This window comes from Eulemur rufifrons, chromosome 7 (genome assembly GCF_041146395.1).
Source record: "Eulemur rufifrons isolate Redbay chromosome 7, OSU_ERuf_1, whole genome shotgun sequence".
Lineage (NCBI taxonomy): Eukaryota > Metazoa > Chordata > Mammalia > Primates > Lemuridae > Eulemur > Eulemur rufifrons.
Window position 1 is genome coordinate 150,537,268 of NC_090989.1, and position 72,089 is coordinate 150,609,356.

Consider the following 72,089-nt stretch of genomic DNA (forward strand, 5'->3'; position numbering starts at 1 on the left):
CATACAGTATATGACCTTTTGAGACTGGTATTTTTCACTCAGCAATTAATTCCCTTGAAATTTATTCAAAGAGTTGTGGCTATCAATAAATCATTACATTTTATTGCAGAGTAATAAGTATTCCATGATATAGATATACCAGTGTGTTTAAAACCACCTAGTGAAGGATATTTGGGTTCCCTACAAATTTTGACTATTACAAATGAAGCTGCTATGAACATTCATGTACAGGTTTCTGTCTGACCTTAAGTCTTCATTTCTCTGTGATAAATGCTCAGGAATATAATTACTGGGGCATAAGATATGTACATGCTTGGTTTTATAAGAAACTGCCAAACTATTTTCCAGAGTGGCTATACCATTTTACATTCCCAGCAATCCAGTTTCTCCACATCCTTGTCAACACTGGTGTTATTGCTATTATTTATACTTTAGGTACTCTGATAGGTACATAGTGGTATCTCATGATTTTAATTTGCATTTCCCTAATGACTAATGACATTAAACATCTTTTCATTTGCTTATTTGCCATCTATACTTCGGTAAATGTCTGTTCATGTCTTTTGCTCATTTTCTTTTTTTTTTTTTTTTTGAGACAGAGTCTCACTCTGTTGCCCAGGCTAGAGTGAGTGCCGTGGCGTCAGCTTAGCTCACAGCAACCTCAGACTCCTGGGCTTAAGCGATCCTACTGCCTCAGCCTCCCGAGTAGCTGGGACTACAGGCATGCGCCACCATGCCCGGCTAATTTTTTCTATATATATTTTTAGCTGTCCATATAATTTCTTTCTATTTTTAGTAGAGGTGGGGTCTCGCTCTTGCTCAGCCTGGTCTCGAACTCCTGAGCTCAAACGATCCGTCCACCTCGGCCTCCCAGAGTGCTAGGATTACAGGCGTGAGCCACCGCGCCCGGCCTTTTGCTCATTTTCTAACTGATTTCTTAACTGTTAAGTTTTGAGAGTTCTTTCTGCAGTCTAGATACAAATCCTTTGTTGGATATATGCTTTGCAAATATTTTCTTCCAGTCTGTAATGTCTTTTCATTCTCATAAAAGGGTAAGAGCAGAGCAAATTAATTTTGATGCGGTCCAATTCAACATTTTTTTCCTTTTATGGAGCATGCTTTTGATGTCATCTAAGACTTCTTCCCTTAGTCCTAGGTCCTGAAGTTGTTTTTTGTTTGTTTTGCCAATGGATATACAATTGCTCCAGCCATATTTGTTGAAAAGGCTATCCCTCCTCCATTGAATTGGTTTTGCACCTGCCAAAAATCAACTGGGCATTCGTGTGAGTCTGTTTCTGGTTCCTACTATCCAATGGCTTTTTAGTATCTTTTCAAAACAACGCCCCTCATCCACATTTTATACCTTTCATTATGAAAATTTTCATACATACACAAAAGCAGAGAACACTAATAAACTCCCAGTACACTCATCCAGCTTCAACAATTATCACTCCCCTCTCTTCTCCATCATAATGACATTTTGAAGAATCCAGGGGTGTTTTATTATATGATATTCCATGTTCTAGATTTGTCTGTTTCTCATGGTGTCTTTTATTTTGTTCGTCTGTCTCCTGTATTTCCTGTAAACTGGCAATTAAATCTGAGAAGGTTGATTAAATTCAGGTTGAACAATTTTTGGCTTATTACATCACACAAGGAGGCACATTATGTGGGCTGTCTTAGTCTTAGCATTTTGTTACTTGGTTAAGAGGCAAAAGATGGAGCTTTCTCCATTGTTAAAGTACATACGTCCCTTTGTAATTATTATACAATCTGGGGTGATTCTTCTACAGCACGGATATGAAGCATTTTCATATCCATTACCTCATAACTTTGTGAGGTAGATATTCTTCCTCCTGTTTAACAGATGAGGCAATCAAGGCTCCAAGAAGTGAAGGCAAGTGGCAGAACCTAACTCATATCCAGGTCTTAAGACTAAACCTTGGTCCCTTTTCAATTTTCATTCTTAGGTACCTTTCATTCTAATAAAGAACTAGGAATTAATATAACATTTATTATAATCAACACACCACTTTGACATTACTAGCATTAGAAAACACAATCCTGATATTCAGGTATTTATAGTCCAAAAAATTATCAGCTCAATACAGGCTGAATTAAACCTATAAATATACAAACGGTCACAGGCTGAATGAATGGTTGGTTCACAGGGACAATGGGCACTGACTGCCCAGAAGTGGATTCTACATTGGCTTAATCAGAACTTGAAGGGCTTGGCTCAGGCTGAAAATTTTATGTAGTACATTAAGTGCTGGGACAGAATGTTGTTTCATGAATTATAAGCTATCACATAACAGCAATGATGAAATGCTGATCAGAACTGAGAATGATCATACATACCCTTAAGTATGTACATCTACTATGCATCAATTTAAAATACAATACAATACAATACAAGAATGACTGTGGTAAGGATCATCACCTCAGCTGTTGGGGTTAAGGATTTTTCCCTATGAACAAAGAAAGCAACACAGGACTGTCCTTCCATTTTGACACTCTACATCTGTTAAGTTTCAGATTCAAAAGTTGGAAAATAAATTGTTTTCCTTGGCATCACTGTAATGGCTGGCTGTAATATTTTTCCATAAACACAAGCTAGGTATATCAGCTATGATATTAACTCCCTTAGACATTTTAAAGGTGAATTTTAAAAAATTCTTCTTAAAGCACTAAATTCCAAAGTTTGTTATTCACTATACTTCCTTTTATAAAAATGAATATTTTTGAGATTCATGAAATCCCCTTCATTCTAATACTGACTTAATGAACACACTTACATTATGTCATGTTCAGATTGTGACTATACCTCTTTTATCCAACTTTATTGACAACTGATTTCACAAAGTTCTTTCACAAATATCCTTTCACTTAACCCTCACAACAACCCTGTGAGGTAGGCATTCTGTCAACATTTGACTGACAGAGAAACGGAGGCTTAGAGACTGACTTAATAAAATCATATAGCTAGTAAGGGAAAGAGCCAAACACAAACCTAGGTCTTCTGATTCCAAATCCAGTGCTCTTCTTAGGTTGCCTTCAAACAGCAGACTACTGTCCACCAATTCCACATCTGACATTCTGGATCATGCTGTCTACATAGACCTTCTGTAGCAGTGATGCTATATTTAAAATGTACATCATACATATTTTCAGAAACATCCACTTTTTAATACAAAGACTTTTGCTATCATTTATAACTACATTATTAGATTTGAACTATGTTTTTGTAGACTTAAAAGTCTAGATTAACTTTCTTCTATTAAACATATGCAACTCACTTGTCTATAAAAGGGTTGATCTTAGGTTTTTTTTTTTCCTTAGAAGAACTATTTATCATTCCTGCAGCAGTTACTTAAATAGGCAGGAATGCTACTCCATTTTACATATGACACTAGATTTTCTGGCTCTCTATCTTGGATTTACTGGTATTTTGTAGCCAAGAAAATTCCTCCACAGTACGGATTTTTTGTTGCAGATGAAATGTTTGAAGTCTGAGAGCATTCCTTTTCAGACTCATCACATTCACAAGGTTTTTCATCTGTATGAATTTTCTGATGTACAGTAAGGTTTTTTCTTTGCCTAAAAACTTTAGTACAATCATTACACCCATAAGGTTTCTCTCCTGTGTGGATTCTCTGGTGGCCAACTAAATTCCTCTTAGAAGTAAAGGATTTCCTACACTTCTCACACTCATAAGGTTTTTCCCCAGTGTGCATTCTCTGATGTACAACAAGGTTTTTATTCTGACTAAAGTCTTTTCCACACTCATTACATTTATAAGGTTTCTCTCCAGTATGGATTCTTTGATGTACCATAAGGTTTCTACTAGAGGTAAGGACTTTTCTACATATATGACATTCATAGGTTTTTTCCCCACTGTGAATTCTTTGATGTTCAATAAGGTTTCTGTTGTAAGTAAAGCCTTTCCCACACTCATTACATGCATAGGGCTTCTCGCCAGTGTGGATTCTCTGGTGGGCAATAAGGTTTGAGCGGTAACTAAAGACTTTCCCACAGTCATTGCATTTATAAGATTTTTCCCTTGTGTGAATCCTCTGATGTCCAATGAGGCTTTTCTTCAGAATGAAGCATTTGCCACACTCATTACACTCGTATGGTTTCTCACCACTGTGGATTCTCTTATGTTCAATAAGGTTTCTGTTTGAACTGAAAGCTCTTCCACACTCACTACATTCAAAAGGCTTTTCTCCAGTGTGGATTCTCCGATGTACAAGCAGGCTTGAATTGTAACTGAAAGCCTTCCCACAATCCTCACATTTGTAGGCTTTTTCTTGTGTATGGAGTTTCTGATGAACCATGAAACTTTTGCTCATGATAAAGGTTTTCCCACACTCTCGACATTCATATGGCTTCTCCCCATTGTGGAGTCTCTCATGATCAATGAGGTTTCTGTTAGAGCCAAAGACCTTGCCACAATCTTTACATTCATAGAGATTCTCTCCAGTATGGAACCTTTGATGTAAAATGAGGCTCTTCTTCAGAATAAAAACTTTCCCACATTCATTACATTCATAGGGTTTCTCCCCATTGTGGAGTCTCTGGTGGTCAAAAAGGTAAGCACTCTGAGTGAAGGCTTTCCCACATTCAGTGCATTTATAAGGTTTCTCTCTGCTGTGCATCCTCTTATGATCAATGAGGTTTGACTTAGAACTGAAAATCTTTCCACATTTTTTGCAACCAAAGGTTTTCTTTTCTGTGTGGACTCTCTGGTGTAAAAGGAGGCTTTTACTTCGAATAAAAACTTTTCCACATTCTTTACACTTGTAAGGGTTCTCTGAGCTGTGGAGTCGCTGATGGTCAACAAGGTAAGTGGTCTGAGCAAAAGTTTTTCCACATTCATCACATTTATAGGGTTTCTCCCCAGAGTGGATTCTCTGGTGCAGAATGAGGCTCTTCTTCAGAATGAAAGCTTTCTGACACTTATTACATTTATAAGGTTCTTCCCCTTTGTGGAGCCTTTGATGGTCAATGAGGTAAGCATTCTGAGAGAAAACTTTCCCACACTCATTACATTTATAAGGTCTCTCCCCTGAATGGCGCCTTAGATGTATAATAAGGCCTGAGTGTCTATAGAAGCCCTTTCCACACTCCTTACATTTGTAAGGTTTTTCTCCAGTGTGGATTCTCTGATGGTTTAGAAGGTAAGCACTTTGAGAAAACGCTTTTCCACACTCATTACATTTGTAAGGTTTCTCCCCAGAATGGTTCCGTAAATGCATGAGAAGGCTTGAGCGCTGAATAAAGCCTTTTCCACACTCCTTACATTTATAAGGTTTCTCACCAGTGTGGATTCTCCGATGGTTTATAAGATGGGAGATTTTATTGAAATGTTTACAACATATATCACATTTAAAAAACTTCTTTCCTTCAGTACCTACTAAACTTTCAGAAATAGCTGAACCTAAAGTCAAGCTTTCTCCAAATTCCTTCCACTTTTGGCCTCGTTTTTCTGGTGGAGTCCTTTTCTTCTTGTTTCGTTCACAAAGGGAACCTTTCTTCACTGTGTCTGTCCTTTCCCCTGTTTCATTTTCCCACTGACTTGACAAAACTTGCCATTCATACTCTTCCTCCAAATCAAGGACCTGGGGAACACCTCCTTGAAGTCTTTTTGATGTTCCTTTCTGAGAGTCTACTCTTTGAGAAATACTTGGCTTTGATGTCACCTCCTCATTCTCGGTCATGGTCTCCCATTCTGGTAAAAGGAATTAAAAATGCAAATGTTACCATGTCCCTCTGTTTGTGAGAACAGGATCTTCAAATGACTTTAAAATATCCTAGAAGGGTATACTTTTATGTACATACAGAAAGGAGAAACTTCTCATTAAACAAAGATACAAAGCAGAATGTTATACTGAGAAGATGTTGTAAATGGATTAACATACAACTCACTCTGAGATATTTCTAAGCTCTTCATCTTCAGGAAGCAGATGCAAAAATACAAATGATGCTGAGAAAATAGATGCAAGGAAGAACCAGAGAGAGAACATGAGATCTTATGTAGGTGGTTCAGATCTGAGGTTCAGGAAGTTGGATAGAACAGCCAGATCCACTTGGCTTAGAAAGAATTCTTTTTATTTTCTTCATGTTAGGAAGATGGGAACTTTAGAGGGAGGAAAATATACCTAAGGACTATGAAAGGCAATTTTTAATTTTTGAAAAGTGCATGAATACTTTTTAATTAGTTGAAAACAAGCTACAGAAAGAAAATCCATTAAAAAGCAACATAATTCTTACAATTCATATATAACACTTCCTATTCATTTTTAGATTAATAGAAATTTTAAAATTCAATTCACAAATACATCAGGACTGTATTGGACTCCCTTATTTACACATAAAAGATAAGAGAAGAAATATAGAATGAAAAGGAAAAAATATGGAGACAAAATAAAAAATATGAAAACATCTATAAAATGATGAGGCTGAACTAATCTCCAAGGTCCCTTTCTACTTTAACACTCTCAAATATTTAAACATGTAAAACAATTTTTATAATAATGTTAACTTTCAAACTATCCAAGTGTGAGAAAAATTATGAGCCAGTTCCCGAAATTGTCTAATAAGTAAGGTTATGTGAATAATAGTAACATTATCTTTTCCTTGAATATAACAACACTTTCCATCTACCTAAAAGACATAAGAAACGAGTATAACTATTTTATTTCATTATAAACTTCTTTAAGTTTATGAGAGGGTAAGGAGGGAAAACATCCAAAAAATATTAATGGATGAACTACAGACATTCTTAGGTCAGGCCCTCATATCTCATCTCAACTGCCCCTCTCTCTGGGACTCAGGCAGGACTGGCAGTCACACTACCCAACCACCTGGCTGTAGGAACGGGTATGTGTCTTAGCCTATCCAATATTGGTACTTCAGTTTCCTTTCCACAGTGATTATATCAAGGAGTAGTTTCATAAGTCAAGCAGAATGCTGGTGGAGAGGGGGACTCTCTTTCTTTACATAATGAAGCAAGCTTTAAGGAAGTGTTATAAATGATTAAATTAAGGCAGAAAAAGGTTAAGAAATTAGCAAGTCTTGCATAAGTAGCTAATTAGCTGGTTAAACTATCTGATGTTTTAGTGTAAGAATCAGACTACCTATGAGCCCACTGACCTTTAGGGGACTTGACAAAAAAATGTCAGAATGATAGAGGGAGCTGGTTACTTTCTGCAATCTTTCATGAAGTCTACAAGAAACAGACCAGGCTTCCCAACCTCCAATTCCTCTTGCCCCTTAACTACCCCATCTATGTGTACTCCATTGTCAATGAACTTTCCAATAGGTAAATTTGATCAAGTCACTCACCTGCTCAAAAGACATAATTCTTCATTGCCTACAGGATAAATCACAAATGACCAGCACAGTCAAAGAGATGTCTTCACCCATCATCTGCCTGTTTTTCTGATATCAACTCTTGTCAGTATTGCTTGTGCCTCTAGACTCCAGCCATGGTGAACTACATGCAGCTTCCCAATCATGTCATGTTTTCTCTTGCTTCTCTATCACTGCCCATGTCCTTTTCTCTTCCTGAATCGCTCTTTCTCTTCCCAACTCACTACACACCCTGTACCTACACCCTTAAAACCTAAGCTCTAAAGTTACTACCTCTGGACATTATCACTGATCCTAAAGAAATAAAAAGGATTAAAGGAACTACTATGAATGATTCTTGCCAATAAATTAGACAACTCAGATGAAATGGGCAAATTCCTTGAAAGCTTCAAACTTCTAAAACTGACTCAGGAAGAAATAGAAAATCTGAATAGACCTATAGACCTAACAAGTAAAGAAACTGAATCAGTAATTTAAGAAAATTACCTACACAAAAAAAAACCCAGGCCCAGATTGCTTCACTGGTGAAGTCTACCAAACATTAAAAGAATACCATTTCTTCACAAATTCTTCCAATAAACTAAGTGGAAACATTTCCCAACTCACCCTACGAGGTCAGTGTTACCCTGATAGGAAAACCAAACAAAACCATCACAAAAAAAGAAAACCACAAACCAGTATATATTATGAATACTGATGTAAAAATCTTCAACAAAACACTAGCTAACTGAATCTAGCAACACACAAAAAGAATTATAAGCCAGGATCAAGTGAGATTTAGCAGAGGAAAGCAATGTTGGTATAACATTGGGAAAACAATTAATGTAATATAACATATCAACAGAATGAATAACAAAAACCACATGATCATCACAATAGACGCAGAAAAAGCACTTAGCAAAAATGCAATACTCCATCATGATAAAAATACTCAACAAGGTAGGAACAGAAGAGAATTTCCTTAACCTGATAAAGGACACTTATAAAAAACTCATATTTAATGGTGAAAGATTGAATGTGTTCCCTCTAAGAACAAGAACAAGAAAAAGCTGTCTGCTCTTGACACTTTTAGTAATATGTACCGGCAGTTCGAGCCAGAGCAAGTAAGCAAGAGAAAGAAATAAAAAGCACCCAGATTGGAAAGGAAGAAGTAAAACTGTATTTGTAGATGACAAGATCTAGTATACAGAAAATCCTAAGGAATCCACTAAAAATCAACATGGTCTGGTGGCATGCACCTGAAGTTCCAGCTACTTGGGAGGCTGAGGCGAGAGGATTGCTTAAGCCCAGGAGCTCGAGGCCAGCCCAGGAAACATAGCGAGACCTCAACTCTTTGTGGGGGAGGGTGGGAATAAATATAAATATATATAAAAATATATATATATATATATATATATGTATCTCAGTGGTATGTTTATACACTAAACATTAAATAATCCACAAAGGAAATTAGTCTCAAGAAATGTAAAACTTAGAAAACCGTAAAATATTGTTGAAAGAAATAAAAGACCTAAATAAATGGACAGAAACCTCATGTTCATACATTAGAAGACTTAATATTGTTAAGTGGTAATACTCCCAAATTGATTTACAGATTTATTGCAATCCTTATCAAAATCCCAGCTAGCTTTTTCACAGAAACTGAGCAGCAGATACTAAAATTGATGTGGAAACTCAAGAGACCTAGAATAGCTAAAACAATCTTGGAAAAGAACATAGGTGGAAGACTAACACTTCCTGATTTCAAAATGTACTGTGAAGCTATAGTAACAAGACAGGGTGGTACTGACATAAGGATAAACATATAGATCAAAGGACTAGAATTGAGAGTCCAGAAATAAACCCTCACATGTATGATCAATTGGGTTTCAAAAGGGTGCCAAAACAACTCAATGGGGAAAGCATAGTTTTTTCAATAAATGGCACTGGGATAACCGCATAGCCCACATGCAAAGAATAAAGGTGGATCCTAACTTCATATCATATATAAAAACTAATTCAAAATGGATCAAAGACCTAATTAAATGTAAGAGCTAACATTTAGAAGAAAATATAGACATAAATCTTCATGACCTTGGATTAGCAATGGTTTCTTAGGTAAGACACCAAAAGCACAGCAACAAAAGAAAAAATAAACTGGAATCAATCAAAATTAATGGCTTGTGTCCTCAAAGGATACCACTGAGAATGTGAAAAGACAATCCACACAATGGAAGAAAATATTTGCAAGTCATAAATCTGTTAAGGGACTAGTATCTAGAATAAAGAACCACTACAACTCAGTAATAAAAAGATAAATAACCCAATTAAAATATAGGCAAAATATCTGAATAGACAAATTTCTCCAAAGACATACAAATAACCCATAAGAACATAAAAAGTTGCCCAACATCATTAGCTGAAAGGGATATGAAAGTCAAAAACAATGAAATATCATTTCACACCCATGAGGACAGCTATAATCAAAGACAGATAATAACAAATGTTAGGATGTGGAGAAATCAGAACCCTTATATGTTGCTGGTAAGGAGTGTAAAATGGTGAAGCCACTTTGGAAAACCATCTGTCAGTTCCTCAAACAATTAAACACAGAGTTACCATATGACCCTGCAATTCCACTCTTAGGTATATATCCAAGAAAAATGAAAACATATATCCACACAAAAAATTATAAACAAATGTTCATAGTAGCATTATTCATAATAGCCCAAAAGTGGAAGTAACCTAAATGCCCATCAATTGATGATTGGAACAAAATATAAATATATCCATTTGATGGAATATTATTCAGCAATTATAAGGAATGAAATATTGATACCTGCTACAATATGGATGAATCTTAAAAACACTATGCTAAGTAAAAGAAACCAGTCACAAAAGACCACATATTGTGTGATTTCATTTGTATGAAATGTCCAGAATCCACAAGCCTATAGAGACAGAAAGATTAGCAGTTGCCTAGCTCTAGGTTGGAGGAAGGATTTGGGTGAAATAAGGGTGAACTGCTGAAGGGTTCAAGGTTTCTTTCATGGGTGACGAAATGTTCTAAAATTGATCATAGTGATGGTTGTACAACTCTGTGAATATAAAACCACTGAATTGTACACTTTAAATTGTGAATGTTATGGTATGTGAATTATATTTTGGTAAAACTGTTATAACTCTTTTCCTGAACCATCTACCTCCTCCTCCCCCCACTCTCCTAATCCTTCCACCACCCTAGGCTTCTATGGGCTCCCACATCACTTTGTGCATACTTTTATTAATATTATCATAGGTAGTAATTGCCAAACTGTATTATAATTTTCAGTGTAAATGTCTCTCTCTCCAACTGGAATGTACTTTAAGGCAGGGGCTAAACCTGACATGGGAAGTATGCAGTATTTCTTGAATACTTTCCTTCAAATTCTAGTCCAATCTCTTAAATAAAAATATACAAATCTTTTACGTATTAGAGCAGTGTGTGCAAGCTATCTGGGAGTCTGCTTTTCTACCAAAGCTTATTAATGCACAGAAATTGAGTACACAGAGTTGTCATAATATCTGATAGCATCATAATATACCGCCACATCAAAACACCATAGTCCACTTAGTACTTTATCTTGGGGAATTTTTTTGTGCCTGACTTTTAACCATTATAGTTACCTGGGACTATCTTTAGACATATTACTTATTTTTCCTCTTTTTGAACCATTTCCTTAAGGTATTCTCCTTGAATCAGAATTACTAGATCAATGGACACAAAACTGGGCACCTGCTTGCCCAAAGCCCCAATAACAATGGAATTAGAGTATATTTTATTTCTTAAAGTTGGTTCAAACTTCTCCTTCCTCAAAGAGCTAGAATAATCAAGCAATTCCACTTTATTATTATTGTTTTTTTAGTTGAACTCTTAGACCCATTTGGAATTTATTTTAGTGTACAGCATGAGGTATGAATCCATGGTAAGTGCTTTTTCATAACATTAGCCAACTGATCATGAAGCCTATTTTAAAATTGTTAGAAAAGAGCAAATAGTATTGGAACTACTGAAAGCCACCTGGATTAAAAAAAAAAAAAGATCCCATATCATTCTGTATATCAAGATAAATATCAAGATGGATTAAAGCTTAAATATAAAACATGAAGCCAGGCACAGTGGCTCACACCTGTAATCCTAGCACTCTGGGAGGCTGAGGCAGGAGGATCCCTTGAGGCCAGGAGTTCGAGACCAGCCTGATCAAGAGGGAGAGCCCATCCCCACTAAAAACAGAAAAATTAGCAGGGTGTCAGAGTGCGCGCCTGTAGTCCCAGCTACTCAGGAGGCAGAGGTAGGAGGATTGCTTGAGCCCAGGAGTTTGAAGTTGCTGTGAGCTACGTTGATGCCACAGAACTTGACTCAGGGCAACAGAGTGAGACTCTGTCTCAAAAATAAATTAATTAATTATTTAAAAAAATAAAAAATGAAACAATAAAAGCATCTTAAGAAAATACAGCTGAGTTTTTGTTTTTTCATGAGACAGGGTCTTACTCTATTGCCCAGGCTAGAGTGCAGTGGCCTGATCACAGCTCCAACTCCAGGCTTAAGTGATCCTCCTGGCTCAGCCTCCCCAAGTAGCTGAGACTACAGGTATGCGCCACCATCTCTGACTAATTTTTTTATTTTTTGTAAAAACAAGGTCTCGCTATGTTGCCCAGGCTGGTCTCGAGCTCCTGGCCTCAGTGATCCTCCTGCCTCAACCTCCCAAAATGCCGGGATTATAGGTAAGAATCACCATGCCTGATAGGTGGGTTTTTAAAAAAATAATTTTATGGAGAAAAAGATCATCAAGACCATAAAGAAAAATACTGCCAACTTTTACTACATAAAAGATTTTCTAAAAATAACACTGAAAGGCAAACAAATGGCAAAAACATATGCGATACTTTACACAGGGTAAGCAGTTCTAATATATAAAAAACACACAGGAAGGATAAGAATGGGAGTAAAATCACTCCAGTGAGATTTCAACCACATTGATAATCAAAAAAAAAATGGGGCCGGGCACGTTGGCTCACGCCTGTAATCCTAGCACTCTGGGAGGCCGAGGTGGGCGGATCGTTTGAGCTCAGGAGTTCGAGAGCAGCCTGAGCAAGAGCGAGACCCCATCTCTACTAAAAATAGAAAGAAATTATATGGACAGCTAAAAATATATATAGAAAAAATTAGCCGGGCATGGTGGTGCATGCCTGTAGTCCCAGCTACTCAGGAGGCTAAGACAGGAGGATTGCTGGAGCCCAGGAGTTTGAGGTTGCTGTGAGCTAGGCTAACGCCAAGGCACTCACTCTAGCCTGGGCAACAGAGTGAGACTCTGTCTCAAAAAAAAAAGGGAAAAAAAAAGATAGTATTCTTCAACTACGTTGCAAAGATTTAATTAAAACACTGACCAAATCATAAGCACAGACAGGGGAAATGGGCACTCTTGTACTCTTTTTGTGGGAGTTTAATTGGTACCTCATTGGTAGAAGCAGTTTGGTAATATGTATCAAAGCATAAAATCTAGACTGCTTGACCCACCATTGCCACTGCTGAGATACTAAAAGTTATAATCTCGAAAGTGCAAAAATATGCAGTATAAATTACTATAGATAATAAAATAATTAATAAGGTTTCTGGGTACAAAATTAACATATCAAAAAAATAAGTATTTTCATATATGCAAACAACAGTCAATTAGAAAATATCAGAAAACTCCAATTCCAAAGAATAAATGTTACCAGAAATATGCAAGATCTAGGTGATTTTAAAACATGCCTAGAACACACAAAGGCAGTACAGAAAAAAAAAATGGAATAGTGGTATGTAATGTCCCTGAATAGAAACATTCAGAATCATAAAGCTATCAACAGAAAACCTGATATACAGACAATGGAATACTATGTAGCCACTTAAATGGATACTATAAATCTGTATTTTGGTCAAAATTAGGTCATGTGGCTGATTTTCTGAGTTTTTAATGTCGATTTCTCCAAACAAAATCCTCCTCTTTCCTTCACATTCCAGCAGCACAAACACTACCTCCTTGATGGCCTTTCCTAATCCCAGGAATGGAACTGGTTGCGTTGTCCTCTGCATTTCCATTACACCAGGCTTATGCCACTCTTGTACCAATTATTTTACTTTGCCTTGCATATTTATTCTTTCTTTGATCATCTCCGAATCCATGACAAGCTATTTAAGGACAGATTCACATCATTTCCACAGATGCACCACATCATAGGTATTTAATGTTTGTTGGAAGCACAAATGGCTAACAAAAACTTTTTATAAATATTCTTATTTTATAATCAAAGAAATCTACTTTAGAATAGATTTACCTTTCTAAAAATTAGATTAGCAACAATTTAAAAGAATGGGATTACTCAGTACAAACGAGGGCTGAGCAAAAGGAGTGTTCTTATACATCATTGATAAGAACACACAGGACAAGAATCACTGTGAAAAGTAATTTGGCCATATGAAGCAAGAGCCTTAATGCAATTCAAACACTTAGCCTAGTAATTGTATTTTTTAAAAATAAGAAATTAAAAAAGGCCTTATGGCCGGGCGCGGTGGCTCACGCCTGTAATCCTAGCACTCTGGGAGGCCGAGGCGGGTGGATCGCTCAAGGTCAGGAGTTCGAGACCAGCCTGAGCAAGAGCGAGACCCCGTCTCTACTAAAAATAGAAAGAAATTATATGGACAACTAAAAATATATATAGAAAAAATTAGCCGGGCATGGTGGCGCATGTCTGTAGTCCCAGCTACTCCGGAGGCTGAGGCAGTAGGATCACTTAAGCCCAAGAGTTTGAGGTTGCTGTGAGCTAGGCTGACGCCATGGCACTCACTCTAGCCAGGGCAACAAAGCGACACTCTGTCTCAAAAAAAAAATAAAAATAAATAAATAAAAATAAAAAAGGCCTTAGGAGCAGGGATAGATTATTACAGCAATTATCCAAAATAAGCAAATGCCTAACTGAATTATGATATAAATCATATAGTCAATATAGATAATTGCAAAGAGTGTATTATGTGAGAATAAGGAGAACACGAGAAAGGCAAGCTATAAACTTGTATATACACACAAACACATATTTGAACAAAGTAAAAAGAACCCAAACACATACAAAAATCAGAAAGGCAATACATGAAAATGTTGATAGTAGTTGTCAGCAAATACTGGGGTTAAGGAAGTTATTTCCTTCTTTCTAATATTCTGTTTTTTCCAAAATAAGAATATACTACTTTTATAATCAGAAAACAAATAAAGGCTGATGAAATAAAGGTAAGAATTATAGGAAGAAGGGTCCTTACCTAGGGAGGTCACATTTCCATAATTCTCCAGCATCACATCCCAGTACAAGGCCCTCTGAATTGGGCCCAGACAAGCCCATTCCTCTGAAGTGAAGCATACTGATACCTCCTCAAACATCACCAACTCCTGAAATAACAGATGTGTTTGAGATCACCAATGCCCAGGAGCTCCTATACTGAAAGTTTCCTTTCACTTCTGGGGAAGGGATACGCTGTGAGGCCATGACGTTCACAATGGCCGCCAGGGAGACATAAGGAAACCACATGCAAAGTGTGTCTTCCAACAGCATGGACCTTGATTTAGAGATGGGGCCTGGACACTCAAGCACCAGGATGAGAGAGGGCACTTCAGCCACAATTAGGTAGCACAGGTAGGAAGGAAAGAGGATGCAAACCTTACCTGGGGCTGGGCTGTTAGGAGCATAAGTGCCATTAATTGATTTCTTGGGTTCTCTTCCTGGGAAAGGGCAGAAGCTTCAGGGACAGAAGAATCTGAGGAAGGGGAAAAAGCTGTACGTGAGATTACTGCTATTCTTGCTGACCATCTCAAGTCTAACATCTCCTACAAATCAGGAATTCAGAAAGATCCAGAACTCGCAGGCCTAGGCAATGATGGTTATAAAATGATCTACATACCATTTCTGAATGACCCCCACATGCAGAGCTGGAATAATACAAAGAGTAGCAATAAGAATGGATACAGGGTCAGAGGGATCCAGGAAAGGACAAGAGAGAGAACAGCAGGAACAGCAAAAATAAACTGGCACTGTAAGGGATTTCTATATAGGAAGCAGCTCCCTGGGTGTAGGGGAATGAGATACCAAAAAAGGTTCTGGAAAAGTCCAAAGCCAAGGCCACTGAGTAAGTACCATGTTGAGGATCCTGAAGGTTGAACACCACGTGGTCAGTAAGAGGATTTGGGCAAATTTCAGCTGCTATGTGGCAGCCAACGGGTGTGGGAGGTGTTGTTCCTAGAGTGCTCATCTCCTTCTGGAAAATGTCCTGATCCTTGACAAGGACTGGAACCTGGAGACAAGCAAAACAAAATAAGCTGGCTCCTCTTGTACCTCCAGAAAATGGACTCACCTAACCACCATGGACCTCTTTCTGCCCACAATCTAGAACTGTGTGATCACAGAGACCCACCTCAAGTATGTAGCATCAAAACAGCAGTAAACCTTTGCATTGAGAACAATGGAGGTGCCCTCTAGCCCCACTCATGGCACTGGTGACCTCTCCCATAGGAGACTGTACAGAACGGTGGGAACAGAAGCCAGACCTGGGTGTGAATTAAGGAAGGAATGGGAAGTAACAAGCAGTAATTAAGAGCATGTATTTTAGCTTCAGACCTAGTTTTAGATCAGACTTGGGTTACATCACATCTCTTCTACTTATTACCTCCTACTAATTTACCCCTTTACTTATCCCTTCCTGCTCCAATACAAGTAATACTAGAGTAGGCACCCAGACACTTGGCTTTGTGGCTAGCTAGATGTCTGCCTCAGTTTTCTTATCTTTCAAATGAAACGGATAGATTAGTAATTTGTAACGAAATATATGGCTCTAAAATTCTTCATTTTTATGATGAAAACAAACAAAGCCCATCCTTGATGCCACTCCTAAGTGTAAGATATGATTCACATTTCTTACAAAGCAATGTTTGTATTAGTCTATAGATTTACAGAAAAAAAATCACACACACGGGCGGCTATATTAAGATCCCAATCTAATGGCTAAGGATGTAAATCTTCTCAGAAACAATTATTGCAACCTAATCCTTTGACTTGCAGAATGCCTGGTAGGGGCCCACAAGAGAGGTCTTGCCAGATCTGAGCGCTTTATTCTTTTTTTTTTTTTTTGAGACAGAGTCTCACTTTGTTGCCCCAGGTAGAGTGCAGTGGTGTCATCACAGCTCAGCACAACTTCAAACTCCTGGGCTCGAGTGAACCTCCTGTGTCAGCCTCCCCAGTAGCTGGGACTACAGGTGCGCACCGCCACACCTGGATAATCTTTTCTATTTTTTTTGGTATAGATGGGGTCTTGCTCTTTCTGAGGTGGTCTCAAATACCTGACCTCAAGCAATCCTCCTGCCTCAGCCACCCAGAGTGCTAGGATTACAGGCATGAGTCACCACGCCTGGACAGGAAAGCTTTATTCTTGTTATGCTTCTGCCTTTTATACTCCAGGCTTACATCACTATTCCAAACAGACTTACAGAAACAATACATATGTTTCTGTTTAGGGAAACACTTATAAACATTATCTTCTTCAGATTCTTGAACCAAACTCAGCATTAGCAAGAATCACCTAGGGGATAAAATGAAGTCAATGCTTTTATGCTGATTCTGAGTTGGGATCAAAGACTTCAATCATAAATCCAATTATCTGCAGAGATATTCTGAATAGCTCATGAATCTGCTTGAATTAGTATTAGGGTTACTAGTGTGCTATTAATTATTACTGAAAATAACAGGATCACCCTACAGCCCAGCCTCAATTATTTCCTTCCCTCTATCCCAACACCCCCCACCCCTTCCCACCTTTCTCACTTTTAGTGCTGGTCCATCGAGGTCTTTCTGCAGCTCCTCTACCAAGGCCACAGCCTCCTCGCCACTCCCAGGGTGATGGAGCTGCACCCAGGTCCGAATCTCCCCAGGCAGGATGCTCAGAAACTGCTCCAACACCAGCAGCTCCAGGATCTGCGCCTTGGTGCGTGCTTCTGGCCTCAGCCACCGGCGACAGAGCTCCCGGAGCCGGCTCAGAGCCTCCTGGGGTCCAGATGTCTCATGATAACGTAACTGTCTAAAGTGCAGGTGGGAGGTCTCCCAAACAGAGGAGCTGCTCCCTTGGAAGCTGGTTCCCCATTTCCAGGTATCATCCTTTCCTTTCACAAGACCCTCTTGTCTCAGAGCGCTGTGGGCCCAATTTTCTCTTGTCATTGTCTTTTACGAAAGGTTCCTCTCCAGGTCTCCTTAATTCTTGACTTCTTCTTGAGAGTTTGGAGAATACCATCTACAAGACCTCAAGAAATCATTGTTAAAGTTAACAAAGAGAAATAACTGAGCTTTCCAGCCCCAGGTAACTCCCAGTAATAGAGAGAAACTCTGAGAATGCATAGTTCTAGGTTCCAAAGAGTGCTTTCTCTGACAGAAGGCCCCTGCCTAAGGCTCTGGTGACACAGACTCATGTAACCCAGACCACTGCTGAAACCAAACACATGAAATTCCTTTGGTCTTTATTCACATGATCTAATTACAATAAAGTCTTTACCACTCTAACAATGGGCATCCTACCCTGGCTACTCTTGTATAACCTTGAACAAGTTACCTCACTAGTTCCTACGTCATGGGGTTGTCGTGAGAACCTGATGTGTAAATACATTTCAAGTTTTTGAATAGTACCTGGTACATGAGTTCAAATGTTATTATCCTTCTGTAACCAGCACTCTTTCCTATGTTCAGCAGAGTCAATATGTAATCATGGTCTTAATCCTGGTACATATGAGATAAAATCCCAACACCTCCTCAATTCACAAAGAAAAGCTGATATGAGTTCTGTGTATCTTTGGTGTACTTTCAATTCTCTGAAAATTGTTTATTCTGTTAATCAAAATATTTGGATGAATTTGAGTAAGTTTTTATTATATAGAACTTAGGCTTATTCTCTAGAACTCATCTGTTCGTTAGAAATAACATTTTTTCTGATTATAAAACAAAAAATTTGCAAAACTGGAAAACATACATAAAACCAGAAAATAATCACTTCCATTATTTTGGACCATGTCCTTCCAGACCTTTTTCTATGCACCAATTTGGGTCACAGACTGGATGCAACTGTACTGCCCTACATCTTTCTTTTCTTACATATTATGTTGTGAACAAGATAATAAATATTCTTCATTATTTTTAAGAGCTGTATGAGTTCCATTCATACTTAAGTAGTTCCCTGTTGGTAGATATTTAGATTATTTCTAATTTTCCCCTATTATAAATACAGCCACAATGACTACCCTTGCTAACAAATTTTTGGTTACCTCTCTGCTTCCTTCTTCAGGATAAATTCCTAGAAGGAAAACTGTTGGGCCAAAGGGTACAAATATTTTTAAACTTTTAAGATTATAACGGTTATATCATCATCAATGACATATGAAAGCATCCTCATTAATTTTTATGTAACACACAGACCCTTAAAGAGCTTGCTTATAACAAAGAAGGGGAAGCAGAAATATAAACATAACTTCAATATAATGTGTAAGTCCAACTAATAGGAGAACATAAAAGCACAGAAAAGATTCATGAAAGGTAACTTTGGGTTGGGCTTTAAAGGAAAAACAAAAAGACCACTGGAATATCAAGAAAGCCATTCCAGAAGAAAGAAACTACGTTTTCAAAAGTGAGGGAGCGACAGCACAATAGCTCTGTTAGAAATGCACTTTGCAAACCAGAGCAGCAGAGTAAACTGTGGAGGCAAGATTGTAGGAGTAGAGCAGGGAGAGGTAAACCGAAGTCAAATTCTGAAGGCTCCTAAGAAGCAGAACAAGGAAGTGATCATGTCCTATAAGTAATAAGCAACCATTAAACAGGTTTTACCTTACATTTTCCGTGGTTACTTTTAAAAATAGATAATATATTTACTTGATTCAAAATTTAAAATTATAAAATGCATACTGTATAAAGTTTCCCTCTCCCCATTAGTTTCTTTATATACCTTTCCAGCTATATATATATACTATACAAGTGTGTGCATGTTTTGTATTCCTTTTTTTTCCACAAATGCTAGAACCATGAATAATGTGCTTTATCTTCCTTTTCTCAGTTAATAATGTATCTTAGAGACCTCTCCTGTCAGTACATTGCCCCTCTCCCTGTTTTTATAGATGCATGGTATTACTGTATGGATGTGTCATAACTTATTCACTCCAGCACTGATAGGATGTTTGGGCAGTTTTCAATCTTTTCTTATTACCAACAGTATTATCATGGATAACTCTGGGCATACATCAGTTTGCATGTGTGTAGGCATATATAAGAAAAGTTCCATAAAGCAGAATTGCCGGGTCAAAAGGCATATGCATTTATAATTTTGATACTGCCAATGAGCTCTCATTAGGATTGTACCAACTTACAATTTATGCGACCATCAGCAAGAGCTGTATAGGAGTGTTCATTTTCTCACTCTCTCACCAATACAGCTGTCAAAGTTTGGGATCTCTGCCAAATTTTTATTTATTTATTTTTATTTTTATTTATTTTTTTTTTTTGAGACAGAGTCTCACTTTGTTGCCCAGGCTAGAGTGAGTGCCGTGGCGTCAGCCTAGCTCACAGCAACCTCAAATTCCTGAGCTCAAGCGATCCTCCTGTCTCAGCCTCCCGAGTAGCTGGGACTACAGGCATGCAACCACCATGCCCGGCTAATTTTTTCTATATATATTTTTAGCTGTCCATATAATTTCTTTCTATTTTTAGTAGAGATGGGGTCTCGCTCTTGCTCAGGCTGGTCTGCCAAATTTTTAACTAGCATTTTGGGTGAATGAGTATACTGAGTCATTTATGTATTTTTTCAATTAACTATTCATATATGTTGTTCATGTTTCTATTGAGGTGTTGGGTCTTGTTAGTTTGTACACACTTTTTATCATAGGAAAATTAGTCCCTTGTTTACAATGGGAGCTGCAAATTTTTCTGTTTGTCAAGTGCCTCTGTGACTTTTGTCATGTCATGTGACTTTGTTTATAGTGGTTTTTGCCATGCAATTAATGTTTTCTTTTATGGCTTCTGAGTTTTGTGCCATAACTAGAAAGGCCTTTCCCACTCTATGCATGAAGGGAGTCTTAACTGGGGTCACTACTTTACAAGGGAGGAATGATGGGGGAGAGCACTGGATATCAGGAACGCCAGTGAGGCTTTTGCAATAGCATAAACAAATAATTAAGTTGTAAGGGAAGTAGCAGTAGGGATAAGACAAGTGAGAAAAACTTGGTAGTTCTTGATAATGGATCCAGGGGTGATTGAAAAGAATTTTTTAAAAGGATTTTAAATAACTTTCTATAATAAACTATCAGAACTCTTTGCAGATAAAAATAACAAATCTTTAAATATACATTTTACTTGCTTCTCACAAAAGGTTTCGAGGCAGAAATTAAAAAGAGCAAAAAAGGGCCTGGTATGATGTCTCACATCTATAATCTCAGCACTTTAGGAGGCCAAGGAGGGAAACTGCTTGAGACCAGGAATTGGAGACCAGCCTGGGCAACATAGTGAAACCCTGTATCTACAAAATAATAAAAGAATTAGCCAGGCATGCTAGCACACACCTGCAGTCCTAGCTACTCAGGAGACTGAAGCAGGGGGACCCCTTGAGCTCAGGAGTTTGAGGCTGCAGTGAGCTATGATTAGGACACTGCACTCCACTCTAGGTAACAGAGCAAGACCCTGTAATAATTAATTAATTAATTAAAAGAAAGGGAACTAAGGAAGGCTCTGAGGAGCTAAGTGATTCATTCAAGGCCACTCAGCTAGTTAAGATGTGGAAGCAAATTCTGAACTCAGGGATTTTAATTCCAAAAGTCCAAAATAATTCTATCTAAGAAGAGAGTTATGAAACCGAAACAATTGTTTCCAAACACTAGTCCATGATAAAGCTTTACTCTGGCAAGCTGCAAAAAGAGAAGAACAATAACTATACCATTGTCATTGCCACTGACACGTTGGCAATGACTTTTTCTTTTTGTGCAAAGGACAGCATTTATTCTGAGTTTATGGTCTTAGTGTTAAATGCATTCTCTGAAGTAATGGTGGTATGGGTGGTTTAAGTTTGCTTTTTAAATACTATTATACTACAAAATTAAAAGATGGTAACTGGTCCATCCCTTAAAAAAAATCCATCCCCAGAAATCTGGGGGGCATTCGTCTAGGAAAGTCTCAAAAAGTTTCTGTGTATCAGCCTCAGAGAAGATTGGTGAAGAGCAGAAAGGCCTGAACTGAGAAATCTGGCTACAGAGGCAGCTGTTCCCAAAACGGCAACAGAGCCTACTAGACTCAAACACCAGTATATACACACACACACACAAACTCAGACGTGCTGACCTCAATACCTTCCCTAACCCAGCTGCGTGCCCAAGCCGAGGGCACGCCGTCGAACCCCAACCTGGAGCTGAGGTGGGGCTGTGCCGGGGGTCAGTGCCAAGGAGGGGTGTGCGGTACCAACAAGCGTCCCGGGCCGCCCTCGGCGCACGCCCACCCGCCCCCGAGCCCACCCCTCTCACCCGGGGCTCCCGCTGCGGCTCCAGCCCTGGGTATCGCAGCCTCGGCGCCAGGCCACTAGGAGATGACACAGGAACTGGACGAGGCTAAAGGCCCAGAATAATGGCCGAGCCGCGGATACTGCAGCTTCCGGTGGCTCCCCGCCCCCCAATCTCCGGCTCTCTAGGAAGCCGCATCTCTATGGTTCATTGGGTGGTTTTTTTTTTTTTTTTTTTTTTTTGGCTTTTTTTTGTTTTTGTTTGTTTGTTTGTTTGTTTGTTTTTGGTTGTTTTGTTTTGTTTTGTTTTTTCCCCAGGGGAGGTGAGGAGGGGCGGAGCTCCTGGGCCCTTGTGTCTTCGTTCCTCCCGTCAAATCAGGCGGGGCAGCTGTGTTTCAGACCCGAAGGGTGCTGAGATGAAAGACAGGGCCCAGGGCTTTAGGGTGTTTGTTGCCTCCTGAAAAAGTTGGACCTCTCTGCTTTAATCTGTATTTCGATTGAGGTTGGTAGGGAGTAATCGCTCATATGTCTGAATGACCTGTGGGTGACTTTTCTGGTCTCTTCTTTTACCTGTGGCACTTCTCACTGTAAATAATGACATAGCTTATAAATCACTCTCTTGTGAGTTCACTTACTTGCCCAAATAATGAGATAATGGAGCTCTGATATTCAATAGTAATCAAGTTGAAGCTCTTGAAAGAGAAGGTTATTCCAGTTGTTCATCACCTGGGTAAATTTAGGTGTATACAAAGGAAGCTGGAATTCTTATTCTCTCTTTGGTCTTCAATCTCTTAGGTTTGGACTTCTGGAATAGATACCTCTATATGGGACTACAGCTGGAACCACTCTCCAAAAGGGCAAGGGCCACATCTGTATGGATCCAGTGTATCTAGGATCTGGAGCCATACTGGGTAGTAGATGAATGTTTGTTGAATGAACAAATGTTATGAGCAAATAAACATGTTTGTCATACGGTTTATTTCCTTATAGTCTCTCCTGGCTTTCATTAAACATTTGCTTAAACATTTCAGCCTCTACTCATTCATTCATTCATTCAGCAACTATTAACTGAGTACTTGCTATGTGCCAGGCACTGTTCCAGGCATGGGAGACATAAATGAAGAGGTAAAGTCTCTGCTCTCATGGTGCTTACATTTCTAGTGGGGGTAGACAGAAAACATGCAAATGCAAAAATGTGTCAGGTAATGATAAATGCTAAGAAAGAGGGTAAGGAGGACCCAACAAAGGATACTGAGAAGCAAGAGCCAACCAAGTAGGAGGAGAAGCAAAAGATAGTACTTTATAGGTCTCAGAGCGTGAATGAGTAGGTTTTGAAATATTAATCAATGTGGTCTCTGTTTCCACCCCCCACTAAATTATTTTACTTGTAACCTTGGGCCCCCCCTTCTCCTCCCCTGCATGCCCAGGTAGACAGGAGTTATTCATTAAGGGACTGGAAACAAAGGGGACAAAAACTATACTGTTAGGTCAATAGAACCCTTTGGGAGACTGAAAAACATTCTTGCCTAGCAAGTGTTTCTGCTGGGAATGATAAAAAGAATGGGAGGAGCCAAAATGACCACTGGGATCAGTGACCAGTGGTCACATGCCTACCAAGCAGTGGCCTGGAAGCATGTAACCACAGAGTTGTCAGCTGGTGAGGACCAGCAATTGTCAATGGCCAGCCCAGGGCCCCAGTTTTGTCATTTAGTTTGTGCCCTCATATTCTGCCTAGTGCCCATCTGACAGTCAGGGAACTTGAAGCACCCTCACCCCTCCCCTGAGACGAAAGACATGGTAACCTTGTGGAGTGATGGAGTTTGGAAAGGAACACCCTGTCCTTGACCAAGATGCAATTATATGGAAGTTGTTTAAAGTGGCCCAGAGCACTGGGACAGTGGCGAAATACAACACATAGCCTCTGCTTCACATATACACACACTCCTGGTATTTAGAATTCCCAAATGTACAGGTGAAAAAAAAAAAAAACTAGGAAAACAAGAAATAAATGAGTTTGAAATAGGTATTTGAGAAGAGGCTGCAGGCAGAGGACTGATCATTTAAGATGGGCTAAGACCTCAGAATACTGATCAACTAAAACTGAAATCCCAGTCTGAATGAAAACATTGTGTTTCTCTATCTTCCATAAAACCCCACTCTACCAGGTTTGTTTTCAGTGCATATTGGAATGTGATTGACCTATGACCAAGGATCTTGTACAATGCCATATATGTAACAAAAGCTGAAAATCCCCAAGACCTGCAAGCTGGAGACTCAGAAGAGGTGAAGTTATAGTTCCAGTCCAAGCCCAAAGGCCCAAGAATCAGGAAAGCCAATGATGTAAGTTCCAGTCTGAGTCCCAGTTTGAGTCCAAAGGCAAGAGAAGCCAGAAGACAGGCAGAGAGAGCAAATTCTCCCTTACTCAGCCTTTTTCTTCTACTCAGGCCTCCAACATGCTGGATGAGACTCACCCATGTTAGGGAAGGCAACCAGTCTACAGATTCACATGTTAATTTCATCCAGAAACACCCTCATAAACACACTCAGAATAATGTTTAACCAAATATCTAGGCACACAATGGCCCAATCGAGCAGACACAGACACATAAAATTAACCATCACACATGGATTCCTCCAAATATAGTTCAGGGTGTTGGTTATAGAATAGCATTTCTAGGCACTAAATAGCATCTATGGTGGTTAGATTCTGGTCAGTGTCACTTAGAAGGATCCATTCCAAATTTGGATGGAAGATAAAACAGCCATCCTCTCTGTGAATTGGAGGGAGATAGAAATCCCATTGCCCATCTTTTTGCCTTCATTGGAGGCCTATCCGGACAGGCTGGGAAAAGGGAGTATTTGTAATAGAGGATCACAAAATCAAGGACCTGAGCTTGTGGTGCCTATGGCTTTGATAGGAGCTTTAGGATCTGAAAGGCTTAGGGGGCTGTTGTGGCCCTAGTGGGAAAGGAAGTGAGATACTGGGGGATCTGCTCTGGGCCGTCTCTAACCTATCTCAAGGGCTACATGAAAATGAAAATGTTCAGGTTGTCCCAAGTTGGTCTCTAGACCAGTCTTCTATTACTAGGCTGGCAATGCCATCATGAATCAGAAGAGGATCGTTGACCTTGCTAGAAGTCTTTGCTGGTGTCAAGAATTACTGAGCTTTGGCAAGAAACAAAGGAAGAAATAAAAAAAAAAAAAAAGATTTACTGAGCTGCACTTTCTGTATCTCCACCCCAAACACACACACACACACACACACACACACACACGAGTTTTCTGCAGTGTATAACTGGCAACTACAAAACATTTAACTTGAATGAAGCTATAGAGTTCAAACCAGAGCTATGATGCACAGTTGGGACATCAGAAAGAAATAGAGAATATAAACACTACTTTGTTATGTGTCAGCCTCTTTCACATGGTTAATCTCATTTACTCCTTACATGAATCCTTTGAGACAGATAATAGTGTGACAATTTTAATAATAATGAAACGAAGTATGAGTAGGTTAAGTAAATTGTTTAAAATTTCCTTCCTAATAATCAGTAAGGCTTTAAAATCCAAGGCAAGTGATCTTTTCATCACTATATATAGGCTTTTGTACACACAGAAGCAAGCAAACTTCTCAACTTGCCTGGAGGCAAGACAGTTAGGGCGAAGGGGGAGAAAAGTCAGGACAGCCAGTACAAAGAGGATCTTCAACATGCTGAATATTTTAGCTGTGGTCAGGTCTTAGACAACTCATGCCAATGTGAATGGAAACCAGTATTGACATGCTCTGTTCTCTGGGAATCCTTCTAAGTCTTTGATAATCTGGCGGGATGGGAGGCAGGGAAGCCTGCAGTCTTGGCTTGTACCTACTAGATTTTCTATACAGGGTCATGACTCTTGAATACACTCTGATATAAAGAGGCTTCAAAGTGGTAGTTCTAAAGTCAATCTAGTATCTCCTAGCCTTAGAGGCGTTTGGGTGTCTGGGGAGTAGAACAAAATATAACTGAGGCCCTTCCTAGGCCCAGATATTTTGCAGATATTTTACCATTGGAAAAATAATGGTAGTAGTTACTACACAAGTGAAGGGCATATTCTGAAACACTAAAATTCTTTGAGTCAGATATTAAAAGCAGCTTCTGCTTATTACCTAAAAAGGTGCCCTTTGTGCTGTATACCACAGTTGCCTCCATCCACTTGATTTTTGTGCAGCTATAGGGGAATGGCTCTACTCATCCTGACAGCCTTCCATCTCAAGCACACACCATGATATCTCACACTATTTTGCCTGAGGGCTTCCTCTAAAAGTTCAGAACCATACTCAGCCAGGTCTCTGGCACAGACTGGAAGAAGTGCATAAGAATAATATTGGAAGACATCACTGATATTTGTAAGAACAGCAGATGTTTATTGGACAAATTATTACTATTTCCTGCAAAAAGAATTTTATAACTCCAGTTTTATAACATCAGAGGTGATTAAAGACAATCTAGTGACTAAAAACAACCTAACAATAAGAGCATCCTTTTTTTATATTGAATGGAAAATTTTTTTTTAAGTCTGTCACTGAGGATACAAAACTGCAATGAAATTTAGTCTTATGGGATTTAGATTCAACAGAATTACCCAGCTACCTAAAGCTCTTTTTGGTTTCAATTTTCTTCCAAGTAAGACCTAGCACAGGACATACCATCTACAAAAAAAAAAAAAAAAAAAATCTCTAAGTCCAGGGAGATACTTTCCGCTTTAAGCAGAATTCTTTGCTTTACATATAGGCCTTTAATCAAGGCTACATAAAATGAGGTTTTAACGTTTTCCTCTCAACTAAAAAAGCACATATATTTTTGTTCCACACAGGATCAATTCTACACAACCAGGACGTCTGTGGCTAAAATTATTGCCTCTTCATATTCCTCAGAAATATTCAAGGTACCAAAAATATAAGTGAAAAAATGTGAATGCTCAGGAAGTGGGCAGATGACAAAAACAGGGAGGGGAATACACAGTAGTCTAGTGATGTACACTTCAAGAGAGCTGGGGTTTTGAGGAAGAATAGAGAAGAAATGTCAGTACAGAGAGGTACAAGGGTTAGGAAAGACAAAAACTAGCAACTGAAGGACTGCAAAGTGAGCATTGCCCTTAGGGAACAGCCAGGTTTCCAATAGAACAAGAAGGTGAAGAAAACACATTCAAAGGGAAGTCCCTGAACTCCAAAGGGTATCATGAAAGGACTTAAAAGGATGGTAAAGGGCTGCATACTTAAACTCTGACTGAGGTAACAGCTGGTAGTCCTGGTAAACTCCTAGAGGAAGGTAGGTGATCAGTCAACATTATATTGCAAAATATTTGTCTGAAGGATGTAAGGACCTGTTGTCAACATTTATTCCTGCAGCGTAAGGCAGGTATCAGCCTAGGAGATGGGTTAAGCCTCCTCAAGGGACTATAATCCTAGCTTGCCTGAAACAAGAAATGTGAAGATCTCCTGTATTCAGATCTCTGGGTGAGATGACATGACATCCTTCCTAGAACATATTTATTCTAAAATGAAAAAGAAAGCCTATCTGAAGAAAGCATTTCAGATACTATGACACAGTAATAAAAAAGAGTTGGGTTTTTTTTTGGAGATTATCTGCTCAGCAATATAGGGAGCATCAACAACTTTGCTCAGGGATGATTTAACAGCCCTATTCCCTGAATGCTGCAAGTCTGTTAAAGGCCCTCCAGACCTTGCTTTGAATAACCATGAAAAGAAGGACTATTATATCACAAAATCATGTGTAAACCACTATCCTATCAAAATAGGACAAACCAATCATTTTTCACATAAATATACAAGCTTCACTTCTCTCTTTCCAGAACAGCAAGAAAGAAATGTATAACCCTTAAAACAAAATTATGAGGTATAGAGATAGGCCATAAATCTCATTCAGAGAAGATTGGTAGCATCTTCCTTACGAAACCATGGTCAAATAATTGTCCAGATACAATCATCTTTCACAGAGGTGGCTACCCAGGAGAACGCCAGCTGGTCTCCCACTCACATATAGAATCACTATGGAGGGCAGAGGCACTTTGGTATAATGAAGAAAGCATGAATGTCAAAGTCAGATCTGAGCTCAAATCCTGGCTCCCACCACTTACTAGCCAGTTACTTAACCTCATTGAGACTCAATTGTCTTGCACACATTGAAAGGATTAAATGAAATAACATATCCTCAATAATTCCTTAAATAATAAATCACTATCTGCATAAGACAAATGACATTGGGCTTAGGGATTCACTGTATACAAACAAGAGGAGTGGCTAAGAATGGGGGTATCCTGAGTGCTCCCAGATGTGAGCTAAGGACTTTAAAAAGTTTTTAAAAAGAGTGGGCGTGGTGGCTCATGCCTGTAATCCTAGCACTCTGGAAGGCCGAGGCAGGCAGATTGTTTGAGCTCAGGAGTTTGAGACTAGCCTGAGCAAGAGCAAGACCCTGTCTCTACTAAAAATAGAAAGAAATTATCTGGACAGCTAAAAATATATATAGAAAAATTAGCCGGGCATGGTGGCACATGCGCTGTGGCTACTGTTTTACAACCATGAAGTTACAAAAAGTGAAAGACAAGATGCTGAAAATAACGGAGTTAAGATGGAAGTTTGATGAACCACAGAGTTGAGAAACCAAACATGGAACTGCTTACCTCTAGACTTCCCCTTAAGCCAACGATCAATGTTCTTAAGGTCTAGGCTACTAGTACTTGGTATTGTGTTCATTACACCTGAAAATATACTAAGTGCTACCTTAGGCAAAACTTCTCTTGAATCACTCTCTCTAAACTGTTAAGAAAAACACTGCTCCAATGTCCTAAATTTAAGCTATTATTATTTACCATGTGCCACACTGGTCATATATTACATGTATCATCTCATTTAATCCTCACAACAACCCTGTGAGGTAGGTCAGTATTCCCTTATTACAGGTAAGTCTGAGGATGAGAGCAGTTAAGTGACTTGTCCAAAATTGACAAGCTGGTACATGGCAGACCTGGGATTAGAACACAGATCTCTCTGACCCCAGAGCATACTTTTGGACACTAATCTCTATGTAGTATGTGAAGACACAGTCTTCCACTAGTTTTATATTAATGGTGACTATATCTCTCTAAAGTTTTTGAGCCTACAATTGTTTCAGTTTCGTTTTCTTCCTGGTTGTCTAGATATATATTGAAAAGATGGAGCCTAGGTAGTATCTATCATCTGCAGATCCTTCCACATCTGTGGGAAAGGAGGATTCAGTAAATTTTTGCTGTTTTCTTTTAACCTAATAGTGATATTATATACTTTGCTGACAACTCTAAAGTCAGCTTATCTTAAAACTGCAAAAGACAAAAGATTGGTGTTTATATTACTAAACAGGAAATATGCTCTAATACGAAGTGCCTTTTTCATCCTTCCACTGCTGCTAAGCACCAGTGTTAGGGTGCAATCCCAGGAAACTGAACTCTATATACTATGTACCTTTCATAACACTGTTGAGTGAAAATGAGCATGTACTCACTGCATTTGAAAAATACTATACTTTTTTCCTGAATATAAAAGTAGTACATTCTCATTGTAGAAAATCTAGAAAGCATAGAAAAGTATACTGAAGAAAATAGAAATCACCTATAATCCTATCACCCGGAGATAATCACCGTTCATATTTTGGTTTTGTTTACTTCATTGCCATTTTTTCCTATGAATAAATATTTTTTAAAAATTTGGATTGTATTCTATTGCTTTTTCTTTATATTCCATTTTATTCAAATCATTTCCTCATGTCATTAAATATTCTTTTAAGATGTATATGATGGCTGCAAAATCATCATATAGATAGACCATCATTCATTTAAATCTCATTCTGTTGAAAATCTAGTTTTCTTCTTTTAGTTAAATATGATGCTGGCATGAATATCCCTTTTGTTAATTGTTGTCTACTTCTGATTATTTTCTGTGCAGGGATTCATAGAAGTACAATTAAGGTTAATGATACTTAAAAATTGCTTTTCAGAAGAGTAGCAGTTAGCCAGTTAGCCCTATAACCAACAATAATTGTTATTTATGAGGTTTCTTTCTCCTCATTATGTTTTCTCTGGTGTTGAATAAGCTGTGAGCTATACCGATAAGCTTTCCCACACTCGCTACATTTATAGGGTTTCTCCTTAGTGTGAGTTCTCAAATGTAGAATAACTTGAGAAGTCTGCCTGAAGGTTTTCCCACACTCGTTACATTTATAGGGTTTCTCTCCAGTGTGAACTCTCTGATGATCAATGAGGTTTCGATTAGAAGTAAAAGCTTTCCCACATTCATTACATTTGTAAGGTTTCTCTCTACGATGAAGTCTCTGGTGTTCATTCAGGGTCTTCCTTAAGATGAAAGCTTTTCCACACTCATCACATTCGTAAGGCTTCTCCCCAGTGTGAATTCTCTGATGGTCCATAATCTTTGTATTAGAACCACATGTTTTCCCACACTCTTTACATTTGTAAACTTTTTTTCCTTTGTGCATTCTCTGATGTTGAGTAAGGTTTGAACTACGGCTAAAGGCTTTCCCACACTCAATACAAGTGTAGGGCTTCTCCCCAGTGTGAACTCTGTGATGCGAAATAAGGCCTGAACTCCGACTAAAGGCTTTCCCACATTCTTTACATTCATAGGTTTTCTCCCCGCTGTGGATTCCCTGGTGCCTAATGAGGTGTGACTTACCACTGAAAGACTTCCCACATTCACTGCATGTGTAGGGCTTCAGTCCAGTGTGGATTCTCCGATGAACAACAAGGTTGGAACTATGACTGAAGGCTTTTCCACATTCCTTACACTTATACGGTTTCTCTCCTGTGTGGATTCGCTCATGTACTGTGAGGTTTGCACTCTGACTAAAGGCTTTCCCACACTCTGTGCATACATACTGTCTTTTTTCAGCCTGAACTCTTGTGTTTGTTGTAGGGTCACAGCACTGGCTACTGTCTTTTTCAGATTCTTGGTCACTCACTTCTGTAAGTGCTTTAATGTCTTTAACTGTCCTATGTTTGAAGTTTCTCGTCTTTCTTCTCATTTTCTCCTGCTTGGAGCATTCCAGTGCCTCTCTAGTCTTCTCTTTCCCTTCAGAGGAGCTTTCTCAATTTTGACTTCCTTGGCAAAATTCTCTGTGGAATTCTCCTGAAAGAAAGAACATAATGCAATTCTGACTTTTCAGGAATGATGCTTTGGAATCAACATCTCCTCAGTCCCAGTTTCACCACCTGACAGAAGAAACAGAAATTGCACATGTCACCTGTTCACTATACTAGAGGAAGGAGAATTATCCAAGGACATGATGTGGTAGATCACAAGGTCTCATATGGAAGGATAAGTGTTCAAAGGTAGGGGAACTGATCAAAAAGATGAGGGAAAATGCAGTTAGACATAGAAGCCAAGGTCAAGACTTATGGAAAGCCAAGGGCTGAGAGAAGCCCAAAAGGTCAAGCATCAGAATAAGCAATGAATTAACATAAAATCCACCCTAGTTTCTTCCTGTCTCATCCTCTACACCTAGAATTAGAGCCATCTAACTCTTAATAGCAGACTCAACTATAATTTAAGGCTGGGTGTGGTGGCTCACGCCTGCAATCCTAGCACCCTGGGAGGCTGAGGCAGGAGGATTGCTTGAGGTCAGGAGTTCAAGACCAGCCTAAGCAAGACCAAGACCCCATCTCTACTAAAAATAGAAAAGTAAGCCAGGTGTGGTGGCACATGCCTGTAGTCCCACCTACTTGGAAGGCTGAGGCAGAAGGATCCCTTGAGCCCAGGAGTTTGAGGTTGCAGTGAGCTATGATGATGCTACTGCACTCTACCCAGGGTGGCATAGTGAGACTGTCTCAGAAACAAAGAAAAAAGAAAAAAAAAGCCTATAATGTGGTCCTAGAAAATGTGAACTGAAAGATGATTAGTTCAATAGCTCAAATGACTAATCTTCAGATGAATTTGGCTTTTAGTTCTTGCTGACCTATTCCCCTACGATTAGTGATATAAAGGCTAGTACATGACAGGTGCTCAAAAACTGTTTTATAGCATAGCAACAGGGATTCTGTCTTAGGGCAGCAGTCCCCAACCTTTTTGGCACCAAGGACCAGTTTCATGGAAGACAATTTTTCCACGGACTAGGGATGGGGGTGGGTAGGGTGTTGTGGGTGGGGTGTGGTACAGAGCTCAGGTGGCTATGCACGGTCCATTTCCTAACAGGCCGCAAACCAGTAATGGGCTGTGGCCCAGAGGTTGGGGACCAGTCTTAGGGTGTGACTAAGATTTCATCTTTTGCTCTAGGTCGCAGTCTACATACCAGTATGTAAGCCCTGTCTTGATAAGTGTTGACACAATTCTTCCAAGTTGGAGCTTAGTCACATCACAGCCTACTTCACAGGGGCTGGTCTGTAGCTGGATCCAGCTTTATGTGCTAGTTTCATCCATCTGCTTTTCACCATGCTATCACTCTGACATGCTGAGTCTACTAATGAACTTGAGAGGCTAAATTGCGAAACAGGGTTACTTAAAGCATGGAAGAAGAAACTCTGATAGGACCTTGCATGGCATAATAGTAAAGTATCTAAGGATGGCAAAAGGGTGAGAATAACAGATAGCACAACCAAGAGGGGCTGGTACATGAAACCAAATGTCAGGAATGAGCAGGAATTTTCCACCTGGTTTGACATGAAACTCTGGACACACAGGTAACCCTGGAAGACTTCAGATCTAGAAGGAATTGGGTTATAAAAGAAAACCAAAAGATAACACCAGTATACTAACACATGACTAATTTCTCTTTTACTATGTTCCTTTTCAGACTTGTACATATGCATATTGTTAGATAATTAAATATATGGTGGATATAATTTCCAATCCTATTTCTTCCACTTAATTTCACTTATTTAATTGAGAAATACAAACTATATATATTTATGATATAAAATATGATATTTTGATATATGTTTACATTATAGAATGGTTAAATCAAGCTAATTAACACATCCATTACCTCACATACTTATTTTTTGTGGTGAGAACACTTAAAATTTATACTCTCAGCAGTTTTCAAGTATAAATACATTTTTATTTACAATAATCACCATGTTGTACAATAGATTTCCTGAACTTATTCCTCCTGTCCAATAGAAATTTTGTGTCCTTTGACCAACATCTCCCTAATCCTCCTGACTTAATTTTTTACAAGTATGTTTCCATATCACTAGTTAATCTTCATACGCTCATATTATGGCTATGTAATATAACTGAATTCCTTATAGTTTACCTACCATTTCGCTAGTGTTAGACATTTCTGTTGTTCTCTAAGATTCGACCACTATCAATAATGCTATCACAATCTCTTCATACATATAAAGTTTCCTTTCTATTGAAATATATTCGTAGGATCAAAGTTTCACAAGTGAATTACTGGGTCAGAAGGAGTAAAACTGCTTTATATTTCAGCCTATCACTTTTCAAAAAAGTTTGACCAATTTCCATTGTCCCATAGGTTTCTGACAAACTGAGTCACACTTTCTGGAGGAGGGACATACCCAATGGTGAATGCTCAAGATCAACAAGAAGAGAATGCAAAGACTAGAGTTCATATCTCAGAACTCTGACTCCATACACAGGCATATACACAGACTCATGCCCCAGATAAGAAGGAGAGGCAGAGAGAATGGTGGGAGAGGGTGGACACTTGTCAGGATCCTGGGCTCACTCACATCCAGCGGCCGCTGCCTCTCTAATCATATAGGATGACGCAGGTGGAAAAAACTCAGTGAGAAGCCAGGGGACCGCAGACCACAGCAGGACAGGATAGCAAGTAAACTCACCTCCAAAGTTCTGTGAGAAAGTTGGTGGTTTTTTCTGATTTTCATTTCCATTTCTAAACTTCACTGAAACTTTTCTTTTCTTCATGATTTCTATTTTTTTTTTTTTTTTTTGACAGAGTCTCGCTCTGTCACCCCCAGAAGAGTGCAGTGGCATCATCATAGCTCACTGCAACCTCAAACTCCTGGGCTCAAGCTATCCTCTGGCCTCATCCTCCCAAGTAGCTGGGACTATAGGCATGGGCCACTACATCTGGCTAATATTTCTATTTTTTAGTAGAGACAGGGTCTCACTCCCTGCTCAGGCTGGTTTCGAACTCCTGACCTCAAGTAATCCTCCCGCCTCGGCCTCCCAGAGTGCTAGGATTGCAGGCCTGAGCCACCACACTTGGCCTCTTTGTACATTTCTTAAACAAATAATTACTGAGCACATGGTACTCTGTACATATCACTGTTCTGGGTCTGATACAGGGAAAATTTAAAGCAGTATTGTTATGGACTGAATGTTTTTGTCCCTTTAAAATTCTTGTGTTGAAGCCCTAACCCCCAATGTGACTGTAGTTAGAGATGGACCTTCTAAGGAGATAATTAAGGTTAAATAAGTTCATAAAGGTGGACCCTGATCCAACAGGATTAGTGTCCTTATAAAAAGAGACATAAGGGCCGGGCGCGGTGGCTCACGCCTGTAATCCTAGCACTCTGGGAGGCCGAGGCGGGTGGATCGCTCAAGGTCAGGAGTTCGAGACCAGCCTGAGCAAGAGTGAGACCCCGTCTCTACTAAAAATAGAAAGAAATTATATGGACAACTAAAATATATATAGAAAAAATTAGCCGGGCATGGTGGTGCATGCCTGTAGTCCTAGCTACTCGGGAGGCTGAGGCAGTAGGATCGCTTGAGCCCAGGAGTTTGAGGTTGCTGTGAGCTAGGCTGACGCCATGGCACTCACTCTAGCCTGGGCAACAAAGTGAGACTCTGTCTCAAAAAAAAAAAAAAAAAAAAAAAGAGACCTAAGAAAGCTCTCATATGCGTGCTTTCTCTCCCCGCATGCACACACACAAAAGCTATGTGAATACATAGCAAGAAAGTGGCCATCTATAAGCTAGGATGAGACTTCTTACCAGAAACTACACTGGCCATTCCCCTGGATATTCTGACCTCCAGAATCAGGAGAAAATAAATTTCTATTCTTTAAGCCATCCAGTCTGTGGTATTATGTTTTTTCCCCTATTTTTTCCCTTTTTTAATATTATGGTATGTTATGGTAGCCCCAGAAAACTAATATAAGCATAAAATATCATACCTACCTCTAAGGAGGTAACAATGGAGTAGTATGGCAAAGAAACAAGAGAGCAAATTTACAATTTACAAACTACCCAAGCAGGAGATGAAGGGAACAAGGAGAGGGAGGAGGGAGCAATTACTGGGGCTCGAATGCTGGGGAAAGGGCTTTAAAAGGGCAGAACCTAGGCTGAGCCCCAGAGAATAAGCAGTAATTCTTTTCCCAAAAGGAAAGTGGCACAGGATTGGCGTATCCAAAAATAAGTAGGAGATTACACTATAATGTAAGCTTAATGTGGGCGGGGATTGTCTCCATCTTGTTCACCACTACATTCCTAGCACCTATAACAGTTCCAGGCACATCATAAGCACCCAAAATTTTTTGTCATTGTTGAATGACCAAATGAAGAAATGAAAAAATGAAGTTGCCTGAAGTAATTCCAGCCAGAACAATGAAATTACAAGACAAAAGATACGGATACAAACTGATGCCATAGGAAACAAGTTCTAAACAGAAGAGTAAAATCAACCCTTAATTTTCTTTTCCCTACCCTACATTCTTTTTTCCACCTTGCTATTCTCCTCTCTTGTTACTTCCCTTCTCTTTCTCACTTGTCAATACACTTTTTCAAGCATTACCATTCAGTTCCCCTAGTTCCCATACCTCCTTCCTCCGCCACCTCCCAGAACATTCATGTTTCCCCCAGCTTCATAAAGTGGAAAACAGGAGAGAGGCAGCCGGGATATCCTATGGGGAGTAAATTGAGGGAAATAAAAAGAAAAGAATCCAAGAGATGTCACCTAGGAGTAGGGTAATCATATAGCCTGGTTTTCCCAGAACAGTGCTGCTATCCCAGTATCGTATTTAATAGTGCCCCCCTTAACTCACAAAAATACACCAGTTTGGACAGTAAATTTTGTATTACCCCACCCAAAAGTGAATTAGGAAAATAATCCTTTAGGAAGACTAACCCAGATGGATCAGAAGGGAAAAGAAAAGAGGAAGGGAAATGAGTTGGGAGACAACTCTAGGAATGCAGTATGGGTAACCATTAGAGGGCCTGGCACTTTGTAGGTACCCAATAAATGTCTGTTGAATGAATGAACAAATAAATAAGATAGGAAGACCCTAGTCTTGACAGGACAGAGCACAATGAAATCCAGCTATTTTCCAGAAAGCATCCACATACATCACACTGGATATAAAGGAAACAATCCAGGGTCATCAGATCCATGTCTGAGTATCAAGAATGGTAGTGTCACTAAACAAGACGGGGACACAGGAAAACACTTCAGACAGGGGGAGAAGGAATATATCAGGAATGCAAATTTGAGAATAGTAAGACAGAGGAAGTCATGAAAAGGCATAAGCTTATGGAGAAAGACTTGGGTTAGAAGTGGCAGGTAGGGAGAACAAAAAATGCTCAGGGGTACACTGTGAGGAAGCCCAGGGCAGTTCCGGAGGACCACAGGGGAAAGCAAGACTAGATGGGGAGGCCCAGTTTGAGGAGCAGTTGATCAAAAGAAAACCTAACTATTTGCTGCCCTCTGCCTGACTGGATGGGAAATTCTCTCAGAAATCCTGGAAGACATGTTTATTATAGAATGTCTTCTGTTCCTTTGGGTAGATGCCTAATAGTACTATTGCTGGATCAAAAGGTATTTCTATCTTTAGCTCTTTGAGGTACATACAAATTCTTGAGGTGGGGTCTTGGCTAAAGAAGTTTGAAGGAGGGAAAGATGAGGCCATGGGGCCAGCAGGAGACTAGGGATATCTAAGCAACTGTGCACAAAAGCACAACCTCAGACAGCCTGCAGATGGATGAGGACCAATAAAGCTCTACAGCTCTCCAACCCACAAATCTCTGAGACTGGTAGATAAGTGCTCTGATCCCAGGGCCATTATCCATTTCAGGCTGTGATGAACCCACAAAGGGCCCAGTCCTATTCCCAGAAAGAGACAGAGACAGAGAGAGAGGCTTACCCAGGAGGCTGTATTCCTTTAATCTGCCAGCATCATCTGCCTGTTCAGGTCCCTCTGAGCAATGGTCCTTGGTTATTGATTAACTGCAATGGAGTAAGAAATAAGAGGAAATACCTGAAAATAAACTCAAAAGACAAATGAGTGAAATGTAAAAATTGAAAGGAAAAATAAGAACTAGAAAAAAATATAAAGAGACTACTTGCTCTCAGGGAAAGGCCTAAGCCTCAAGCATAAAACAAAGGCTAACACCATGATGGAAAAACTAATATATATGACATATAAAAATTTCTGTACTTGAAAAAAAAAAAGTAACAAATTTGTAATATAGACTTTGCCTATACTAGAATGGCTTGTGTGTATGTCTACGTCCCCCATCCTCTCATGTACACATTAAGCTCTAAGCCCCCAGAAAACAGGACCCATGATATTCCCCTGTGGATGCCACATAGTGCCTGGCACAAAGAGGGTTCATGAAGTGTTGTTTGATTTGAAATGTTAAATTAAACAAGTTCAGGATTCTATCTAATATCTTGAGTGCACACAGGATGGTGAGAGGTAAATCCGCACATCACTACACCATCCCTCCTCCATATGTTTATCTTTTTTACGTTTCATATTGTCTGAGAAACAACATGATGGCATATATGCATTCTTGGCAATTCTATCTCAACAGAGCCATCCAAGTCCCACTACTCAGAGACTCTCAGAATGTTAAAACTAGAAGGGACCTCCCAGACTACCTAGTCTCGGATCTAAATATACAGATGGGGAAACTGGAACTTAGAGGAGAGCTAGGACTCAAATCCAAGTTTCATGATGCCCAATTTTCAGTTCTATGGCATCACCCTTACTCCCATTCCACAACTCTACTTAAGGCCCAGACCCTGGCCCCCTACTTCCGTGCTTTTCTCCTATTTGATAAATAACCATTGAGAAATGTTCCCTTTCAATTCTGGTCCCCATATCCTTTAGCAGGCAGGATTCCTGTCCCCAGACTAACTTCACAATCTAGGTCACACCTGCCCAGGAGAGAAGGGACTGACTCACCCACACTCCTGTGTGCAGCAGCCTCAATCCAAAGGATCTACCCAGCACAGATCTTGCCCGCTCTCTTCCTTGGGTTCAGTAAGGAAGCTCCTAATGGGGTCTTGAATCACTGTAAACAGATATAAATGATTGCATTCTCTGAGACCTTAACTCCAAGTGGACACTCAGGGCACTGTCTCATCCTTGGGTAACTTCCCTTGCTATAGAACTGTGAGAAGCAAGGAGGATCATTTCCATTTTAAAGATGAGGAAATGTGGTTCCCAGGGGATTGAATGACTTGCCCAAGGTCATACAACTAGTGAGTGACAAGCCTTCAGTGTCTGAAGGAAATCATTCCATCACACCACAGCCATCCTTTCACCTGTTCTGTTGATATCTAAAAGCCCCTAACTGCAAGATGCATTCCAATTGAGATGTTTTCTGCCATGCCACTTTCCACAGAAAGTTTTTGCAAAGGGGGACAAGAGGAGAACTTTGCTGAGTCAAGTGTCTTTAGAGAGACAGGAAGAAATAAGGCTTATTTCTTAAAGGAGCACTAGAAAATGAATGTTGGGTTTTTTGGGTTTTTTTTTTTGATTACCCATTTCTTAGGATTACCAGGCCTCAAAATATGTTTTGTGTTTCCCCCTCCCCCACCCTTCAAGCTTGTTCCATTTCTTCCCTACCAGAATTTAGTTCTGCCTTATACACAACTGTAGCCCCAGGACCTAGCACACTACCGGGCTGGTGCTCAATAAATATCTGTTGAATAGATAAATGAATGAATGAGTAACCTTGGGCAAGCCTCTGCCCTCCTCTTTGGACCCTAAGTTTCCTCACTTAGGTAACAGAGGTTGAGCTGATGATCTGAGTCTAATACTCGGGCTGTGGGGTCCTCTGAGACCTGGGCGGGGCCTTAATCACTATTACCCGGACAGCCCACCCGCTAGGAGCAGGGATGACATAGTTCTGTCACCACACCAGCCTGGTCGGAGACAGCAGCTATGAGGAGTTGGAAACCAGACCCTAGACAAAGAGGCAGCGCCGAACAAGAGGAGGGGGAGGCCCGCAACGACCCCTTGGCTGCCGCGCCTGTCTCAGCAGCGGACAGCTGCAAAGGAGGCCTGGCTCCTGGCCTGTGTGCCCCACACACTCCCAAAACCTGGCCCGACCCCCACGCCAGGCTGCCGCGCACCCCTCACCGAACGCGCCGGACCCACATCTTGGACAAAGCAGAGAAGGAACTGCGTCAGCGACTCCCCACTAACTCCCATCCTGACCTGACCCTCCGGCCCTTCTAGGCTTCGGGAGGGCTCCGCGTCTCTGTGCCCCCGGGCTCGAGTCCCCCCGCCTGCTCGGAAGCACAGCGGGGTGCGCTAGCGCTCTGGCCCCACCTCCCCCCAGGGCTTTGCCCTTCCATTGGCTGGGAGGGCTTGGCGACTTCAGCCAATGTGAGGAGGGCCCTGGAAGGGGTGGAACCTGGGGAAGGGGCTCCGTTAGGGCGGGAAGAGAAGAAACCAATCAACTGGGCGGCCCGGTTGCCTTCCACGGACTGAGACTCCTTGAAGTCACACCCCCAGCTCCGGTTGCTGAGCCAAAAGGTCATCCTTCCAACCACAGATCCTGCATCTTTCAATCTCAAAGCCAGGATCAGCTATGGTTTATTGGCAGCATATGAAAATACGTATTGGATGCCTACTATGTCACTGTGCTAGACGCTGCGAATACACTAGAAAAAAATGAACTCCCTGTCCCATTGGGATTATATTCAAGTCAAAGGAGACAATGATAAATAAATAACCCAGAACGTAGTAGTCAGTAAGGGGAGAGAGGGAGACGATAGTAGGACTATTTTATAGATGACAGGGAAGGCAGAGACAGGAAGTGAGCCATTGAAACATATGACTATCTGCTGGAAGAGTGTTCCTGATAAGTAGAACATTAGGAACAAAAGTCTTGGGGAGCGAGGTGGGAGAACGCACATTTAGGACCTTGTAGGCTGATAGAGCTTTAGATTTGCTCTGAATAAAGTAAGGAGCTAGCAACTGGAGGATTTGGGGACAGAGGAGTGACATAATCTAGCTTTTTCCCCCTGCCACATATTCAAAGACTTGTTAGCTATGTGACACGAAAGGAGCCAAGAAACATGTTCCTGTAAATTTTGTGAATTCCTTGCTCTCTGTCCTTAGTCATTCTAAAATAAACCTTGCATGAACGTTTCACTCCATGACTTACAATTTTAAAGTTTGCACTGGCTGCCCTGTTGAGAACAGTCTGAAGGTGACAAGAGTAGAAGCAGGGGGATTAAGGTGCTATTGCAGTATTCCAGGTGAGGAATGTGGTGGTTTGGAGTAGTTTAGAAGTGATGGAGGCGGTGAGAAATGGTTCTGAATATATTTTGAAGGCATGGTCAGCATGATTTGCTAATGAGTTGAATGTTGGTTAAGTAGGATACTCCAGTGGTCATTGATCTGAGCAACTAGCATAAGATTGTCTTTTGGAAAGGAGTAGCCTGAAAGGAACAGGGTTAGGGAGAGGGATTAATAGTTTTGTTTTGGATGTGTTAAGTTAAAAATGCCAATTAGGCATCCAAGAGGAAATGTCAAACAGATAGTTGGAATGGGAGTCTGGAGTTAGGTGAGGAAATCACAGCTGAAGATGTAAATTTCGGAAGTTGTCACTGTATAGGATAGGATGAGATAAACTAGGGGATAATTATAGATAAAGAAGTCATCTGAGAATTGAGGTTTTGAAGCATTTCATCAATCGACAAATACGCATTGAATAAAGTATACCAAGAGCTTTCTCTTCCATCAGCTCATGTAGGTGGCACAACTCTGCCACATTTTATAGAGACTGAGAATCAGAGATTCAGGGAGATGGTAAGTCCTACACAAATTCGCACACCCCCAGTTGATGCTGGAAAGAGAACTCAGGACACTCTTATGAGGAGCACAAGACTATTACCACTACATCAGGTCCTACTTAAGAAGAATATTCATGTACATTAGGGTAATTATGAAGTTCAACTTGGTCTTCCTTTTCACCTATTCTTTTATGTGGGTTGGGTCATTAATTCTGATTCAATCTGCTGACCCCACATCTGGTCCCAGAGAGTGATGATTATTCATTAATATTCTAGTCCAGTCATTCTTGAATTTTACAAAAGCATAAGAATCATTTGGATGCATGTTAAAAATGCAAATTCCAGCCCCCTCCATCCAGCTTGTTGCCCTTATCTACAAGCATATTTTTTCCTACAAAAATCTATTCTTCCAGTCCAGAATGATGTCACTGCTCAGACATCAAGGTATTTTGGTGACATAATTGCTTAAATATTCAGTAATTTCAATCTGTATCATGACATCTATCAGCCAAAGAAATTCCAACTCACATTTAGGTAAGTGGAATCAATATCCAGTTGGTCACGTCTTTCTTTATTTGTAAAAATCATGGTAATGCAATGCTTCCCTTTGGGAATTCACAATCTATTTGAGGATATATGTCTCTCAAGACATAAGAAAGGATCAAAAGATACTTCAAAATTTTAAAAATAATAGTGTTCCATCTGGTTGAACCCATGGCTGGAGTTACCCCAAAAGCAGTGGTAGGGGAGTCCCCTCAAGGGACTACCCCAAACCGTCCCAAGATGAGGCTGGTTGGGAATTCCAAAGAAAGAAGCACTAAACACCCAGGTGATCAGTCCAAAGCATTTATTAGAGGAACTTACTTACAGAGTGCTGCATCAGTCTTTACCACAGACAGTGAGAGAAAGGGCTTATATTGTTTTATATGAATAAAATGCCAGTCGCACTTAAAAATTTACTAATAATTCCATATCATCTTCAAATGGAACTAATATTAAATATTATATCCATTCCATATTCTAATTTTCCCATTGTTCCCCAGATATCTTCTATAGAGTTTTCCTTTTTTGTTTTTTGGATCAAGGTTCACTCACTGCATTTGATTACTGTGTCTCTGAAGAGCCTCTTTTAATCTAGAACAGTTCTGCCACTTTTTTCTTTTCATTTCACTGTTTTTTTGAAGAGCTTATGTCTCACATTGAATAAATCATAAATCAATGGATTTGTCTGTTTCCCCGATATTACCTGTAGGGGCTGGAAGGTAGAAATGGAGGCTTGATTAGATTCAAGTTAAACTTTTGTTTCATAGGTGGTGCTGAAACTTCTTCTTGCATTACATGTCATCTATTAATATAATCTTTTTGTGTATTTAAAAATCTCCATAATAAAAATTAAGAACAACATAAGGGAAGGGGGTGCATAGAAGGATGGGAGTATAGATGAAGGGCAGAGGGGTCTCTTTTTGAAGTGATGAAAATGTTCTAAAATTGTGGTGATGGTTGTACATATATATGAATATACCAAAACTATTAAACTGTATACTTTAAATTGGTGAATCGTGTGGTATGTGAATTATATCTCAATAAAAACACTTAAAAAAAAAACAAAAATTGAGGAATTCATACCAGAGAACCATTCATATGTTTGCCTAGTGCTGAAAAATACATGTAGACATTCCTATAATGTCAAGGTTTCAACTGAGAGTAAAATGTAGATTGAGGAGCCACTTGGAATACAACCCAAGACTCAGTGGCCACAGTGTTCAATCGAGGGAAAAATATGTTCACCTAAAAATAAGGTCAACTCCCCACATTAGCAAGTCAATGTAGACTTGCCCTTGGGTTAAACTAGTATTTAAAAATAAACAAACAAACTTGACATTATGGGCTGAATTGTGTCCACCCAAGATTCATATGTTGAAGTCTCAACACCCAGTACCTCAAAGTGTGACTGCATTTTGAGACAGAGCCTTTAAAGTGGTAATTAGGGTTAAATGTAGTCATTAGAGTGGGCCTTAATCCAACATAACTGGTGTCCTTATAAGAAGCAGAGATCAGGACACAGATACAGAGGAAAGACTAGGTGAAGATAGAGGGAGAAGACAGCCATCCACAAGCCAAGAAGAGAGGCCTCAGAAGAAATCAACCTAGCAGACACCTTGATCTTGGACTGGTGGCCTTCAAAACTGTGAGAAAATAAACTTCTCTTGTTTAAGCCACGCAATCTGTAGTACTTTGTTATGGGAGCCCTAACAAACTACCACACCTGACTTCCATTGAGGAGCAACATATTTGGTGATGACCACTTTAAAATCCCCCCAAGGGAAGGAAAAAGGGTGGTCCAGAACTGGGAGATGCAGAGCAGGTGGCATGTCAGGGGATGGCTTTGCCCTTGGTATCAATTAAAGGCCAGGACATTATAGCTTCTTGTTGGGGGGAAGGCAGGAGGAACATAACTTTACCTCTATTCCAAATACGGAACTTTCTATAACTCTTACTCTAGCATATCGCTCTCCACAAATCAGAGGCCCCCTGACCAGATATGCAATTTCTCTTGCTCTTACCAAGCATTGAGAATTGCCCAGGTGTTCCTGATCCTACATATCCACTCTCAAAGGAAACCTTAGGGAGCTCCTGAAAAGAGATAAATTGTTCATTCCTTAAGTGACTCTCTCTTGAAAATTTTTAAAAGAATAATTACAACTATCTCGTTGTTCCTGGTCTCCTCACAGTGGATAGGCACAGATCAGAGCTTTGACTGGCAAGAATACAATTGCCAGTGGTTTTAAGTTTAGCACTGTAGTGGCTGCCACAACCACCTTCTCCATAAATGACCCCTGTAATAGGTTGTACACATCTCAAATCCCAGGGGCATCAGTGGTGTGGCTCCCCAGTGAGAGCTCAAGTATTATCAGTTTTTGTTTTTGCTTATTGCAGAGGCAGCCTGAATGCTGGTGGCCTCTTCCTGACATCAGGACGTGCTCTGTGACTTACCAGGTCCACTTCAAGTATGGTGCATTGTAACTGTTCTGGTCCCTCCTCCTCTGGGGAGCAGTATAGACAGTCTCAGTGAGGGGATATAGCATTTTTCAATATTCCCCAAATGGGAATCAGAATATGTAATTAGTGTATTCAATCTGGTGGCTGGGGATATACAAATGTGTACCATGGCCCTAAACATGCAGCTGTGGCTGTCATTCCTATTCAGTCTGAGAGGACTATATATTGTTCTGTGATTACTCTGTCCAATGGTCTTGTTGTACCCAAACCTTGGGTGACTACTGGCCCTCTTGCAACTCTATCCACAATCCATATGGCACCATGTTGGGAACTGAACTTGCATCATCCACATAGGAGACAATGCAACTGGAAGGGATTTGGGAGAGAAGTCTGTTTATATCATCAAAAAATGCCACCTGGACATTCATTCCTAGAAACTTCTTTTTAAGTCTGTGGACTGGGCTGCCTAAAGGGGAAAAACATTGTGGTTTTAGCTGACAATTCCTAACCAGGCATCTTTTCAGGAATACTACAGGTCAGAAAAGGGGGAGAGCCATCATATATTTCTTTCCTACTGTGTTCTCATGTAAAGCATTTTCACATCCCTTAAAGGGGAGTCTGTATCTTACCATACTTGGCACCTGCCTGGGTAAAGTGGTTCTGTGCCATATTAGTTGGGGGACTGTTGTGGTTCGGTGAAGAATAAATTTCAAATGTCCTATCCTGGGTTGAGTATTAGCACCACTAGGTACTTTTGGAGCCAACTGGCATCGTAACACATTCCCTTTACCCAACTGTGGCGAGAGCTTCCAGAAAGCTCTATCAGGTCAGAACGTGACCTAATGTTAAAGCTAGATTTGTTATCTATTTTTCATAGTGCCACTATCTAAGTATTCACAACTGACAAATTCAGTTTGTCCATGATATAGATTGGATATTTGCCCCTCCAAATCTCTTGTCGAAATTTGATCCCTACTGTTAGAGGTAGGGCCAAGTGGGAGGTGTTTGGTCATGGAATCAGATCCCTCATGAATGGCTTGGTGCCCTTGCCACTGTAATGAGTGAGTTCTTGCTCTATTAGTTCCCATGGAGAACTGATTGTTTAAAAGAACCCGGCACCTCCTCTTGTCTCTGGCTCCCTCTCTCACCATGTGACATGCTTGCTCCCCCTCTCCATCCTGTCATCAGTAAAGGCTTCCTGAAGCCCTCACCAGAAGCAGATGCTGGTGCCATGTTTCTTGTACAGTCTGCAAAACCATGAGCCAAATATACCTCTTTTCTTTATTAATTACTCAGCCTCAGGTATTTCCTCTATAGTAACACAAACAGACTAAGACAGTCCCTAACCCCTAGAGGTTTTCACGAATGCATCCTTTGTAGCACTCCTAAAGGTCAACTCCTTGACAGAAGCTGTCTCCCAACATAGGACGGTACTCAATAACATCCACAACCTCTTGACCTTTCCTACTGGATTTAGAAGCTGAATGATGGCCGGGCACAGTGGCTCATGCCTGTAATCCTAGCACAGTGAGAGGCTAAGGTGGGAGGATCGTTTGAGCTCAGGAGTTCGAGACCAGCCTGAGCAAGAGCGAGACCCTGTCTCTACTAAAAAAAATAGAAAGAAATTAGCTGGACAACTAAAATATATATAGAAAAAAATTAGCCAGGCATGGTGACACATGCCTGTAGTCCCAGCTACTCGGGAGGCTGAGGCAGTAGGATTGCTTGAGCCCAGGAGTTTGAGGTTACTGTGAGCTAGGCTGACGTCATGGCACTCTAGCCTGGGCAACAGAGTGAGACTCTGTCTCAAAAAAAAAAAAAGAATCTGAATGACCAGGTTGGAGTTTATGATCAGGGTTTAGCTGTGGAGTATTTTCTTTGGATGTTTAGGAGGTAAGTGAGTAGATGTCCAGCTCCTAGCACCTTTACAATCATGTTTGACTACCTGAAGTATCTCCTAGGTTTGAATTCTGATTTTTAAAAATAAATTGGAAGTTCTGTCACACTGTTTACTGATACCCCTTTTCTACACTGTGGATTCCCTGCTGCAGCAGAAGCCATGTGTTGTACAACAGAAACCTTTTCCACACTTTCTTTAGGAGTATTTTTGAGAAATGTGTGCAAAAGAATGGAAGCTCCTGATGAATGATTTCTTGGCCTCCAAAAACCAAAAGGCACTCTCACCCACGTGGATTTTCTGATGTCAAACAAAAATGAACTATAACCAAAGGCTTTCCTACCCACAAATGAGTAGGCTTTCTTGTAAGTGTAAAGCCTCTGGTGGATGATGTTTGCTACAAATGAATGTTTTTCACACATCTCAAGAATAGGTTCTTTTCCCAGTGTGAAGTCACTGAGGTAAAATAAAGTCTGACTTGTGACTGAAAGTTTTTCTATATTCAGTTCTTTCCAAGCTCTTCCCAGTGAGGCAGAGAACTTGGGAAGAGGCTCTACTGGATTGCTAGTACAGAGGCTGAGCCAAAAAGAAAGCTAAATAAAAACTAGGGCCCTGGGTGGAAGATTTTCAACCAGCTTAGCAAAATGTTAAGCTGCTTCTTTACTGCTGAAGTGCAGATTATGTAAATTTTTCCAACTACACTTCTAGCTTCAGGTCTAAAGGGATAATTTTAACAGCACCTAATTAGACTGTAAAGGGATTCAAGGAAAATCTATTTTCCCTATTTGGGGGCAAATATTGGGACCGGAAAGCCCTCATCATTCACTAATGAAGTAAAAACAAATGTACTGTCAGGTCAATGAGAAGCCTCTGCAACTCGAGGCAGTAAAAGAACATACAAAAAGAATATTCAAGAAAAAATGGAATCAAAGAGAAACAAAATAAACTGCTGTTGATAATCCTGAAAGAGAAAAAATTGAAGAAAAACCAAAAGGTAAACCACTATACAGTCTGCCCTCCATGTCCCTGGGTTCCGCATCTGCAGATTCCAATGATACAAAGGGCCAACTGTAAGGGACTTGAATATCCAAGGATTTTGATATCTGCAGGGGGGTCCTGGAAGCGATCCTCTGTGGATACTGAGAAATGAATATATAAATAAAAGGAGCTCTAATTACATATACAGAAAAGAGGAAAAGAATTTTATAGAACACTAAGTGCAACTTTATGCCAGTATTTGACAGAGTTGTAATCATGATGATTTCCAGGTAAATATTAGCTAAATTTACACAGAGGTAGAAAATCTGAAGAACATAACCACTGAAAAAATTGAAAGAATAAAAAAATAACACCCACTCACCCCATCACATCCCAACACCAGAGGGGGGAGAAAAGACCAGGATGAGTTATTTCTAACTAGGCTTCAAGAAATAATTCCTATATTATGCAAACTCTTCCAGCGTAAAAAAAGAGAAGAAAAATCTTCCAAATTCATTTTGCACAGCCAGCAAAACATTAGCAAATTGAATCTACTTGTGAACTTAAAAAAAAAAAAAAATCACCATGAATAAATAGATCTATACCAGGACTACAAGGAAGTATCAAGTATTAGGAAACTTTTAAACAAAATTACAAAAATAAAGAAATTTTACAATTAAATAAAAGAATAAAACATTACCAACAGGTTTTTTAAAAACTTGATACAATTTAGCAATCATTCCTAATAAAAACTGCAAGTATAATAATAATTGCTATAGCATGTACTGTATGTCAAGCACTGTTCGAAGCATGTCACACATCTTAACTAATTTAATCCTCACAACCCTATGAGGTAGCTGTATTTTATAGATGGAGGAACTAAGATACAAGGAAGCTAAGTGATTTGCGCAGGGTCACACACCTAACCAAGATTTGAACCTAGGGTGCTGGGCACAAAATCTGTGCTCTCAACCACTACATTACACTGCTTCTTCTAAAATTAGGAATAGAAGGAAACTTCCTACATGGAACAGAATACTTATCAGAACCCAACAACACAGATGAAATGGTAAAATACTAAAAACATACCCTCCTTAGAGTTAGGAACAAGACATAGAAGGCCTATTACCCACTATTCAACATTTTTTGAAGTTCTTGCTAATGTACAACAGAGGTAGCATAGATTGAAAATTAAAAGATAAGTGAATCATTTATTATATGCCTAGAAAAGCTAGAGAGTGAAACTAAAAAGTACTAAAACTCAGCAACATAACAGGACACATATAAAAAATTTTTAAATTAAATCTCATAAATAGGTATAACCAATAGAAATTGAGATATAGCTTTCAAATGTAGCCAATTTTGCTTCATCCAAGAGCCTGAAGTTTTTTCAGGATGTCAAGGCATTCACTCCTACTGAGCACCTACACCAGACTGGTGGCAGTAGGCTCATACAGTTATAAATAGTGCTGGTTCCCACCCTCTAGAGGCTTAGCATGGTAGATGACCAAACAAGAACCACAAAGGTAAAATGTAACCAAAATGTTTGTACCCTCATAATACCCTGAAATATATATATATGTAAAAAAAGCAATTGTCCCTTTCCTGTTCATTTTCATATTCTGTCCTGCTCCTTTCAGGAAAAAAATAAATTTATGTGGTAAATATAGGAAAAAAAAAAAAAAAAAAAAAAGAACCACGAAGGTAAAACTACAGCATCCAACAAGCAGGGCAGTTCTACTGAAGATGTGCGTAACCAGAAATGTCCAATTCAGGGTGGAGAGATGGACCCCAGGGCTCATAGAGGGTCAGGCTCTTCCCTGGGATCTGGGAGTTCCCAAGGTAAAACAATGAAAAAGAAAAAGTCCTATCTGCATATCTTCTAAAGAAAAATGGAAACAAACACCAAAAATATAGTTGAAAACAAACTTAAATTAAAATGCATATTCACAAATGGCAAATTTTCAGTTGTGGCCTAGGTTCAGTAATATTTTTTAGGACCCCAATAAACATTCTTTCTACCCACATCTGACATGTCTCTCCCAGAATCACATTTAATTCTTATTTAAGCCTCAACTCTTCCCCTTCTTCTACAATGAGACATATGACAAAACTCATGAAATCTCCTCTGCAGATTGCAGTCTGACATTGCCATTCTAGCCTCTTCCTCCACCTTTGTCACACTGCTGATCCTGTCAGCCTGTTCAGAGGAAGTTTGGGGGATGGAAAGAGAAGGGGGTGGACACCAGAGCAAAGGTCCCCCAGCACTGGGGCCCAAGCGCAAGGGTGGAAGAGAAAAGCTGTTCAGGCTCATGACTGACATATGACTAGGAAACGAAATCCTCTCAGAACATTTCCTGTTTCTTATGTCTTTGGGGAATGAAAGAGGGCCCAGAAGACATTTACAGTATGTAAGGGTATAATTCTTATCTTTAAATTAAGATAGTAGTTGTAGGCAGACAGAACTAGTTAATGAGGGAAACAGATTACTCTGAATCTATTATCTTGCCACAAACCTTATCACTGTGAATTCCAATCACTGAGGAATGCCACTGGCTGGGTTTTCAATCATCTGCACCAGCAATCTCCAATCTTTCTGGCACCAGGGACCAGTTTCATGGAAGACAATTTTTCCCCACCATGGTGGGGGGGGTGTCGTTTGCGGGGAGGGGTCATGGTGGTGATGCGCATCCTGTTTTCTAACAGGCCATGGACCAGTATCGGGCCATGGCCCAGGGGTTGGGGACTGCAGATCTGTACCACAGCTATGAAAGTCAAGTCTTTTTTGCACTAAATTAAGACTCTGTTAATTTAGGAAAGAGGGTGCAATCAGGAAGTTCAGAACTAGAGTCAGCATGCAGGGTAAAGTACGTATCAGTGAGACATGACTGCCCAACCTAATAACTAGATACAAACACATTCATTCACACACACACACATACACACAAACCCATTAACTTTTTGAGGCTGAAGTAACACTAGTAAGATTTCCCAGAATACATGTAGAATATATCAATAAGACCCTCGTATGTGATATCCTATAATGAGATGCACGTCCATCTTTAGAAGCATATACTCTGGCTGGGGAGCAGGTGGAGATCATACATACTTTAAGAGTAACTCGATTTGAGAGCTGAGATTTTTAAAATTATTTATTTAACAACGGGTATGTACAAAGTATTATCTATATGCTGAAAGAATACATACCTGACCTCAAAGAGCCTACAATAAATTGGTATGAAAGTATACAGAAACGCATAATTTACAAGGCAATTAAACAGTTAGACATTGGAGCACCAGCTAATTCAAAGCATTGAAATCAAATCAACAGAAGTATAAGAAGAATAAAGAAGCATTTCAAGTTGTTCTTTCAAAGATAAGATGAAGGCTGTGAGCAACACAGATTAGCAAACAGCATAAAAAAAAGGTTTTCTAGGTAGGGAACATAAATGAGAGGCTACAACTTTAAAGAACAAAAGGGAAGGGCTGTAGCCAAGAGGCAGGAAAGAATGAATCAGTCTTATAGAATGATTTTATGTAAACAAAATGGAGAAATTAAGGTAGAGTAGAAAAGATAATATATCTGTCCTTGAGAAGCACACAGTCTGATTATAGAATGCATAACTAAGAAACGAGATAGATTATAGTTAAAATTAAAAATAAAAGGAAACCTACAAGTAAATGAAATGTGTAGTCCTTACTTTCCTAATAGTGGGTAAGGATCACACTAAGTTACTCCCACTCTCCCACCTTAGTGACCCAAGGGAAACCAGGCAGGCAATGGTCCACATTGATTAGTGATTCCCAGGGGAGACCACGGTGTGAGCATCTTCTTATAAAGAAAACTTAACTCAAAGGTCTTCACTCTCTGTCTCAGAGAACCATGCCTTAAGAAACTGACCGAGCCAGACCTGAGGGCTTCTCCCCAGTGTGAGTTCGCTGGTGGTGATTAAAAGTGGAGCGCTGACTAAAGGCTTTCCCACACTCACTACATTCATAAGGTTTCTCTCCAGTGTGAACTCTCTGGTGCACAATAAGCTGTGAGCTGTCACTAAAGGCTTTCCCACAATCGTTGCATTTATAGGGTTTTTCCCCAGTATGTGTTCTCTGATGCACCATAAGGCTGGAGCTATAACTGAAGACCTTTCCACACTCATTACATTCATAGGGTTTCTCACCAGTGTGAATTCTCTGGTGTATAATAAGGTGCGAATTTTGATTAAAGGACTTTCCGCACTCATTGCACTTATAGGGCTTTTCACCTGTGTGAAGTCTCTGGTGCCGAATAAGACATTTACTCAGACTAAATGCCTTACCACACTCACTACATTCAAAAGGTTTTTCTCCAGTATGAATTCGTTCATGGTCAACAAGTTGAGAATTCTGATTGAAGGCTTTCCCACATTCGCTACATTTGTATGGCTTTTCCCCAGTATGGAGGCTCTGATGTCGAATAAGACATTTGCTCCGACTGAAGGCCTTGCCACATTCATTACACTCATAAGGCTTCTCCCCAGTGTGGATTCTCTGATGGTCTAGGAGATTTCTGTTAGAACAGAAAGCTCTCCCACATTGATTACACCTGTAAGGTTTCTTACCACTGTGAAGGACCTGATGTCGCAGAAGACTTTTACTCCGAATGAATGCCTCTCCACACTCATTACATTCATAAGGTTTCTCCCCAGTATGAGTTCTCTGGTGGTCAATGAGTCGGGAACTCTGAGTGAAGGCTTTTGCACATTCATTACATTTATAAGGTTTCTCCCCATTATGGAGTCTTTGGTGTTGAATGAGATGGGAGCTATGACGATAGGTCTTTCCACACTCGCTGCATTCATAGGGTTTTTCCCCTGTGTGTGTTCTGAGATGAACAATGAGCTGAGAGGTTTGCCTGAAGGTCTTACCACATTCATTACACACATAGGGTTTCTCTCCAGTGTGGATTCTCTGATGGCCAATAAGGTGTGAACTCCGATTGAAGGCTTTCCCGCATTCATCACACTGATAGGATTTCTGTCCCTTTAGAGTTCCTTCATGGTCAGCAGGACTGAAAGACAGATTTGGTTGTTCTTCGAGTTCCTTATAGTCCTCACTCTTGTCTTTTGTGGATTTTTTCTTATCCTCATCTGTTACTTCAAAAAAATCACTTTCTAGTCTGCTCCCTTCTTCATCCGAGGGTTGCTCTTCTGGCTTCTTGAAAGTATCTTCAGAGACGTCTTCAGCCTCTGGTCCCCCAGGAAAGAGTCCCCCTGGTGTCCTATCAGATGACTCTGATCCTTTAGAAATTTCCTGTTTCAAAGTCAACTCTGAACTCCCCATCCTGTTCTCACCTGCTCTCAAAAGAAGGAAGAAAACAACTCTTACTCATTTCTTCTCTTTTTGAGGAAACAGAATCGTCAAGAGCCCATGTACCGGAAAAAAGGCCATGTTATGTTAAGACATGAGATGACAGATTTAACACAAGAGTAAATGGGAAGTAGCTCAATTTCTTCTTATGGATACAAAAACAAGGAAGGGGAAGATGGGCAGTGGATTCAAGTGGGAAAAAGACTCCAAGACAGCCAGATTTTGAGCCAATACAGCCAAATTAGAAGGGACATCAGAAAGCAAGAGACCAGACTGTGAAGCACAGTGTGATCCTGCAGAAGTCACTCTTGGGGCTATGTGTCCTTACTAAAACGATGAACTCTTAAGTTCTTTTCCAACCATAACATTGTATGGTTCTATAGTTCTCAGAAAAAAATGCTGGGAGACAAAATGCTGGCAAATACCTCAAGTCAAATATAAGAAAGAGGGAAGGAAAAGATAGGAGTTGACTACAGACTTATATTATGAGAGTATAATTAGGAAAGTATGCAAAAAGGAGAGATCTTGGAAGACATTGGCAAGATTTAGAGAAGCTATGGGATCAGAACTGCTAAGGAACAGTGTTGAAGGGGACGGCAGAGCTCTAACAGTGGGGATGCCAATACTCCCAGAGCACGGAACTAGTATCCAGTTCTGTACTCCTACAAAAATTAAGAGGGACACCAATAATTGAAATATGAATTAAAATATGTCTCTGGGATCTTGAATCTATGAAATATAAAGGAAACTGAAGTGAATATTTGCCTTGTATTTTGGAATTTTTGAATACAAAATCTGGGAGAAGGTAGAGTAATCATGGTCATAGATAATCACCAATGTATGGGTTTCTTTCAGTTATGTTTTAATCAGGGCCACGGCCATCATGCCATTTAGCCTGTGGAAAGTCAAAGATGGTAGACCAATCCTTTCCAGAGTTGGCTAGTGTCCTAACTTTGTCAATCATAGGAACTTCCCTGACAAATAAACCTTCCAGGAAACTGCCCTGCCCCAGTCATTGCAGAGAGGGATGCTTAGGAAACCACGTTTTGTGTGATTCTGAGCATTGCAGGATGGACCACAGGTGACTGGACCAGGGGCAGGCACTAGACCCATGGAAAGCTTATCTGCAGGTTAGGTGTTTTGTTTGTTTGTTTGAGATAGAGTCTTGCTCTGTCACCCTGAGTAGAGTGTAGTGGTGTCATCACGGCTCACTGCAACCTCAAACTCCTGTGTTCAAGCAATCCTCTTGCCTTAGCCTTCCAAGTAGCTGGGACTACAGGTGCATGCCATGACACCCAGCTAATTTTTCTATTTTTAGTTGAGATAGGTCTTGCTCTTGCTTAGGCTGGTCTCAAATTCCTGAGCTCAAGCAATCCTCCTGCCTCGACCTCCCAGAGTGCTACGATTACAGGTGTAAGCCACCACACCTGGCCTATAGCTTAGTTTTGAGCCTGTGCTGAGGCCTGGGTTAAAGCTCTGTCCAAACAGAGAAGATATTTAATGGCTGTAGCAACCAGAATCCCTCTCTAAGTAAATGTGGAACTTGAAGTAGGGAAAAATTTAGGTAACTACGAGTAGGAAGGAAGCTGAAATGATGCAAGGAAGGAAGTCAAGCCATTAGGAGCCACAGCAAACAATAAGTATGAGGGAACAATTAGGAAGGAGCTATGAGAGGGACGAAAGATTCAGAGTCAATTAAATGGGTAGCAGCAACAGGACAAGCAGAGAGAAAACTGATAAACTGCAAGTATATTCACTGCAGAACATGGGCATAAAAATTCATTTGCTTTTGCTGCTCAGGCTCCCAGGCTGCCCTGGGTCAAGGCCCAGTCTCTACAAGTCTCTGTTTCCCACAGTGTGGTCTAACTGATCAGTTTGTTCTGGGGTCCCATTCCTTTGAGCCTTACAACACAGAGCTCCCTACTTACAATAACTTGAGTGACTCTCCATTCCTTTCAACTAAAAAAACCCCAACTAAACCACCTATGTCAATCAGTAATGAAGTAAAGAGAATGTTGATTCTTATAAAGCTGAGTTACAGGTGCAAAGAGGTTCACTATAATATTCACTCTGGTTTATCTATGTTTGGAAATTTTCATAATAACAAGTTAGAAAAGACAAAGCAAATAGCAAAGAAAATGTACAAAAGGCAGACTCTAAGTTACTGAGGAACAGAATTATTACCCAATGAGGCTGTGCTGCAGTAATTTTCCAACATCATGTTCCGGTAAAGGGCCAGACCTTTCCTCTTCTTCTCAGTATAGTCCACAGACAGGTCCTCATACACTGCAGTGTCCTGGAATAACAAGCTGCTATTGCTCAGGAACATTCCCAGCCTGAACGGCAGAGTCATCAGGGCTACAGAGGGCACAGGGTATGGGCTCTTGGTGGGCAAAGGGGTGGGAGACAGGAGCTTTGATGACAATTCCCGGAAGGACAAGTCCGGCAAGATAGAGTTTATAAACTCAGCAGTAGGGACCCAGCCCCAGGGGGAAGCAATTAGGCAGAAAAGCCACGGGAACAGTCTCAAAAGGGACAGAGTCCTGGAGGTGAGAGCTCTAGCCATTCTTGGGCCACAGACATGGGAACTTGGGAAAAACAGAAAGAACCAAGCTCACCTGGGGCCTGACCATCCGAAGCACAGTTGCCTCTACTTGTTCTCCTGAGTTCCCCACTTGGGGAAGGGCAGGAACTGGGGAAGCAAGTTGAGCTGAGGGAGGAAACAAAGCTATGAATAGGACAAACCCTGCCCTTGGCTCCTATAAGATCTATGTTCTCAATGGGTGGATTCAAGAGAACCAGGCAGCTATATACACACTGACTCTTACCCTCTTCCATAACGTATTACCCCAAGGTGCTAAGAATTTTCCCTGGAGGGCACACAGTAGAAGGTTCCTGTTCAAACTGAGAACTCAGTGTTCCTCCAGCCTGCACTCTCTTCAACCTCTCTGAAGGGAGCTCCTCCTCTGGGCACATTCTTTCTCCCACGGCTTCCCTAACACCGGCCATGCCCGATTTTCCTCCCCCAGTTCTGGTTCCTCATGCCCTGGTTCCTCTTCCTGCTCCTTCCCTCTCATTACAGACACTCCTTGAAGCTCAGGCCTCAGTGCTTCTTTTTTTCTCTGTCAGCGATCTCACTGACCCTCATAGCTTTAACGCTGCTCTCACAGTTCTCACTTCTCTCCTAGACCTGTACCACATGCTTCCAGTTGTCCGTGGGACATTCCATGTGGGTGTCCCGCAACACCTTAAATTCAGAGTCTAAAATGCATATTCTCACCACCTTCCTTTCTGGATTTCCCAAGATCTGTCAAAGATTCCATTATTACCCAAAACATTCTAATTTCCCTACCTCTTCTTTCAAACCCAAATCCCATGTATTCTTCCATGACGTTTCTCACGTTTATCCTACTCCACTCGCCTTGTACAGAGGTTCCCTCCCATTCAATCCACAATGCTCACCTGTGCCAGAGTAATCCTCCTGAAATACATCATCCTCTGCCCCCCAAAATCCTCCTAGCCTCAACCTCAAGGTCCTGTACAAGTCAGGCCCAGGTTCCCAAATATAGCCCTCCCTGACTCCACCCCAATGGGACCCAAGGAACCTCCAGGTTAGAGTCTTTGCTTATATTCTTTCCTAATGGCATGCCTACTACTTTTCTTTCCCCTTCAAAATCCGGCCCCATTTTTCACTGCTCAAGCCACTGCTATTTCCTTTGTGAAGCATCCCCTACCAGTTCCAGTCCACAATGGTCTTGTTTTTTTATCCAAAGACTACCTTTTATAAAGCCCACATTGCTCATTTGTGACAGGATCAAATTCCTAAGGACAGATATCATTCATACATGTCTTATGAGATTGCCTCTTCTTACATTTATGACTGACTCTCTACCACCTAGATAACAAGCTCTTTTAAAGCATTGACAACGTACTATATCTCTTTGGTCTCCAACACTGCCTTCCCTTGACATGTGCTTGACAAAAATTTGCTAAATACGTGAATGGTTGGAGAACAAGCAAAAGGAACAGACAAGGTCACTGGGAAGGAGGACAGATGGCAGAAAAATGAGGGATTACAACAGGGAAGGAGATGGGCAGAAATGAAGTAGACTTCAGAGGAGACAAGGGAGGCATGACTTGAGGTCAGAGCTGGGGAGATGAGTACCAAAGTGCCCACTGGGCAAGTGGTGTGCTCCTGGGTCATGAGGAGGCTCCAAGTAGGCTCCAGGGACTGAGCCCCCACTGAGGGGTGAGGTAGGAGGAGATTCCTTTGTTGTACCCAGAGCTGTCGTCTCCTCCAAATGCATTTCCTGTTCCCGTGCCAGGGATGAAACCTAGAAACAAGGAAATATGATTGGATTCAAAACAGCATTCTTGAAAGTATTGACCCCTAACCTCTAAGTAGTCCCCTACAGATAACAAAACAGGGAAAAGAAAAGCCACAGTGTCCTTCCCGCCCCACCAGTGCAGCCTACTGAGGAAAAGTGTGGCAAAGCAGAATCTAATGCCTGCAATCCTACTTGTCATCCCTGTTGACCCTTGTGGTGGGAGCTTGAGGACTAGATTCTATAACCATTTCCACTCTGTTAGATTCTCAGACACAAATTTCCTTATGAAGAACCATCCAGAAAAGGGAACCAGGAGGGTAATTCTGTACATTCTCTCACAGTAACTGATTATATTTTCTCTACAGTGTACTGATCTTTAAATTATCTTATTTATGTCTTTATTGTCTATTATTCCCCACTGAAATATGTTTTTTGAGGGTAAAAACTTTGCCTTGATCACTAGCTCCAAAATAATACTTAGCCCAACACTGATGTACAATTAACATTTGCTGATTGACTTCTTCTTGACATTTTGCTAAGAGATTTTAGGGTTACGTACAAACTCAGTTTTCAATATTTACTACCTCTCCCCAGTAATTTATGTTTAAAAAGTCAAATAAGATTAGACAACATTAACCTTTAGAGATCTTGAGAATACCTTAGAGCACAGACATTGTATTTCTAACCCTTGCTTACTGTCATCAAACCAGCTCCTCATAATCTCATGGTTACTGTTTTTACCAGCATTCGGAGCAGAAAACCTAAAACATTATCTAAATAAAGCACATTTATAATCTCACTCTGGCACATCCAAGCACACCATAAGGTGATAATAACTTCTTCAATAAACCATGCTGGATTTGCTCTATTGGGTTACATCTGCTGGGATGTTATGCGACTGCCTTCTTTAAGATGTATCTCAGCAGCATAGTGGCAGGAGACTCCCTGGGGTCTGTGGTTCCCAGGCTCTCCACTGAATAGTTCTTACATATGGGAGTCACACCTCTTCAGTGCAGGAGCTGTGGGTATTGGCAGAAGATAGAACTTAACTGCATTGTGATAACACAACTCTGTAATTCATTGACAATTAAATCCTGGTACATCTTGTTCATTATTTAGGACTCAGACTCACAGGTTTTCTATCCTTGAAGGCAAGAGAACCTCATTCTAATTCTTATTCTAAAATGGCATTCCAGGCTGGGAGCGGTGGCTCACGCATGTAATCCTAGCACTCTGGGAGGCCAAGGTGGGAGGATCGCTTGAGGTCAGGAGTTCGAGACCAGCCTGAGCGAGAGTGAGACCCTGTCTCTACTAAAAATACAAAGAAATTATCTGGACAACTAAAAATATATATAAAAAAAATTAGCTGGGCATGGTGGCATATGTCTGTAATCCCAGCTACTCGGGAGGCTGAGGCAGGAGGATTGCTTGAGCCTGGGAGTTTGAGGTTGCTGTGAGCTAGGCTGACACCAAGGTGCTCTAACCCAGGCAACAGAGTAAGACTCTGTCTCAAAAACAATAAAAATAAAAAAATAATAAAATGGCATTCCACAGCAAGATACTAGAGAAAGCTAGTGGCTTAGAACCTAGGGAGCTGGCCTCCTCCTCACACTTTGTGGTAATCAGCAATAACCACACTTGAGCTAAATCTTGTGGACAAGGGAATGCTTACTAAGATGTGTCATCTTGGACAAGCTAAGTAATCTCTTTGTGCTCATTTTACTTATCAAATGGAGATAATGATGACTGTATTGCTTATTTTGTAAGCCTGGTGGGAGCTGAAATAAGATAAAGGATATAAAAGCATTTTGCAAGTTATACAATTCTGCAGCCCTGCAAGGATCACTCCACAACCCTTTCCCAGCCCCAGTGTGGACATAAGCACATGCTCTTCCTGCAACAATAAAGTGGCTTGCTCCTAAAAAGCAGAATGACTCTGATTTGCCCAGATCCTCCTTAATTTCCTCCTGGCAAACTGCCACCGAAAGGCTTCTTTAGCCATTCTATAAACATTTTCTGAATCCCTCCTATGAAAGACAGGCTTACCCTCATGTCTTCATGTCAGAAAACTTAACGCTGACAGTAGTGGCAGAGTAAGAAATGGAGTACAAAGACTCCACTCCTAAGCTGGAGACATTAATGTTCAGCTGCCTTGCCTGTCAGCTGTCAGTCATTCTCTTGGGTGGTGACTTTACAATTTCCTCTTTCTGAGGCTACCTGGATAAAACATTGAGTTTTAATGGAGGGAGCATTCATTTCTGCTTAAACCGGAAAGGAAACAGGGAAATTTCCCTCCTACCATCCTCTCTAAATAGCACTCTAAATACATGGTCAGCTACTTGCCATTGCCACAGCTGGCCCAGCTGCTCTCCAGGCCCTTGTGATGGCTGATATATTCATGTGCGCTTACTAGTTTATACAAAGAAAATGATGACTGACAATGGATTTGATAATGACAAATGTGCATTGGCTGGTACTCTTGGAAAAACGTCTAGCCCCAGGACGCTGATCAACTAGAACTGATTCCCTAATGATAGATATATAATCATTTTTTTAAAAGAACTGAATAAAATAATATGCTGGATATTTGGGAAATTTTATCTACTGGTTTTCCCTGGTAACATGCAAAGGGGTAAAGCAGAGGGGATTCTAGTCTACTTTGCTCAGGTTACAGGGGAACAATTTGAGACTCATTAGGAGGAACTAACTTATCCATGGTATAAGGGACTTTTGATGTGTCAACTTGGTACTAATCAAACATGAATCCAGGTGTTGCTATGAAATATTTTGTAGATGTGCTTAAAGTCCTTATCAGTTTACTTTGAGAAAGGGAATTATCCTAGATAATGGATGGATAAATGGGCCTGACTCTATCTGTTGCAAAGCCTTAAAACCAGAGCTGAAGGTTCCATGAAGAAATTTCACCTGGGCACTGCAGCTTCAGCTTGAGCCAGACTTCCAGCCTGCCCTTCCTGCTAACGGCCTGCCTTATGGATTTCACACTTGCCTGGTCAGCCCCACAATCACATAAGCCACTTTCTAGTAATATATCTTTTTACACACACACACACACACACACACGCACACACTCCTCTCTCCTACTGGTTCTGCTTCTCTGGCTGAACCTGACTGACACACATGAACACAGAGCTCATTAGCTATGTGGTCCTAGAAGCCAGGCATTCCAATATATCATCATACTGCTAATTCTTTCTAACTTTTCCTCTAATTTGAGTTACCCTGGCTTTAAATTTGAAAGAACCCCAGGAAATAGGGAAAAATCAAAATTAGAATAAGGAGGCAAAAAGGCCCCAGTTGGGTTTGGAGAGCTAGCAAAAGGAACAAATGGTTACATGGCCCAAAAATGTCACCTCTCATAAGGAACCTAAGAGGCAGGAAGGAGAAAATTGATTCTGAGAAGTCCAAGGAAGTGAGCAATGAGAACTTCTCAAATGAGGGCCCATGCTATCAGCATAACCAATGGCCCATGTCCCCCACCTCCTGGTCCCTGTTCTAACCAGCATGCAGATTCCCTGCCTGACAAGAGTGTTGTGTGTATCTCCAGGCTGAAGCTAGGCTCAAAACACAGCATTTCACAAAGTGATTCACAGAGCTTAGCTGGGATTTGCATTTTTGTTTATGGCTTAGAGCGCAAAACTATTTCCCCTCTATCCATGGAACAAGTTCTATGGGCAAATCGGCCTAGAGCCTGGGGAATGGAGAATGCCTACTCTCAAGCACTAGAGAATGGTCCCAGATGCCATTCTAGACTCACATGCTCACCTCTCCTGATCCATTAAAGTGTCTCTGGAAATCCTCCACCACAGCCACAGCCTCCTCACCACTCTCAGGATGATGGAGCTGCACCCAGGTCCGGAGTTCCCCAGGCAGGATGCTCAGGAACTGCTCCAGCACCAGCAGCTCCAGGATCTGCTCCTTGGTGTGTACCTCTGGCATCAGCCACCAGCGGCAGAGCTCCCGGAGCCGGCTCAGAGCTTCCTGTGGCCCAGACATCTCATGGTAACATAACTGCCTAAAGTGCAGCCGGAAGATTTCACAGACAGGAGGGTGGTTCTTTTGGAGACTGCAGCCCTGTCCCCAGGTCTGGCTCTCTGGCTCCTGCTTCACAGTCAGGCGCCCCTCCTGCTTCTGGAAAACAGCACTCCTGGGGATGAGGCCTACAGTTGATCCCCTGCCTTCAGTGGTCATTGTGATCCCAATGAGAAGATTGTTCCAGCTGTAGTTGGTCTGCTTAAAATGATGGTCTGTAGTTCAAGTCTCAGAAGCTGTTTCTCAGGGTTGAGAAAAGGAGTGCTGGGAGTGACACCTATAGAAACAAGAGAAATTAGAATCCCCGAAGTGTTTAGCTCCAGGCTGATGACAAATCCTCCACTGAGTTAAAAAGAAAACTCCTGGGAAAAAAGAGCACAAGCTGGGCAGTCTAAGCATCTCTCCAAGTGACTTCCCTTCTTAAAGTTTCAGTGGCTCCCGTCACCTACAGAATAAAACCCAAATGTCTATGGCCCCTTGGCCAAATCCAAACTTCACAGAACAAATCCCTTTATTAAAAATTTGGATTCAGTCAAACGGCCATACTCAAGGATCCAGAAGGCCACATGTGGCCCCAAGGCTGCAGGCTCCCCACCCCTGGTCTATGCCTAGCATTCACAGCCCTTCACAACCCTGTCTTAGATTGCTGAACCAGCCACATCCCCTACCACTCTCCCCAAGTAAGAAAGACAGCAATGGTCTCCAATGTGGGATATGCAAGATATCCCAAAGGGAGCAAAAGAAAATACCAACTTGTTATTTAATGCTTATTGAATGTATGTTTTACAGTGTGCATTAAAATTTGTATAGTGGTACACATCTTTAAGTTGCAAATAAACCTATGTAGGGAGTGCATGATCAAAACTCTTCTACTGATAAAGATGCACAATAAAGTTTGGAACTAAAGCTCTAAAGACATAGCCAGAAGCCACATATACTCTTTCCCTGTTTGGATTTTTTTTCTTCCTTTCACTTTTTGACAAACCCATCTGTCAAGACCCAGAACAAATGCCATTTTCTCTTGAAGCCTTTCCTCATTGCCCCAGCAGGAAGATGGCTGGTAGCTTCCCTCTGTGTACACCTCTCACTATAACACTGTATTTTAACTGGTTTCTGCACAACTTACCACTCTCACCCTCCAGACTGCTGGACAGCCACTAATGGAAAGGAACCAGATGGAATAAGAAAATGCCAGACCTTTTTCTACTCAATGCACCTTCCCTAAAAAGCCTTCCTGAGCCTCTCTAGGCTCAGCTGTCACTATTACCTCAGAGTTCCCACAGTACCTTTTTCATTCAGACTTCTGTTAGAGCACTTCTCACACTGTAATTGTTTGTGGTTTAAAGTACGACTGTCTCCCTCACTTTTTGGGAGGACACAAAGGGCAGGGCTGACTTTCATTCATCTTTGTACACATGTGCATATATGGCACAAAGAAGCACATATTTGGAATATGAATACATGCGGTTCATTTAGCTGATACTGAAGCAGAAGAAAACTTTCAAAATCAGCACCTAGTGTAACTAGGGCATCTGTGCTGTGCTTCCAATTCACCATGCATCCCAGATCCCTGGGTAAGCTATTTCTCTCTGAACCTCAATTTCTTTAAAAAGACAAAAGACAGACTTTAAAATAATCTGTAAACTTTGCTCTGAGATCTCACACACTTAGGAAGTTCAGGCCATTTTCCTACTTCTCTTACTGTTCCTAATGCTCAGCAGCTTATTTCAACTGGATATTTGCATTTCCAAGTCACACTTCATGTTTGAAATTTTGAGCCGGGTCTGACCCACTTCTAACGGTTTGTATTATCTCCCAGTGCAAAGCTGGGAAAACGTCTATCTACTTTTCGTGTTAAACCGGGCTTCTGCGGCGCCGCTCACCTGGCCACGTCTGCCCTGTTCATCGCTGGACCCGCAAGTGCCCGGCTCCGTGCCACGCACGGCTGGTCAGAGGAATGGGACAAAGAAGCGGCTCTACATCGGGCGGCTTCTGAGCGTCATCGGGACCGCGCTGCCCGCCGCGGGGGCGAGGCGCGGTCCCGCCCCGAGTCAGCGACCTTGGCCCCGGCCGCGCTTCCCTCCCTGTCCTGGCCAGCTCGTGGTGACCACTCAGCGCCAACGCCAGCCACTACCACAGGTAGAACCGAAAACAATGGCCGAGCCGGAAGCGCGAGAGGCCTCGACTTCCGGCCCCTCCAGGATCCCGGAAGTCTCGGTTGTGAAGGTGGGCGTGCGCGCCCCCGCCGTGGGGAGAGCGGGGCTGACCCTCAGCCCGGCAGTGCCGGGCCACTAGCGACGGGAGTTGGGGCAGGGCATCACGCGAAGCCCCAGGTCGCGAACCTTCTGCTCTCAGGCCAGAGTCGGGCAACCCAGACGCACCCTAGCTCTCTACTCCTTCCCCTCCTGGTGACCTTGGGAAAGATACCCAACCTCTAAACCTGTTTTCACATCTGAAAAGCACAGAGCGTAGCTCTTACCTCACAGGGCTGTGAGCGCTGAATGAAGTAACATATGGCACTGCATAGCAAAAGCTCCGGCGTATCCTAAACATTCAATCAGTTATACCTGCGGTCCCCAACTCCCTGGCCACCCACCTCTGTGGTCTGTTAGGAACCAGCTGGATAGCAGGTGAGCGAGCCAGTGAAGCTCCATCTGTATTTACGCCCGCTCCCCATGGGTGGCATCGCTGGCATCGCTTCCTGAGCTCTGCCTCCTGTCAGATCAGCCCTGGCATTAGATGCTGCATTATGGTGAGTTGTATAAATTATTTAATTATATATTGCAATGTAATAATAATAGAAATAAAGTACACAATGCAGTGCGCTTGAATCATCCTGGAACCATCTTCCTCCATCCCCCACCCCCCATTCGTGGAAAAATTGTCTTACATGAAACCAGTCCTTGGTTGGGGACTGGTGATATACTATGTGTGATATCCAGTCTGAGTCTCAATGAGGTAAGCAGCAAGCATCTCCATTTTACAAATGAAGAAACAGGACTAGAGATTGTGATTTTTCATCCCATAAATGTGGTTAATCTTTCCTAAGACAGTACCAGCATTCTAGTGTCTAAGGAGAGCTTCTAGGAGGCCAGAGAGCAGATTAAAAGTGAGAAGGTATGATGACAACTTGTAATCTACAAGGCATAGTCTAGTTTTTGGGTGGCAGTTGTTACCCAGGCTGACTTCACTTTGAAAAATGGTTTTCATACAGAAGCAGAATGTGAACAGGTCCTTGCTACTAACGTAGGTGAACCTGCCCTGGAGGCACAACCTCTAAGTGTAATGGCCATAGGAAAAGGGCAGAGGGTAACAGGGAATTAACTATGTATATTTATGTATCTCATTGTAGCCCAGGAGGTGCATCCTTTACACTGTAAACAGTCTCTTGGGCTGGCTAGGGATCAGCAATATTTCAAAGGTGTCCTGGGCCTACTTCTGCCCCTGACATGTGTTCCTCACGTATCTGCACAGGTCAAGATAGAAACAAAGGCATCAGAAGTCATGCTCCAGAGTTTTTACAAGCTTAAAGGAGATCTCTTGGAGCTGTCTTTGTCCACTGATCCTGATGGGTGGCCTCCTGATACCAAGGTCACCCTCTACATTTGGAAATCTCACAGGAAGATCTTGACTGTTTGAAACCAAGAACCCCAGACTTTACCTGACATTGCCGTTGCCTGTGGCCCATTAGTCCATCAAGGCCTCAGAAGCTCAGGGTTCTTGAGTAGGATATCTCTTAAGGCCAGGCCAAATGCTTTTGGTCCCGATGTCCAGATTCTCTGACCATGTGCAGTGCTGGTTTCTACTGTATGAGACACAAGGATCTGGAAACCGAGATTAAGAGGTTTTTTATTCCTCAGAGCTGGTTCATACATAAGTGGTTGACCTTCATTGTCTGTGAGGGCCAGGCCCATCTGGGCAGTGTGTCTAGATTTCAGAGGTGCTTCTGTGGCCAGCACTGTGGGGCTAATCTACCACAGCTGGGTTGGGCACCAGTGAGTAAGACATGCTCCATGCTGCTTCCCGTATAACATGTTGGGACACCCACATTTGGGCCAAAGACAGCTCCAGAAGGCCTATAGGACTTCTGTACTCCACCATCTCTTGGAAACCATCACATAAGCTTTGATATGAGAGGTGACAGGTAACCCAAGTCCTACGTGCCTGAAGTAAAGCTCATCATCTACCCACAATCCTGAAGTTCTACCAGTGTTCCCTGTAAAAGGTATTATCATTTACCCAGGGGCCCAAACTAGAGCCCTGAGTGAGTGACCATGAGCTGGGTGACCATGGTGAATTATTTAGCCTTTCTGTGCTATAGCTTCCTTGTCTGTAAAATGGGAATAAAAACATACTTAAATTGTAGAGTTGTGTGGATTAGATGAGATAAAATATACAAAGCACTTAGAATGGTGCCTGGGTGGGAGGCTTGCTGTGACATGGACAGAAAAACCCCAGCTACTGTGATTGAATGGGGCCCAAGCCCTAATTAGGAGAACAGAGAGACTGTCCTTTCACCTAGAAAACTCCTTCAAAACTTAGCTGAGAAGCCCTTTGTCTAGGAAGCCTTTTCTGCTTCCACCTAGATTAGGTGCCCCTTCCTTTGTGCTCCTGTGGTGGCCTGCCATATCCTGGTCCCAGCCTTTGTTATAGTGCATTAATACTGTCTACTTATTGGCCTCGCCCATTGCACTGTAAACTCTATGTGGGCTGACACCCTGTCTCTTTGGTTCATAGTTGAGTCCCCAGGCACTAAGTCTAGGCTTGGCTGGGTTTTCAAATATCTGTCTCCGTAGTTGGACGTGAGCTCCCTGCAGTCAAGCCACCTTTTGTTTCCCTGGCATCCAGCACAAACCCTCATCTAGCCTCTAAGAAATATGTCCTTGATCCAGGTTGCCAGAGGCTTTTAAGCAGGGAAGGAAACTGACCAGCCTGGGCTGTAAAAAGTTGCCTGTGATGGCCCGCCATATTGAGGGGCTTGGAGGGAATGAGACTCACACATCCCTTATAGCTGCTTATTGGCTTCACACTCCCAGTGCCTCTGTAAGACAGGATCATTAGTGTGCAGATGAGTATCTTGAGGCTGGGCAATTGTCTTGCTAGCTGGGTAACATTTTACTGACTGAAAAGGGTAAATTAGGCCTTGGATTCAGGTCCTTAGACCTTCCCTCCTTCATTCTATTGCAAGAAGCTCTCTCTCACCCTCATTCATTCCTCTTTTTAATTACTCTCAGATTTCTGTCTGCTAACAGTGTGCCAGGCCCTGTTACGAGCTCCGGGAGGGTCAGCGATGGCCTCAAAACGTGGCCTTGGGGGCGAGTCGGAGAAGGGGAGGGTTCTCTTGGTCCCCGAAGCGATCTCAGGCAAGTAGACCACCGAGACGCGCGAGCCTCCGAGCTTCCTAGAGGGGATCGGAAGTTGTTCCCAGCGCGGGAAGACCATGGAGGTCTCGTTTCTGGCAATGTTTTGTTTAGGACTCGTCCCAGGTGACTGCTGGTGGGGAGGTGACGCGGAGCTGATGGGCGAGCCATCCCGGGAGCCCCGGAGTAGGAGTTACTGCCCCGGGCTGTCCCCGCCCGCCGCTGGCGCCAATATTGACCCTCCCACGTGACACAGATGGGGAGACAGGCCCAGAGAGCGGTGGTGACCTGCTGGGGATCCCAGCGCATCAGCGATGGCATTTGGTGGGAACGCAAGCCTCTGCCTGTAAATCCAGTACTGCCCGACTCTCCACGCTTTCTTCCCCGGGGGTCCTATCCCACTGTTCTTCCGGGGGAGGGGAAGGGGGCGGGAAGATCAAGGCATCCCATTCCCTGTACTCTGCCCTGGCCAACTCCCCACCCCCGCCTCCAACCTCCACACCAGCCTTCCAGCTGGGCTGCTGGCCCTTCTTGCTGCAAATCTGCGAAGTGGAAGGAGCATTTTCAGACCAGCCTACTCAAAGCTCCCAGCCACCAAAGTTGTTAACATGGATTTGTGGTCCGCATGCATCCTTAGAGTCGCTAGTCCAGCCACCACCGTCCTATTTTACTGATGGGGAAGCAGGCCCAGGTAGGGATAGGAACCCAGGTCTCCTGCGGCACACTCTATGGACCTTGTTTCTTTTTTTGAGCCAGAATTCTGTGAGCTTGAGTCTCCTAAAGTACAGTTTTGGTCTTGGAAATAATAAACTTGGTATTATAAGTTGTAATCTATCAGTTTCAAGGTATTGTTGGACCTTGGATTTGAAATCCAAATTCTTCCCAAAGCCTATTAAACATAGACTGGAATTTTTTCCCAGCCTGTAAATATGGCAGAACCTAGTAGGAATTTGTGACCTTGGGCAAGTTATGTATCCACTTTGAGTGTTAAATTTCTTTATTTGTGCAATGAAAAAAAAAATCCATGCCTGCTTCCCCCTCAGGTGGGAGGATAAAGTGAGGTAAATTGTGAGCTTTGACATATCCTGTTAAGCACTATGCATTGTAAGTTACTGAAGACATCTATGCAAGAAACTCTCTGAATTCTAGCAGGGAGACAAGGGAGTAAGACCTGGACCTTGGAAACGTCAAGGGCACAGGCAGGTAGATACAAAAGGCAGTATGTGATACCCAATATACGTGAAGTTCAGAGAGCCAAGGGAGGGATTGATCCCGAAAGGGATTAGAGACAGCTTCAGAGGGAATAGCATTGAGTTGAGCTTTGCAAAAATGTGTGTACATTTAAGTCATCATAATGTCCCCACTGGTGATCCTGTTCTTCCACCACTTTAGAGAATAGGTGATGATACTTATATTTTTTATTTCTTAGTTGAACAATGAAAGAGAGCCAAGGAGAAGCTGAGCCCTGATACTGTAGGGAATTCCTAAATTCCCCTCACATCTGAGGCCTCCAGGATACATTTATCTGCCCTTGGAGCTCTTCCATGGCTAAGCCCATATCTTCTAAGAGTATCTTGAAGATTGCCCTGTGCACCAATGTTCCACACACAAATGTTTTTACAGCTTAAGTGTGCAGAACTCCCCAGGTGAGTGCATGTTTCCTCCCTCCTCAGTGTAGGTGTTCTGGAGGGCCAGACTGGTTCTCCGAAGTTAGAGGTGAGCAAGAGTATTGTGTCTTCCTTCCCTCTTTACTAGTTACGCCTGGAACAAGGATAGCCCCAGGGGTTGCTCATCTGAAATGAGTTGAGCCTGTTTCCCTTTCATCCCAATTCTGTCATTTCCGGCTTCCTTTCCCTGGGCAGAAACTAGTGGAAACTGGCAAGGGGATAACCATGAAAAAAATTCTGTAGTATCTCCCTAAGTATTTTTTAGGATTAGAAGGGGCTGGGTTTTTTTTTTAATTATTGGCATCAAGCTTACTGATTCAGATGCAAAGTAAAGTTTGGAGAGTAAAGCTCTAGTAGAAACTACTATATGTGAAAAGGTTAATTATGTATTGGAATTTGGCTTGTTTTCTCTTTGCTTCTTTACTAAGATAAATGCTACAACTGTCCTCTAAAAGAAACACCCCCCTCTGACGATTTTATGTATCTTTTCTTTTAGGACTTTTCTAGCCCTCTCGCTAGAATTTTGTTTCATCTCATTAATCCTAATCACCCACCCTTGTTCCAAATAATTCTGCTCTGCTGTGATGTCCTCCAATTTCAAAACCGTAGCAAATACCAAACTCTGAAAATTTCTGGAAGCACTGGCTGGAAAACAAACTTCTTATAGCTAGCTTCCATCTATGTCTTTGGATTCCTTCCTCCAGTTTATACTATACCAAGCAATTTCTGGAATGTCAGCTTCATTTAGTTCAGCCTATTATTATTACATACACATATCTGTATTAGGGATCTCCAGAGAAACACTATATATATGTTTATATATTATATATATATGAGATATATATATATATAGTAAGTCCTCACTTAAAATCATTGATAGGTTCTTGGAAACTGCAACTTTAAGCAAAACAACATGTAATGAAACCAATTTTACCATAGGCTCATTGATATTAAATAAGAGTTAAGTTCCTACAGCATATTTCTGGTCACAAAAACATCACCAGAATTCTAAATAAAGATGCAAAACACTTCTAATGTTAAACATTGAAGTAAATGTAAGCTATACATATATTTAAGAAAGATTGATAAAAGTAAGTGAGATAATTTTTTACCCAGTTATTCCAGTTCAGGGTCCTGGCAGCGCAGGGCACAAGGTGGGAACCAGCCCTGGACAGGATGCCATCCATCGCAGCCACACTCATGTACACACACCTACACTCACTGAGACTGGGACAATTGAGACACGCCAATTCGCTTAACAGACACATCTTTGGGATGTGAAACGAAACTGAAGTACCTGGAGAAAACCTGTGTGGATATGGGGAGAATGTGCAGACTCCACACAGACAGTGCCCCTGGCTGGAAATCGACTTTTTTTCTCATCAACATTATGATAAAATGACATGGAACAAAATGACATTATTTGAGGATGTCTTGTATTATATATATAATATATATTATGTATACATATATAATAAAATCTATTTTTATATATAACATAATGAGATTATTATAAAGAATATATAGTGAGATTTATTATAAGGCATTGGGCTCATGGTTATGAAGGCTGAGAAGTCTCACAAACTGCCAACTGCATTCTAGAGACCCAAGGAAGCCAGTGTTGTAATCTTAAGGCCTGAGAGCCAAAGAACCAATGTCTGAATCTGAAGGCCTGAAAATGAGGGGTGGTGAGGACAGAAGATCAATATCCGGATTCAAGCAGTCAGGTGGAGAGAGAATTCAACCTTCTTCAGCCTTTTTCTTTCTATTAAAGCCTTCAACAGACAGGATTGTGCCCACCCACAATGAGGAGGGCCCTCTGCTTTACACAGTCACTAATTCAGATGCTGATCTCTCACAGACACATCCAGAAATAATATCTAATCAGATAGCTGGGCATCCTGTGGCTCAGTGAAGTTGACAAATAAAATTAACCATCATAATATCTGTTCTATCCCAATATTTGAATGCACAAGAGATATGAGAATCCAGCCATTTTCTATTAAATCAGTCTTTAGCCAACTAATCAAGCAAAAAATTAATTACTCCAGTCAAGTTAAAAATCTCTGATAAGTGCACTCAGAGAAATTAAATTCAGCCCAATCTAAACTTATGTTCCCTCTCTCTTCAAATACTCTAATCCATTACTATGCATATTCTTTGGGTCCAATTTATGGGATTTTCATAGAAAGCCCAAGCAGAGTAATACCTGCTTAGGAAAATTGTATTCTTTTCACTCTCTAACCACTCTCTTGCAGAACTCTGCTGAAAGCAGTAAAAGTAAGTAGCATGCACCGAAATTCTCTCTGGTCATTTCCTCTAACATTGCAGCTTTAGTCACCATGTGGTCTGCATCACAATGGACAGCGTGTGCCTGAATAAATACTTTTTTACTACATAACCAGGGTCACCAGTAGCATCCCACTACAGCAAGGTTTCTCAATCCCAGGCCTTTTGGATCAGACAATTCTTTGTTGTGGAAGGCCATCCTGTGCATGTAGGATGTTTAGCCGCATCCCTGGCATCTCCTACCAGAGGCCAGTAGCATCCCCCTCCAGTTGTGACCATCAAAAATGTCTACAGATATTGCCAAATGTCCCAGGAAGCAAAATCACCCCTAGTTGAGAACCACTGCACTACAAGTTCCAAATTCAGAATCAGTGAGTAATGCTTTCAGCTGTAACAGAAACCTGAAAAACAGCAGCAAAAACAAATAAGCGGTTTATTTTTCTCAATACCGCCAGGCCTCATACCTGAATTTTAAACAGGACTGAGGGGAAAGGTCAAATCTTCTTCCCAGAATAACTTTGAAAAAGTTATTCCAGAGGGCACAGTGGCTCACACCTGTAGTCTGAGCTACTTGTGAGGTTGAGGAAGCAGGATTGCTTGAGCCCAGGAGTTTGAAGTTGCAGTGACCTATGATGATGCCACTGCCCTCTACCCAGGCTGATAGAGTCTCACTCTGTCTCAAAAAAAAAAAAAAAAAAAAAAAGAAGACAAGGAAAAGCAGATTAGCTCATCCAAGGCAGGCTTAATGCATGGACTTCTCAAGCTGAACTTTTTTTTAATGCCTTCCTTTCACTCCTATAAAGGCTATTCCTGTTTGACCTCCCCTCCACAGAAACTTCTAGGTTTCTAGAATGGGATTCCAACTTAATGGTATATGTGATTTTCAAAATTATAAGAAGAAAGGGTTCATTGTTTTGAGTTAATTTCTGGGTCCAGGAGTGGTGAAAAGGAGGGATCTTGTTGAAATTTTGAAACTAATCTACCATCATTGTGGTGGTTAATTTTATGTGTCAACTTGACTAGGCCACAGGATGCCCAGATGTCTTGTTAAACATTATTTCTGGGTGTGTCTGTGAGAGATCATCATTTGAATTGGTGGACTGAGTAAAGCAGAAGGCCCTCCTCAGTGTGGGTGGACATGACCCTATCTGTTGAGGGCCTCAACAGAAAAAACAAAAAGGCAGAGGAAGGTTAAATTCTCTTTCTGCCTGACTGCTTGAGCTGTGATATTGATCTTCTCCTGCCTTCAGCACTCCTGGTTCTCAGGCCTTCAGACTCAGACTGGAATCTACACCATTGGCTCTCTGCCTTTCAGGCCTTGAAACTATACCACCAGCTTACCTGGGTCTCCAGCTTGCAGTTGGAAGTTTGTGAGATTTAGCGTCCATAATCACATGACCCAACTTCGTATAACAAATGTCTCTCTATATTTATATTTATATCTATGTCTATGGCTATATCTATATCTCTCCTATTGATTCTGTTTCTCTTGAGAACCTTGACTAATACAACCATCCTTATGAGATTTTGGAAAAGATGTGGACAAAGTTCACTGGAGGCTTCTGATCTCCCCATGGTTTCTGTGTAGGTGGGAGAAGAGGGGAATCTAGAAGCTCTGGGAAGGTGGTGAAAGAGGAGTTTTGGTGTATCTCCTCTTTCTGGGAAGGCTTCTCCAGCCCCAGGGTTATGAGAGAAGTCACCACCTCAGGGTGATGACAACAGTTAGGGAGTGTACATCAGGCCTTTCCATGACAATGGCTGAACCACCTTTATGTAGAGCTGGCAGTGTTTGGACCATGTGACAATGTCACCTGCTCTGAGATGATGCTAGCAAACGAAAACAGCCAGCAGGGCTGTCCAGCCCACAGTGACTGGGCACAAGCTGGACTTGGAAAGTGCCAGGGACCCAGTGCTGTTGAGACTAAGGGATTCCCAGAGCACTTTCCTCCTAAGGGGAAACCATAGTGCATGTTTGGGGCATTGTTTCCCAACTCTGTAACTCCTAACTGTAACACTCCCTAAATGTGTGATTTTGGGCATGGGGCCTCATCTTTCTTGAGCCTCAGTTTCTTCTATCTGTAAAACGGAGATAGCTATCCTTAGGTGGCCATGAGGAATAAATGGGATAACATCCCTAAGGACCCAAACTCAATGCAAGGTGCACAGTAGGATTCTCCTCTTTTTCTATCATTGTCTTTGCTACCCAAGTAGTACTTACTCATTGTAGAAATATAAGA

General features: G+C 41.2%; 3 protein-coding genes across 4 annotated transcripts; all 3 read right to left on the minus strand.

Moving 5' to 3' along the window:
* Window positions 1–3,387: 3,387 nt before the first annotated feature.
* On the minus strand, window positions 3,388–22,032 carry ZNF197 (zinc finger protein 197). The gene is made up of 6 exons (XM_069473536.1): window positions 21,954–22,032; window positions 17,239–17,701; window positions 15,559–15,715; window positions 15,090–15,181; window positions 14,690–14,816; window positions 3,388–5,734 (listed from the first exon to the last, which is right to left on the minus strand). Exons 2-6 carry the CDS (start codon window positions 17,626–17,628, stop codon window positions 3,441–3,443), a joined length of 3,060 nt encoding a protein of 1,019 aa, XP_069329637.1. The 5' UTR covers window positions 17,629–17,701; window positions 21,954–22,032; the 3' UTR covers window positions 3,388–3,440.
* Window positions 22,033–30,006: 7,974 nt separating this feature from the next.
* ZNF660 (zinc finger protein 660) lies at window positions 30,007–31,002 on the minus strand. Its single transcript, XM_069473537.1, has one exon. It carries the CDS (start codon window positions 31,000–31,002, stop codon window positions 30,007–30,009), a length of 996 nt encoding a protein of 331 aa, XP_069329638.1.
* A 19,641-nt stretch (window positions 31,003–50,643) lies between these two features.
* Window positions 50,644–62,569, minus strand: LOC138386841 (zinc finger protein with KRAB and SCAN domains 7). Of its 2 annotated transcripts, none has more exons than XM_069473538.1 (6): window positions 62,420–62,569; window positions 60,270–60,813; window positions 56,324–56,492; window positions 54,777–54,868; window positions 54,343–54,454; window positions 50,644–52,142 (listed from the first exon to the last, which is right to left on the minus strand). In XM_069473538.1, the coding sequence occupies exons 2-6, from the start codon at window positions 60,693–60,695 to the stop codon at window positions 50,701–50,703; spliced, it is 2,241 nt and encodes a 746-aa protein (XP_069329639.1). In that variant the 5' UTR covers window positions 60,696–60,813; window positions 62,420–62,569; the 3' UTR covers window positions 50,644–50,700. The 2 variants fall into 2 exon arrangements, with proteins under 2 accessions (XP_069329639.1, XP_069329640.1); XM_069473539.1 differs by having other exon boundaries at window positions 50,644–52,145.
* Between the last annotated feature and the right edge of the window lie 9,520 nt (window positions 62,570–72,089).

Excerpts from the sequence above, each read along its gene's own strand:
- LOC138386841 (XM_069473539.1), bottom strand. The coding sequence starts at position 60,695 with ATGACCACTGAAGGCAGGGGATCAACTGTAGGCCTCATCCCCAGGAGT. Across the intron at positions 54,455-54,776 it reads TTCGGATGGTCAGGCCCCAG|GACACTGCAGTGTATGAGGA; the intron begins GTGAGCTTGGTT and ends TTGTTATTCCAG. Across the intron at positions 52,146-54,342 it reads CTGCAGCACAGCCTCATTGG|CAGGTGAGAACAGGATGGGG; the intron begins GTAATAATTCTG and ends TTCTTTTGAGAG.
- ZNF660 (XM_069473537.1), bottom strand. The coding sequence starts at position 31,002 with ATGAGAAGAAAGACGAGAAACTTCAAACATAGGACAGTTAAAGACATT.
- ZNF197 (XM_069473536.1), bottom strand. The coding sequence starts at position 17,628 with ATGACAAGAGAAAATTGGGCCCACAGCGCTCTGAGACAAGAGGGTCTT. Across the intron at positions 15,716-17,238 it reads TCGATGGACCAGCACTAAAA|GTTCCAGTCCTTGTCAAGGA; the intron begins GTGAGAAAGGTG and ends GCTTGTCTCCAG. Across the intron at positions 5,735-14,689 it reads TGGAAATGTGACCTCCCTAG|AATGGGAGACCATGACCGAG; the intron begins GTAAGGACCCTT and ends TCCTTTTACCAG.